The sequence below is a fragment of the Lampris incognitus genome, chromosome 11 (assembly GCF_029633865.1).
Source record: "Lampris incognitus isolate fLamInc1 chromosome 11, fLamInc1.hap2, whole genome shotgun sequence".
Classification (NCBI taxonomy): domain Eukaryota; kingdom Metazoa; phylum Chordata; class Actinopteri; order Lampriformes; family Lampridae; genus Lampris; species Lampris incognitus.
The window spans coordinates 1452071-1516225 of record NC_079221.1 but is presented as its reverse complement, the minus strand read 5'-3'; the positions used below and the strand labels follow the sequence as shown (position 1 = coordinate 1516225).

The 64155-nt window shown below is 46.3% G+C and overlaps 1 protein-coding gene across 1 annotated transcript; it reads right to left on the bottom strand.

Annotated features, from left to right (window-relative positions):
• Positions 1-7287: 7287 nt before the first annotated feature.
• On the bottom strand, positions 7288-47124 carry pfkla (phosphofructokinase, liver a). The gene is made up of 22 exons (XM_056290126.1): positions 46935-47124; positions 41845-41918; positions 41553-41630; positions 39953-40142; positions 38749-38914; positions 35837-35881; positions 35604-35712; positions 35284-35379; positions 22372-22464; positions 18397-18522; positions 16471-16535; positions 14052-14115; positions 13793-13939; positions 10210-10280; positions 9970-10057; positions 9609-9761; positions 8900-9064; positions 8381-8442; positions 8097-8208; positions 7883-7982; positions 7678-7783; positions 7288-7583 (listed from the first exon to the last, which is right to left on the bottom strand). Exons 1-22 carry the CDS (start codon positions 47035-47037, stop codon positions 7436-7438), a joined length of 2361 nt encoding a protein of 786 aa, XP_056146101.1. The 5' UTR covers positions 47038-47124; the 3' UTR covers positions 7288-7435.
• Between the last annotated feature and the right edge of the window lie 17031 nt (positions 47125-64155).

Here is a 64155-nt window from a genome sequence, read left to right as displayed (position 1 = left end):
AACTACGACACATGGGAACAGAAAGCTCTGAACAGAGGAGAGTGGCATGCAGCTGTCCGAAATGTTACAAACACATGTGATGCCACCAGGATTGCCACAGCAGAGAGCTGCAGGCAGACCAGGAAAGACTGTGCCAGCAACCCTCCAGCTACTCCCACTATCCCATGCCCACGCTGCCAAAGAACATTCAGGGTGCGGATTGGACTAACCAGCCATCTTTGCACCCACAGAAATGGACCCCTACAGGATGACTAAATGGTCCTTGTCACAGCAACGGGTGAACAACAATCTTAATGTTACAGTTATTCAACAAAGAATCCTCACTCATTTTAGGGAATTTGGAAAGTTGAAGAGACTTTTATAGTACTGTTACTATAAAAAGTACTGTTAGTACTGTTACTGCTTTACTAGAGCTGTTTATAGTGCTCTGTGTAAGTGTATTCTGTGAAAGGCCAATTGCAGACTTCTGTTCTTTGTGGGGGATTATTACTGACAATAGCATCTTTAACAGGAGGAGCATTCAACCATATCAGGTAGAGAGGAACCAGTGGAGGAGATGCAGGAAATGGCAGCTGAAAAGATGGAGCAGACTTCAGTTGTGACAGAGGAAGAGGATAAAGAGGGAACTAGTCCTTATCTTCAGCCTGCATCTCCAACAAGTGTCGGGTTTCAGTCCCCGCAGGCAGGAGAGAAAGTAGGATATTCAACTCCAACTTTGTCACTCAAGTAAGAGCAGTTTTTTCCCTACATATTCTTAACTGTAAAATTACTGTAAAACCTTTACTGAACCAGCTTAGTCCCAGTGAATCTCTTTTAAAGGAGATCCAATCAAAAAAGCAGTGTCAAAGTGAACAAAAGTTGTAAGCAAACAGTATTACTTGTGTGAAGTTAGACATTGCAACACTGAATGATCAAGACAACTTTGTGCTCAATGTATTATAATATGTCACTTTTAGCTGCAGCCCTGACAGCTGCACAGGTCAAGGAACCAGTGACGGCAAGTCTCCAGCTTTCCATTTCTCCTTGAACCCTGATCCCAGCACACCTGGCTTCTCTGGATTTGTATTTGACATGGTCTCCACACTGGAGGAGGTAAGGAAAATGTCAAAGAGAACTGGCATTTATCACAGATTCTCCCTGCTGGACTAATGTGTGCATGTTTTCCTTGTAGGACTCGCCTTTCATGTTCACAAACTCATATTTCAGTGAGAAGGTATCGTAGCCCATACTTTATAAAGCATAAGAACAATGAAAGTACCAAAGTAAGGATGTTAAATCAATGGCGATTTCTCTTTTCAGAAAACCACTGAATCTAAAGCTGCAAGCGGTAAAAATATAAAAATTTCTTAGAATTTCATGTCATGCAATTTGTGTGTTACCTGCTTCTTTCAACTGGGAACCATGACAGTGTTTCTGTTGGCTCAGGGTTCCTATTTGAGCAAACAGAGAAGTCTGAAGACGAGTTCCCGTTCTCTTTTGGTGCCACGACACCGGAGATGGCCATAGGAGACCAAGATGAAGCCTCTGAGGAGGCTTTCCCGTTCTCAATCAACTTTGGAAAGTGTTAAGAAAAGCTTTGAAACACAGCAAGTTTATGGTTTCAATAATCAGTTATTTTCCTCATGTCCCTCTGTAGTATTTAGTTGACAGTGACACACAAACATTTAATACAGTATGTCACTTTAACATTACAGTAGTTAGTAGCGTTGGTCATTTTATGAAGGCTTTAACCATTTAAAATGTTGGGTTTATATTCCATAAGCTGCATTCCAGGAATAATAGTTCATTCGGGTTTTGTTCAGTTTGCTGCACAATTATTTTGAAAGAAAAAATATATATTTGGAATCAAACTTGAAATTTATTTATGTTGAAAACATTTGAAAATTTCCGTGTTGAAAATTCCTTGTTGAATTAATACTAACAAAATAAACTGAAATATAATCACAATTCTTTGTTAATTTCCCTATTTTACGTAGCTAGTACATGAAAATGTTTTAAAACGTTGAATAAGAACTCAAGAACTCACATGCATTGAAGTAAATTGTATATTGGTACGTTAGTTTAGATTTGCTGTTTAGTTTGTATTACAAAGGAAGATGGCAGCAGTGTTTCAGTCACAGAATATGAAGTGGAAATTTACATTTCTGAAATCAGTTGGTCCCATTGGAGACTGCTTGTGACCATCTCAAGTAAAATGAGTTAAATTTACAAAGAGGATGTTAAAACCAGATGCATCGGAAACAACGATTTCTGTGTAAATTATGCAAGTACATTCACATTTCCTTGAGCGTTACATATGACATGTTATTTCAAACAGTTTATTTCGAACGTTAAAAAAATAAAATGTATAATAAAAAAAAATCAAAACAAGCAAACAATATCATCAAACATTTGTTTCAAATCTCGGCAGTTTGAAAAGGAATAGGCAGAAGTTAAAAACTTATCTAGTTCTACCCCCTTTTTCTATTTTAATATTTCAACAGTGAACTGTGTGATTTAAATGAAAACTCAATCATCTACCAGCAGTGACCATGATGTCTAGTAAATCATCTACCACCAGAGACCATGATGCCTAGTAAATCATCTACCACCAGAGACCATGATGCATAGTAAATCATCTACCACCAGAGACCATGATGTCTAGTAAATCATCTACCAGCAGTGACCATGATGTCTAGTAAATCATCTACCACCAGAGACCATGATGTCTAGTAAATCATCTACCAGCAGTGACCATGATGTCTAGTAAATCATCTACCAGCAGTGACCATGATGTCTAGTAAATCATCTACCACCAGAGACCATGATGTCTAGTAAATCATCTACCACCAGAGACCATGATGTCTAGTAAATCATCTACCAGCAGTGACCATGATGTCTAGTAAATCATCTACCACCAGAGACCATGATGTCTAGTAAATCATCTACCACCAGAGACCATGATGTCTAGTAAATCATCTACCACCAGAGACCATGATGCCTAGTAAATCATCTACCACCAGAGACCATGATGTCTAGTAAATCATCTACCACCAGAGACCATGATGCCTAGTAAATCATCTACCACCAGAGACCATGATGTCTAGTAAATCATCTACCACCAGAGACCATGATGTCTAGTAAATCATCTACCACCAGAGACCATGATGTCTAGTAAATCATCTACCACCAGAGACCATGATGTCTAGTAAATCATCTACCACCAGAGACCATGATGTCTAGTAAATCATCTACCACCAGAGACCATGATGCCTAGTAAATCATCTACCACCAGAGACCATGATGTCTAGTAAATCATCTACCACCAGAGACCATGATGTCTAGTAAATCATCTACCACCAGAGACCATGATGTCTAGTAAATCATCTACCACCAGAGACCATGATGCCTAGTAAATCATCTACCACCAGAGACCATGATGCCTAGTAAATCATCTACCACCAGAGACCATGATGTCTAGTAAATCATCTACCACCAGTGACCATGATGTCTAGTAAATCATCTACCACCAGAGACCATGATGTCTAGTAAATCATCTACCACCAGAGACCATGATGTCTAGTAAATCATCTACCAGGAGAGTGTGGTTCCCCTAATTCCATATGATTGTAGTTTTTTCAGTAATAATCCATGGTCTACGGTGTCAAATGCTTTTTTTAGATCCAGAAATACCCCTATTGCACATTTTTTTGTTTTCTATTGCCATTGTTATTTCATCTATAAATTCTATAAGTGCAAATGAAGTTGTTCTGTTTGCTCTAAAACCATATTGCTGATTACACAGTACATTATGTTTTGTGATGAAGTCGTGTATTTTTGAAAAGTATATTCTAGTATTTTTGAGAACTGTGGAAGCAAGGAAACAGGTCTGTAATTTGAAAGGACGTGTCTATCACCAGACTTATAGATTGGTATAACTTTGGCTGTTTTCATTTTGTTTGGAAAAACACCAGTTTGTGGGGATTGGTTACAGATGTGAGACAAAGGTTTTGCAATGTATTCGATGATATTTTTGACCATAAACATGTCTATTCCATTCCATTCAGTGGACTTCTTGTTCTTGAAATTTTTAACTGTATCAATAATTTCTTTTTCATTTGTTCCCCTTAGAAATATGGATTCTTTAACAGACATTTTCTTGCTTTCCACATTATCTCCGCTACCGGTCTTTGCAATTTGCTCAGCCAAATCAGGACCAACACTGACAACAAACTTATTGAACTCATTTGCAACCATGGCCTTGTCATTAATAGTTGAATTACTTCTAGTCAGGTAATGGTTAGGGTATCCTGCCTCCCCACTTCCTTTTTTTAATAATGTCATTTAATACATTCCATGTTTGTTTAATGTTGTTTTTGTTGCCCTCTAGTAATTTACTGTAATAATCCTTTTTGCTGATTCTCATAATTCTAGTTAATTTGTTTTTATATATCTTATATTTTTGATCAGCTTCTGTTGTTCTTTTCTTTAAAAATTCTTTATATAATAAATTTTTCTTCTTACATGCATTTAGTATTCCTTTAGTTAACCGTGGTTTTTCAGCATATATTTGTTTACTTACTTTCCTTACTAGTGGACAGTTTTTTTTCATGCAGCATTACTATAATGGACAGAAATTATTCATAGGCCTCATTTGCATCTTCTACGTATACTGTCCTATTTAAATTCTTGATGCATTAAGCTTACAAAGTTATTTCCCATTTGGATTCCCTTTTAATTTCAATTTTTATTTAATTTTAACCCAGGTGTCGTCCACAAATCTGAATGGCTAGGTGGTGTTGGTTCAGATTTGTGGACACCTGGGTTAAAATTAAATCTCAGGACACCCCACGTTTCACCGACCACATTAACTCTGTGGACACCACATCAAGTTCACCAGGGAGGATGTGGAACATGACAGGTCAGCCTTCTTACACTGAAACTGTAATTGGTGATGGGGGACATTTGATTGTTGGTGTTTACCGTAAACCAACACATACTGATCAGTACTGAAGGTTTGACTCTCATCATCTACTGGAGCACAAACTAGGAGTCATCAGGACGCTGGACCACCGAGCTGACAGCGTCCCCACCAACACAGCAGCCGGGGAAGAGGAGAAGTCCCACATTAAACAGGCCCTGGTTAAGTGTGGTTATCCTAACTGGGCGTTTGTCAAAGCCAGGAAGATCCCAAACAGTGCAGCAGCTGATCGAAGAGAGGAGAAGGACAACAGCTGTCTTATTAAGTGTAAACCAGCTGTGATTCTGTGTGTGGTGGGAGTGTCGGAACAGTTGAGATGCGTATTTTCCAAACACCGCGTCTCGGTTGCTTTCAAACCCCAAAACGCTGCACCAGAAGTTGGTCCATCCCAAGGATCAGGTCCCCCGGCACAAACAGCAATATAGTGTAGCTGTTAAGTGCCGGGAGGATTGCCGTGACTTGTACATCAGGGAAACTAAACAGATGCTGGCCAAGAGGATGGCACAACACAGGAGAGCTACCACGTCAGGCCAGGACTCCACAGTCTGCACCATCCACAGGCCAGGACTCAACAGTCTACACCCATCTACAGGCCAGGACTCCACAGTCTACACCATCTACAGACCAGGACTCCACAGTCTACACCATCTACAGGCCAGGACTCCACAGTCTACACCATCTACAGGCCAGGACTCCACAGTCTACACCATCTACAGACCAGGACTCCACAATCTACACCATCTACAGACCAGGACTCCACAGTCTACACCATCTACAGACCAGGACTCCATAATCTACACCATCTACAGACCAGGACTCCACAATCTACACCATCTACAGACCAGGACTCCAATATCTACACCATCTACAGACCAGGACTCCACAGTCTACACCATCTACAGGCCAGGACTCCACAGTCTACACCATCTACAGGCCAGGACTCCACAGTCTACACCATCTACAGACCAGGACTCCACAATCTACACCATCTACAGACCAGGACTCCACAGTCTACACCATCTACAGACCAGGACTCCACAATCTACACCATCTACAGGCCAGGACGCCACAGTCTACACCATCTACAGGCCAGGACTCCACAGTCTACACCATCTACAGGCCAGGACTCCACAGTCTACACCATCTACAGACCAGGACTCCACAATCTACACCATCTACAGGCCAGGACTTCACAGTCTACACCATCTACAGACCAGGACTCCACAGTATACACCATCTATAGGCCAGAACTCCACAGTCTACACCATCTACAGGCCAGGACTCCATAGTCTACACCATCTACAGACCAGGACTCCACAATCTACCCCATCTACAGGCCAGGACTCCACAATCTACACCATCTACAGGCCAGGACTCCACAGTCTACACAATCTACAGGCCAGTAGCCACTCTTTCAAGGATGACGATGTAACCATCCTTGAAAGGGAGGAACGCTGGTTTGAACGGGGAGTCAAAGAGGCCATCTATGTGAAGAGGGAACAACCATCCCTGAACTGCACCAGGAGGTGTCTTCATCTGTCACCAACACCTACAGTCACTGTATTGTTTATAAGGGTGGGGACACCTGCAGTCACTATTGTTTATAAGGGTGGGGACACCTGCAGTCACTGTATTGTTTATAAGGGTGGGGACACCTGCAGTCACTGTATTGTTTATAAGGGTGGGGACACCTGCAGTCACTATTGTTTATAAGGGTGGGGACACCTGCAGTCACTGTATTGTTTATAAGGGTGGGGACACCTGCAGTCACTGTATTGTTTATAAGGGTGGGGACACCTGCAGTCACTGTATTGTGTATAAGGGTGGGGACACCTGCAGTCACTGTATTGTTTATAAGAGTGGGGACACCTGCAGTCACTGTATTGTTTATAAGGGTGGGGACACCTGCAGTCACTGTATTGTTTATAAGGGTGGGGACACCTGCAGTCACTGTATTGTTTATAAGGGTGGGGACACCTGCAGTCACTGTATTGTTTATAAGGGTGGGGACACCTGCAGTCACTGTATTGTGTATAAGGGTGGGGACACCTGCAGTCACTGTATTGTTTATAAGGGTGGGGACACCTGCAGTCACTGTATTGTTTATAAGAGTGGGGACACCTGCAGTCACTGTATTGTGTATAAGGGTGGGGACACCTGCAGCCACTGTATTGTTTATAAGAGTGGGGACACCTGCAGTCACTGTATTGTGTATAAGGGTGGGGGCACCTGCAGTCAGGTGAGACTGAAGAGGTCACTTAGATGATGATGAAACATATCTGTCAATAAACGATGTGTCCCAATGAACTGATTCAACCTTCTTTGATTTTCTTACCTGGATGATTGAACATTTATAAAGAGACATCAATGCTGGTTTAAAAGTTAGTGTCTTAAACACAGAAAAGATCCACAAAACATAATTTTTATACAATAAGGCATGGAGGTTATGGAGGGGAGTGGAGGGTTTGAGATGGTTTAGAATCCAGTGTCCATGCTGAGGGATCGTCGAGTCACATGCTCAATTTCTCCTGGGACATATTCACTGAAGCTAATTTGATACTTGGCCAACATTTTCAGCATTGGGCGCAAGTTAAACCACCACTGCATCTTAGGCATCCGATGCCTGCAAAACAAAGACCGAACTCTGTATCCTGGTGTTTTCAAACTCGAATATTGATATTGGCAATAACAGTGAATGAGATTTTTGGCTCTCTTACTCAAAATCGGTATCATCCTTGAGCTCAGTGACCGGTATGAAGGAGATGACCTTCCTGTTGAGGCCAAGCACACATGCAGTCTCTGGCGAGTTGGCAAACACGCGTCCTAAGGGGACAAAGCAGAAGCACAATACTGAACTACTTCCCTTCAAAAATTCTAGAGATGCAGCCATTTATTTAAGTAGGGCTGCGACCATCACTGCACCTTGCCGGAAGTTTTCAGTCAATTTCTCTGAAAGCCAGAGCACGGCCTTCACGCCCATCTTGGTGCCAAAATTTCTGTCAAAGGGTGTAGGTGCCCCTCCCTAGAGAGAGATCACACAGCAATGCATCAGGTGAAAGGTAGTACATTAAGCCTAATTAGCCAGGTTGCATTTTATCATAACAATAAACCCTGTGGATTTATGTTGGATTCATACCTGCTGAAGGTGCCCAAGCACATTGACTCTGCAGTCAAAGACACCCTTCCCCTCTGCAGAATAAAGTCTATGGATGAAATCTGTGGTGTACTGCTCATGGCATTTCTCATTTCTGTAGACAGAGAGATTGGCAGTGAGAAAAAAAATATTAAATTTCCTCTTCAAAACCAGTGCAAATACACTACCTAAAAAAGAACATATCTTTATAGGAAGATGGAAAACATTACTGCAACTGGCTGGTCAGCTTATGAAGATCTTTACAGCTCAACGAGGCCATTATTTACCTCAGTACCAGACCTCGCTGGATATCTTTCTTCATCTTCTCTGTCAAATGCTCCACATTGGTCTGTGAAAGGGCGAGGTAATTAAGGAGCAGTCTCAACAACAGATGGAGAAAACTGTTCTGCTCCAAAGGTCATACAGACAGATCTGTGTATCCCTGTGTGGCTGGTACCTCCATCAGCCACTTTGTCATTAGTGTCAGGCTGTTGAATTATCAGTCACTAGTGAAATGTGCTTTAATTTACTTCTTTTGTGAAATTAGTCAATGTAAATTTCATCTTAAAGGAGAATGGGCAGTTGCCTGCATACAGCAAGCGTTTCACAGAAAGCTGAGGAGAAGAGAAAGAACAGGAGATATAGAAAATAAGACCCTGGTGGGACTTCAGTCCCGGGGATTAAAAGCGCTGAGGCTCCACAGACACAGGGTTAAAACCACTACTGTATTATCAAATTGGAAAACATAATGAATCAATGGCATACTTTGGAAAATGTGCCGGGGCAGTTTTTGCTTTTTGTCTCACCTTCAGGTCACGGATGTTGAAGGGGTCTTCGAATATGTAGGCTGCATCGGCGCCCACAGCTATACCGGTGCAGGTTGCCAGGTAGCCACAGTAACCCCCCATGGTTTCTACCACAAACACACGCCTCTTGGTTCCAGTGGCAGACTGCTTGATCTTGTCACAGCTCTAAAGTGGAAATCGAAGTGACATGAAAGGACTCTGTGCTTGCTTGGGGGCAGTGTCTGGCAGTGGTTGGACGGTAGAGTGGGGCTTGCTGTGGCCCATAGAGGGCAACGTGGTTCACCTGCTCCTCATCAACCTTCTCCTTTTAAAACGTCTCTTTCCCAGTGGGTGCTGTTTGATGAGCCCGTTGTCTCGAAGCACAGACAACGCAGGCCTGTCCACACTTGTACAAAGGAGTAAGGGGCTCATCTCCGCAAATGAGAACATTAATTAAGAAATGCACCCACTGTACATTGTGTTTTTTTGCTTGGGTGAACCAGAAGGCCGTTTGAGTCTCCTTCCCCTCAGACACTAATGAGGTGCTGCAGAACTACACCAGTGCCATTAAACACTCACTGTCACCTGGTCCCAATGACTATGGCCACGTCAAGGTCTGGCTCAGTTACAAGGCAGTTTAAATTGATCTGCTACTTTTATGACTTTAAATCCCAGACTCTATGGGATCAACAGGACTGATACACTACTTTTCCATCTGCTGAGCCCTCACCTCCATGGCAGCGTTGACTGCAGTGTCCGCTCCCAGGCTGAAGTCGGTACCCGGGACGTTGTTGCTGATGGTGGCCGGGATGACACACATGGGGATGCAGAGCTCATCATAGCGACTCCGGGCCTCAAATAACTGCAGGACACCCTCATACCCCTGGAGGTCAAATAGGTTCAGTTTATGTATAGAGGACATTTAAGTAGAGTCAACATTGGGTAAAGCAGTTCCTAATTACAAAAAAGAATAGAAACAGAATAAAAAGAGATAGCACTGAAAATAAAAACAGACGTGCTAACAACATAAATCAATATGACGGTGATTTAGCTGAAGTTGTTTGAAGATTTGTGCCTAATATTCTTCCTACCTCAAATCCTCCAATGATTAGCAAGGCAGATATTTTGTATTTGTTAATGGTGTCTACAATCTTCTCTATGTGTTTACTTGGAAGAGTTCTGGAGAAAATACAAGAGAACGTTACAAAGCAAAATTAGTATCATGCTTTGTTAGGATGACATGGAATTTACCTGTATATTTTTTGATCACTAACAAATAATGATAGAAAAATACTATTACAACATCACAGTCATAGGGGCCGAGGCCTCACCGTTTTGTCCCCAGTAGAGACCCTCCTTGGCCTGTCCATCCAGCCACATTGTGCCATAACATCTCACTCACCTGTGAAGAGCGATGCGTTAGTGGTTGTTACCCCGTCATAGTTATAACAAGACTACATTTATTCAATGGATGTATTTACGCGACTACGTTTAAAAAAAGGCTGTTTTACGTTTCTGGCTTGCCCACCTCTGTCCCTGCTATACTCGCCACTCTTCGGTCGTTTAGCCTGATATCGGGATACAAACTGAATTTGAGCAAAAGTGAAATATTTCCTATTAATACCGCCGCTAATGATGATCCCTTGCATACTCTACCCTTTAAGACTGCCAAACACAGTAACACATATTTGGGAGTTAAAGTCACGCAAAAAATGGAGGATCTTTATAAAGCAAATTTTGCCCCTTTGCTGACCCGAATTAAAGGGGATTTGGATCGCTGGTCCGTTCTTAATCTTTCTTTGGTTGCACGAGTCAATACGGTCAAAATGAATATTCTCCCACGCTTTTCCTATCTATTTCAATGTATACCTCTTTTCCTCCCTCAGACGTTTTTCCACAAAGTGGACAGCACGATCCTGGAGTTTGTATGGAATAAGAAAGTTCCTAGAATGCGTAAGCAATATCTACAAAGGCCTAAACTGCTCGGTGGCATGGCACTGCCTAACTTTAGATTTTATTATTGGGCTTCCAATATAAGAATTTTTAAATCCTGGCTTCAACTTGAGGCCTCTCAACCCCCTCCAGAATGGCTTATCATAGAATCCAATTCGGCTAAACCTGCGTCGTTAAGAGCTTTGCTACACTCCCCTATCCATTTCTCCACATCTCCATATACTAAGAATGTAATTGTTAAAACATCTCTTAGAATCTGGGTTCAGTTTAAGCGCTTCTTTGGCCTACAGACTTTTTCTACCTATGCTCCACTAGCCGCCAATCATGTTTTCCTTCCTTCCCTGATGGATAGTGTCTTTTTACGGTGGGAAAGGCTTGGCATCAACACCTTTAAAGACTTGTATATTGATCATGTTTTTGCCTCTTTTCAGCAATTGTCAGACAAATTTTCACTTCCTAAGCAACATTTTTTCAGATATCTGCAGGTCCGGAGCTTTGCTCCTAACATGTTTCCCCACCTACCTAATGATTCTGTTCTAGATAGTTTCCTGACACCAATCCCAACCCTCAAAGGCTCCATCTCATATATTTATAACCAAATTTATCTTTTACGTCCGGACTCCTTAAATTCCATTAAGATGTTATGGGAGAAGGATTTGGGGGAGGCAATATCAGAGGAAATTTGGGCGGAGATTTTAAAACGAGTTCATAAATCCTCTATTTGTGCGAGGCATAGCCTTATTCAGTGTAAATTGGTTCATGGCACCTATTATACTAATGGCCGTTTGTCAGAGTGCTATGATGGGGTGTCCCCTGCATGCAGCAGATGCCAGCATTCACCTGCGGATCTTAGACATATGTTCTGGCTCTGCCCATCTTTGCATAAATATTGGACAGAAGTTTTTAATATAATTTCTGTAACAAGTGGGGGAAAGTTGAGCCTGACGCTTTTGGTGCGTTGTTTGGAGTCTTTCCTATGTTACCAACTCTCTCTGCAGTTAAAAAAGACCTCCTGGCTTTTACCACTTGTTTGGCCAGGACACCAATAGTCATTAAATGGAAGTCACAGGTGTCACCTTCTCATATTCTCTGGGCTCGAGACCTTCTCTATTTTCTTAAATTAGAAAAACTTCGACGTTCACTGAGTGGTTCTGCTGGTAAATTCCAGAAATTATGGGGTCCATTCTTTTCAATTTATTAATCACATAAGTTTCCGGTTTATCCTGGACTGATAAAGGTGTTTATGGTTTACAGGGCTACTGATGCTGGGCAGCGTGCAGTTTAACTGCTGTTATACCAATGTATTGTGGCCTGCGTGGGTGGGCGGGTGGGTGAACGTGTTGGTCCTTGGCTGGTGGGTCGGGCCCTTTAGTCGGGGCGCTGGCCCGGGTCTCCCGCTCCGCGGGCGGCAGCGTTGGCCGGTCGGCTGGGGGGTCCGGCCCGTTGGTCGGGGGCCGGCGTGTCTGCTGGGGGGTCCGGCCCGTCGGCTGGGGGGTCCGGCCCGTCGGCTGGGGGGTCCGGCCCGTTGGTCGGGGGGTCCGGCCCGTCGGCTGGGGGGTCCGGCCCGTTGGTCGGGGGCCCCGGCCCGTTGGTCGGGGGCCCCGGCCCGTCGGCTGGGGGGTCCGGCCCGTCGGCTGGGGGGTCCGGCCCGTTGGTCGGGGGCCCCGGCCCGTTGGTCGGGGGGTCCGGCCCGTCGGCTGGGGGGTCCGGCCCGTTGGTCGGGGGCCCCGGCCCGTTGGTCGGGGGGTCCGGCCCGTCGGCTGGGGGGTCCGGCCCGTTGGTCGGGGGCCCCGGCCCGTGGGTCGGGGGGTCCGGCCCATCGGCCGGGGGGTCCGGCCCGTTGGTCGGGGGCCCCGGCCCGTTGGTCGGGGGGTCCGGCCCGTCGGCTGGGGGGTCCGGCCCGTTGGTCGGGGGCCGGCGTGTCTGCTGGGGGGTCCGGCCCGTCGGCTGGGGGGTCCGGCCCGTTGGTCGGGGGCCCCGGCCCGTTGGTCGGGGGGTCCGGCCCGTCGGCTGGGTGGTCCGGCCCGTCGGCTGGGGGGTCCGGCCCGTTGGTCGGGGGCCGGCGTGTCTGCTGGGGGGTCCGGCCCGTCGGCTGGGGGGTCCGGCCCGTTGGTCGGGGGCCCCGGCCCGTTGGTCGGGGGGTCCGGCCCGTCGGCTGGGTGGTCCGGCCCGTTGGTCGGGGGCCCCGGCCCGTTGGTCGGGGGGTCCGGCCCGTCGGCTGGGGGGTCCGGCCCGTCGGCTGGGGGGTCCGGCCCGTCGGTCGGGGGGTCCGGCCCGTCAGCTGGGGGGTCCGGCCCGTCGGTCGGGGGGTCCGGCCCGTCGGCTGGGGGGTCCGGCCCGTTGGTCGGGGGCCGGCGTGTCTGCTTGTCCGTGTGCATTACGGTATTGTCTAGTGGGGACACCACTGTTTGCTGACTGATGTTTTTGTTTTTGGGTTTTTTGTTTTTGTTTGTTTTGTTTCTCCCTCCTCTCTCTTTTGGCTGCGTTTTTGTTTTTGTCTTGATTTTTTGTTTTTTCCTTTTTTATTGTTATTTTCAGTTTATTTTCTGAGGCAGTAATGCTGTTTTTGTGTATAACATTTTTGATTGTCACTTTTTTACAGTATTTTGATAATAGAGAAGTGTATCGTATATGTACATATACATATATATTTATACCTGTTTTGGATAAAAACATTTTGTAATGCACTGGTGGCGCACTTGTATTTTCATGTAAAACTTAATAAACAAAGTTAAAAAAAGAAGGCTGTTTTGACATTGGTTCCATGAACAGCTGACGACTTAATAGAAAACTGTTTCAAAGAGCAAGGGCCAATGGGGAAACTCCATCTTGGCCATCCGACCAGTGGTGAAACTCCATCACTCACTCAAGTCACTCACTCACGGACAGCCGCATGTGTCGGCTGGCCTCATTCCTCCAATCTACCTCAGCATCATAAAGATGCAGTGGAACAAGCCTTACCGCTCCACTGGCCAGCCCTTGAAAGCCGTCGCTGATGCCATAGACTTTGTGTCCGTGAGCAAGCGCTACCCTCACAGCAGACCTCACTGCTGCATTCATCCCTGCAGCGGGGGCTCCCACATTCAGAATAGCCAAGGAATGGTCATTCTGGGGCGAGAGAAGTTGGACATATCTGAACATAACTGCATTTAGACGTGTTTAAGCTTGTGTTTAAATGTCTTTGTTTTGTGTCATTTGCTCATTCGTGTCTGTGCTTCACCTGAGGCTGGGCAGACTTCTGGAAGGCAAGAAGCTTATAGACGTTCCAGTTGTTTTCAAAGCTCCTGCAATAACAACATTAGTTTTAGATGGGTCAGTTATAAACTTAGCACAAAAAGTAAGGAAATGTGTGTTTGGTAGATTATTTCTTTGGTGTAACAATGCTTCTTGGCAATAAATCTTATATCAGGCACCTGATTGTCAGCACCTGGGGTACCAGAAGCTTAAAACAAGAGTCAATAGCAACAGCAAAAAAAGCTGTTTGGCATTGGCAGAGAAGATTTGGCAAATTTTTCATGGGTATCTGGCACCAAGACGTTAGCAGCAGAGCCTTTATGTCCTGTAAGTTGTGAGGTGGGGCCTCCATGGATCGGACTTGTTTTTCCAGCACATCCCACAGATGTTCGATCAGATTGAGATCTGGGGAACTTGGAGGTCAAGACAACAACTTGAACCATTTGTGACGTTCCTCAAACCATTCCTGAACAATTTTTGCAGGGTGGCAGGGTGCATTATCCTGCTGAAAGAGACCACTGCCCTCAGGGAACACCACTGCCATGAAGGGCTGTACCTGGTCTGCAACCACGTGTAGGTAGGTGGTACGTGTCAAAGTAACATCCACATGAATGCCAGGACCCAAGGTCTCCCAGCAGAACATGTCCAGAGCATCACATTGCCTCCACCGGCTCGCCTTCTTCCCATAGTGCATCCTGGTGCCATCTCTTCCCCAGGTAAACGACACACACACACCCAGCTGTCCACTTGAGGTACAAACCCGAATTCCAATGAAGTTGGGACGTTGTGTAAAAGGTGAATAAAAAGAGAATACAATAAGTTGCAAATCCTTTTCCACCTATATTCAATTGAATACACTACAAAGACAAGATATTTAATGTTCAAACTGATAAACTTTATTGTTTTTTTGCAAATATTCCCTCATTTTGAATGTGATGCCTGCAACACGTTCCAAAGCAGCTGGGACAGGGGCATGTTCACCACTGTGTTACACCACCTGTCCTTTTAACAACACTCAATAAGCGTTTGGGAACCGAGGACACTACTTGTTGAAGCTTTGTTGCAGGCATCAAATTCAAAATGAGTGAATATTTGCAAAAAACAATAAAGTTTATCAGTTTGAACATTAATCATCTTGTCTTTGTAGTGTATTCACTTGAATATAGGTGGAAAAGGATTTGCAAATCGTTGTATTGTTTTTATTCACCTTTTACACAACGTCCCAACTTCATTGGAATTGGGGTTTGTAAAAGAAAGCGTGTTTCATCAGACCAGGCCACCTTCTTCCATTGCTCCGTGGTTCAGTCCTGATGCTCACGTGCCCATTGTAGGTGATTTCAGTGGTGGACAGAGGTCATCGTGGGCACTCTGACCGGTCTGCAGCTACGCAGCTCCATATGCAGCAAGCTGTGATGCACTGTGTCCTGACACCTGTCTGTCATAGCCAGCATTCACTTTTTCAGCAATTTGAGCTGCAGCAGCTCCTCTGTCGGATCGGACCAGACAGGCTAGCCTTCCCTCCCCACGCACATCAGTGAGTCTTGGGCGCCCATGACCCTGTCGCCGGTTCACCGCTTGTCCTTCCTTGGACCACTTTTGGTAGGTACTGACCACTGCATACCAGGAACACCCCACAAGACCTGCTGTGTTGGAGATGCTCTGACCCAGTCATCCAGCCATCACAATCTGGCCCTTGCCAAAGTCGCTCAGATCCTTACGCTTGCCTGTTTTTCCTGCTTCCAACACTTCAACTTCAACAACTGACTGTTCACTTGCTGCCTAATACATCTCACCCCTTGACAGGCGCCACTGGAACGAGATAAACAGTGTTATTCACGTACCTGTCAGTGGTTTTAGTGTTTTGGCTCATCGGAGTATATTTATTAAACATCTGTTTCTCTTTAAACTGAAATTGTCTGTTCATGCCATTTAGAGCAGTAATAAGCCCTTGCAAGCTGTCTTTTGTGGTTATTATTATTATTTATATGATTATGTAAAGCACTTTGAGTGGCTGTTGCAACTAGGAAAGCGCTATATAAAATGCAACTTGACTGAATGATTGAGTGATTGATTGATTGATTGATTGATTGATTGATGGATGGATGGATTAATTAAAAACCATCTAGGCAGATTTATTCTGGAAAAGATTTGCTCCTTGAAATCCAGTCATTATCTTCTGTCTTCTACAGTCATTACAATCTTGTAAATGTCTTGAAAGAAGACATTTCCTTCAAAATAGCTGATGCAGCTAAATAGCTAATGAATCATGACACCGATATTTCTTCTTTTTTTTAACGAATATGTGTTGTTTCTTTTCCCCAGATAGTGAAACTGTCATTTTGGAATGAAAATGCAAAATTATTTTCTAAACGATTTACATTGCACCCAAGAATCCTAGTTCTTACCCTCCACGCAGTTTGACAGCCTCATCAAACCTCTTCTCATTCATAGCTTTCTGTACCAGTTTGGTCTGCAGACAAGACAAGACAAGAGAAAAGATCATCTCCCATCTGCCCTCATGAGCAAACTACAATATATGCAACACTCAATGGCCAGGGTCCCCCATCAAAGTCAGAATTAATGACAAGCTCTTGCTACCAACCTTCAATGCTCTAAACAGGTTGGCTCAACCACAAATAGCCGATCTAACACCCCCCATCCCCACCCCACCCCACACACACACACACACACACACAAACCTGTACTTCTATCTCTGTGAGGACTCCTCACTGACTACATTAATTCCCTCACTTTGACCATAAGAACAACATCCCTAACCTAACCCTAACCCTAAAATAGAAATTTCCTCAGTTTGCAAAAATGTCCTCACTGATGGTTAAAAACTCAAATTGGGGCGTCCAGGTGGCGTAGCCGTCTATTCTGTTGCCTACCAACACGGTGATCACCAGTTCGAATCCCCATGTTACCTCCGGCTTGGTCGGGCGTCCCTACAGACACAATTGGCTGTGTCTGCGGGTGGGAAGCTGGATGTGGGTATGTGTCCTGGTCGCTGCACTAGCACCTCCTCTGGTTGGTTGGGGCGCCTGTTCGACAGGGAGGGGGAACTGGGGGGAATAGTGTGATCCTCCCACCCGCTACGTCCCCCTGGTGAAACTCCTCACTGTCAGGTGAAAACAAGCGGCTGGTGACTCCACATGTATGGGAGGAGGCATGTGGTAGTCTGCAGCCCTCCCCAGATCAGCAAAGGGGGTGGAGCAGAGACCGGGACGGCTTGGAGGAGTGTCTGTGAATGTTCTCATTCATCCAGGTCATGGTTATCCTACCCAGGAGACTCAAGAAGCCTAGCCTCCAAGAACAACAGTCGGTCACTAGCGGCTCCAACCACTCTCATGACCACTGAATAATGAAGTCCAAACTAACACCCCCAACCACCGTCGCTGCTAAACAAATGCATATCAATAGCTCCGATAACGACGGGCGCGGCCAAACATCGGTACACAAAAGAGCCACTCATATCTATGGCTCTGTTAGCGACGGGCGTTGGTAAACATCGCATCACAAAGAGCCACGCATATCTATGGCTCTGACAACGACTCCTAGAGGATAAATTCAGAGTCTCATCACCAGCCAGCCAGACTAGCTTGGTCTAGTCAGAAAGGCACCAACTGAGGAAGCCTCTTGGATGGGAGGCGAAACGTCTTCATGGATATACACCAAGCCCAGTTGCACTCGGAAGAGTGGAGCAATTGGCCAAGTACAATTGGGGAGAAAAAAACCAAACAAACAAACAAAACAAAACCCTCAAATTGGTCCTCACAGAGATAGAAGTACAAGAACACACACACACACACTCTCTCTCTCTCTCTCTCTCTGGTCCTTGTGGCTGGTCCCATTCGACTTGTGTGGAATGTGTCAGGTTTTGCCTGAGGAAGACTATATTCGTTGAATCGTTGCTTAATGAAACACGGGAGCTCAAACTCCAGAGTGCGGATAATGTTCTCAGCGGCTATGTATTCCTTTATGCGGCACCTGGCCTCCTAGAGTCTGGCTGCACACTCCACTATTTTCACATTATGCTGGTCCCACTATCACATTCCGAAGCACCAACCGCAGCAGCCTTGATGATGGGGCTTTCCGTGTTGCTGCCCCTAAAAGGTGGAATAACCACACCCCTTACCTGAAGACAGTTACCACTCCATGTGTATGTAATCAAAACTCACCTTTTTAACCTCTCCCATACTTACAGTTCAGTCATCTACATGGATGCAAATACTGTCATTGAGTTCTGGGATGGGGCTGCACAAAATTATGATTTCAATCAATTCATTTGTTTTTATTATTTTCATTTCATATTTGTTAGTATGACTTACCATCTCAACACACTCCATCAGAGGGAGGCGCACAGCCTGGTTACCCACGAGGCCGATGACACAAGCTGGAGTGTCAGGAGTGGCATCCATCAGGGCCACCACTGCCTCCACACCCAGCTTACTGCTCTGGAGACATACACACATTCAAAACAACAAATCTTTTATTATTATTTTTTTATTTTGGATTTCCTCCCTTTTTCTCCCCAATTGTACGCGGCCAATTACCCCACTCTTCTGAGCTGTCCCGGTCTCTGCTCCCCCCCCCCCCCTCTGCCGATCCGGGGAGGGCTGCACACTACCTACCACATGTCTCTTCCAATACACGTGGAGTCACCAGCCGCTTCTTTTCACCTGACAGTGAGGAGTTTCACCAGGGGGACGTAGCACGTGGGAGGATCACGCTATTTCCCTCCCCCCTGAACACGCACCCCAACTGACATGAGGAGGCGCTGGTGCAGCAACCAGGACACATACCCACATCCGGCTTCTCACCCACAGATACGGCCAATTGTGTCTGTAGGGACGCCCAACCAAGCCGGAGGCAACAAGGGGATTCGAACCGGCAGTCCCCATGTTGGTAGGTAACAGAATAGACCGCTACACTACCCAGACGCCCAACAAATGTTTTATACTAAGCCAACATGTCATCGGTGAATTTGGCAAAATGCTTCCAGTCAGTTTCACAACCCAGCCACTGAGGATGCACAAGTCAGGTCATTCTTAGTGCCGGTCCCAAGCCCGGTTAAATGGGGAGGGGTGCGTCAGGTAGGGTATCCGGCATAAAATCTTTGCCAAATCAAATATGCGGATCATAAATAAGATTTGCATACCGGATCGGGCGAGGCCCGGGTTACCAACGACCGCCACCGGTACTGTTAACCAGCAGGGTGTTGGTGGAAACTATGCTACTGTTGGGTTAAGGAGAAGGAGAGGGGGAAGACATGTCCAGAGGCAGCTAGAGAGGAGGAAGGGTAGGAGTGTGGAGGTGAGAGTTGTAACTTTGAATGTTGGCACTATGACTGGTAAAGGGAGAGAGCTGGCTGACATGATGGAAAGAAGAAAGGTAGGCATACTGTGTGTGCAAGAGACCAGGTGGAAGGGGAGTAAGGCCAGGAGTATCGGAGGTGGGTTCAAACTCTTCTACCATGGTGTGAATGGGAAGAGAAATGGGGTAGGGGTAATTCTGAAGGAAGAGTATGTCAAGAGTGTGTTGGAGGTGAAAGAGTGTCAGACAGAGTGATGAGTATGAAGCTGGAAATCGAAGGTGTATTGCTGAATGTTATCAGTTAATATGCCCCGCAAGTTGGGTGTGAGATGGACGAGAAAGAAGAATTCTGGAGTGAGTTGGACGATGTGGTGGAGAGGGTACCCAAGGAGGAGAGAGTGGTGATTGGAGCAGACTTCAATGGACATGTTGGTGAAGGGAACAGAGGTGATGAGGAGTTGATGGGAAGGTATGGAGTCAAGGAGAGAAATGTGGAAGGACAGATGGTGGTGGATTTTGCGAAAAGGGTGGAAATGGCTGTGGTGAATACATATTTCAAGAAGAGGGAGGAACACAGGGTGACGTACAAGAGTGGAGGAAAGTGCACACAGGTGGACTATATCTTATGTAGAAGGTGCGATCTAAAAGGGATTGGAGACTGCAAGGTGGTGACAGGGGAGAACGTAGCTAGGCAGCATCGGATGGTGGTCTGTAGAAGGAGTTTGGAGACCAAGAAGAGGAAGCGAGTGAAGGCAGAGCCGAAGATCAAATGGTGGAAGTTGAAGAAGGAAGACCGTTGTGTGGAGTTCAGGCAGGAGTTAAGACAGGCACTGGGTGGTAGTGAAGAGTTACCAGATGACTGGACAACCACTGCAGAAATAGTGAGGGAGACAGCTAGGAAGGTACTTGGTGTGTCATCAGGACAGAGGAAGGAAGACAAGGAGACTTGGTGGTGGAATGAGGACGTACAGCAAATTATACAGAGGAAGAGGTTGGCAAAGAAGAAGTGGGATAGTAAGAGAGATGAAGAAAGTAGACAGGAATACAAGGAGATGCAGCGTAAAGCAAAGAGAGGTGGTGAAGGCAAAGGAAAAGGCGTATGGTGAGTTGTATGACAGGTTAGACACTAAGGAAGGAGAAAAGGACTTGTACCGATTGGCTAGACAGAGGGACCAAGCTGCGAAGGATGTGCAGCAAGTTAGGATGATCAGGGATAGAGATGGAAATGTGCTGACAAGTGAGGAGAGTGTGCTGAGAAGGTGGATGGAGTACTTTGAGGGGCTGATGAATGAAGAAAATGAGAGAGAGAGAAGGTTGGATGATGTAGGGATAGTGAATCAGGAAGTGCAGAGGATTAACAAGGAGGAAGTGAGGACAGCTATGAAGAGGATGAAGAGTGGAAAGGCAGTTGGTCCTGATGACATACCTGTGGAGGCATGGAGATGTTTAGGAGTGATGGCAGTGGGGTTTTTAACTAGATTGTTTAACACAATCTTGGAAAGTGAGAGGATGCCTGAGGAGTGGAGAAGAAGTATACTGGTACTGATTTTCAAGAACAAGGGTGATGTGCAGAACTGCAGCAACTACAGAGGTATAAAGTTGATCAGCCACAGCATGAAGATATGGGAAAGAGTAATAGAAGCTAGGTTAAGAGGAGGAGAGGTGATGATCAGCAGCAGCAGTATGGTTTCATGCCAGGAAAGAGCACCACAGATGTGATGTTTGCTTTGAGAATGTTGATGGAGAAGTATAGAGGAGGGCAGAAGGAGTTGCATTGTGTCTTTGTAGATTTAGAGAAAGCATATGACAGGGTGCCGAGAGAGGAGGTGTAGTATTGTATGAGGAAGTCAGGAGTTGCAGAGAAGTATGTAGGAGTGGCGCAGGATATGTATGAGGGCAGTGTGACAATGGTGAGGTGTGTGGTTGGAATGACAGACGGGTTCAAGGTGGAGGTGGGATTACATCAAGGATCGGCTCTGAGCCCTTTCTTGTTTGCAATGGTGATGGACAGGTTGATGGACAAGATCAGGCAGGAGTCTCCATAGACGATGATGTTTGCAGATGACATTGTGATCTGTAGTGAGAGTAGGATGCAGGTGGAGGAGAGCCTGGAGAGGTGGAGGTATGCACTGGAGAGAAGAGGAATGAAAGTCAGTAGGAGCAAGACGGAATACCTATGCGTGAATGAGAGAGAGGACAGTGGAATGGTGAGGATGCAAGGAGTGGAGGTGACGAAGGCATATGAGTTCAAATACTTGGGGTCAACTGTCCAAAGTAACGGGGAGTGCAGAAGAGAGGTGAAGAAGAGAGAGCAGGCAGGGTGGAGTGGGTGGAGAAGAGTGTCAGGAGTGATGTGTGACAGAAGGGTACCAGCAAGAGTTAAAGGGAAGGTTTACAAGATGGTAGTGAGACCAGCTATGTTGTATGGTTTGGAGACAATGGCACTGACGAAAAGACAGGAGGAGGAGCTGGAGGTGGCAGAGATGAAGATGATAAGATTTTCACTGGGAGTGATGAAGAAGGACAGGATTAGGAATGATTATATTAGAGGGACAGCTCAGGTTGGACGGTTTGGAGACAAAGCAAGAGAGACAAGATGGAGATGGTTTGGACATGTGTGGAGGAGAGATGCTGGGTATATTGGGAGAAGGATGCTGAATATGGAGCTGCCAGGGAAGAGGAGAAGAGGAAGGCCAAAAAGGAGGTTTATGGAGGTGGTGAGGGAGGACATGCAGGTGGCTGGTGTGACAGAGGAAGATGCAGAAGACAGGAAGAGATGGAAACGGATGATCCTCTGTGGCGACCCCTAATGGGAGCAGCCAAAAGTAGTAGTAGCTTCCAGTCAGTTTCACCCATATAAAAATATGCATGATAATGAAAAATACTTTCTGTTGAAATATCTGCAGTGTCTGACGATGTAAATCATGTTTAACGTGTGGTGTGCCACAGTCTCATTGTTACAGTATTGAGATGCAACTTCTCTGACTCACCAGTATTCTGTCAAACGCTGAGGGAGTCCCTCCTCGCTGGACATGGCCCAGTACAGTCACCCGGGTATCATAACCCAGCCTCTTCACCACCAGCTAAACAAAAAGACATGAGAGCATTTACCACAGTCCATGTTCAGCCTTTAGTACAGGTGGACCCTAAACAGACTTTTGCCCCTTTTCCACTGCATGGTACCGGCTCAACAGGACTCTACTCACCTTACTTTTCTAGATTTGATTTTCCGCTGCAGATCGTACCCTCTCATGCCGAGGCCCCACGTGCTGACTAGTTCTCCCTCCCTTCTCTACCAGCACCCCACAGAAGTGTTTTATTTTCAAAAAATAAAAAAATCAACAAGACCAACTCGAAATGGCTGTGTCACATGAACAATAGTAGTGTAACTAAGAGATTCGCTGAAAAAGAAATTGTTTTTTTACATGGATAGATTATTAACTATAATACAAGCTTCACGAGTCTCGCTTTGGCATTTCCTGCTTATAAACACTGTGTTGGAACTCTTAACAGATTCGCCCTCATCTAGTCTCAGTTTGGAGTACTGCAGCCTATGACGGTGTTCGCAGTCACGTGATTCCAATGACGCGTGAGATTCAGATGGAGGGCAGGAGGTGGAAAGCAGAATGGATGAGGTGAAGGAAAACCCATACTGTGCTAGTTTAGACGATATTACAAGAGGAATGTATAAACAGAAAATGAGATATGTTGGATGTGATCCTTATGTTAAGAAGAGGAGCGATTTTTCAACTGAATTAAAAGATTTGCCCGAGGCAGTAGATATAATAATAATAATAATAATAATAATAATAATAATAATAATAATAATAATAATAATAATAATAAACTTTATTTGTATAACACATTTCAAACATAAAATGCAGCTCAAAGTGCTTTACATTAAAAACAAGGGAAACAATAAAACTCAACAATACAGATAAAATAAGTTCAAAGTAATAAAACACAGACCTAGGCAAAAAACATAAAACAAGGCAAGAAATAAAACCACAGTACAAGATAAAAAATAAGAATAAAAAGAAATATAAAGTGGAATCAATTAAAAGCAAGGGCATAAAAATGGGTCTTGATCTGATTCTTAAAACTATCTAGGGACGTTGCTTCTCTTATTTGTTGGGGGAGTCTATTCCAAGCCGTCGGTGCATAAAAACAAAATGCTGCTTCGCCATACTTTATGTAGTTTATTCTAGGGACATTGAGCAGGCCAGCACCAGAGGATCTAAGAGAGCGGCTCGGAACATCATCAGATAAGCAGTCAGATAGGTATGAGGGTGCTAAACCAGGTGGAGCTTTAAACACAAGTAAAAGAATTTTAAAATCAATCCTCAATGCTACAGGAAGCCAGTGTAAAGATGCTAAAACTAGGGTGTGTTCCCTCATCCTGGTTTTTGTTAGGACCCTTGCTGCCACGTTCTGTACTAGTTGCAGCCTATCGATACTTTTTTGGGTAAACCAGTAAGAAGTGCATTGCAATAGTCTAGACGCGAAGAGATAAAAGCATGCGTCACCTTTTTGGCATCTTCCAGGGAGAGGTAGGGTCTAATTCTAGCAATATTTTTAGGTGAAAAAAGGCACCCTTTGTAACATTGTTATGTGATTTAAAATCCAACTCAGAGTCAATGATGGCACCCAGGTTTTTTACTACAGTCTTATTCTGTACAGCCAGACTAAGTAACTGTAAGTAACTAGTACCTTGTTCTCCAGACATCCTTCTACTCAAGAAAACAAATGCAGCATACAAAAGGATGGAGGCATGCAACTTTTGTGTGAGCAGTTGGGTCTATGACCTTGGTACCAAGGTGCTCCACAATAGCTGCCGTTTGGTCTTCGCCAGGGTGAGTGGCTTGTCTTTTATGGTCCTGGGGATTAACCTAGCAACAACCAGTAAATGCCGTAGCACCACTCGATGTTAACGTTACGGTTGTTTACGTAACGTTACTGGATTAACCACTCTCAAAATTCCAGGGAAACACCACTAAATTAATTGCTTTTGTTTTTGTATAAGATGTATGTACATGTAATTGTAGCCTACCCTACCCAACGAAAGGAAATGACAGCAACCGTCAGTTTCTAAAACACACTTCTGCAGATCCCAACACGGTGAAACTAAGCTCAAACGAGGCAACTATAAATTCTAAGGTTTGTCTTAGACTAAGACAAACAACACAAAGTGTAGTATGTCATATCTTAAAATTTTCCATGTTATGGACCAACAGTTAGCTACATAAACATAGCCACATAAGCTGTGTTATCTTTGACAAAGTGGTCACTGCATACATAAGCCTTCCCTGACTCCGCTAGACCAAGGTTTGTAAGCCATTTTTCTCTAGCGTTTTTTGGTCAATTTCTTGCCCCCCCCCCTCCCCCATTAACAACAACTTTTGGTACTCAATAAAAACTCCTTGTGGTTTCTCAGTTTGATCAATTTGAGCAACCATAAATGACGCCAAACATGGGCATTTCGAAAGTTTGTGATAGTGCTTCCTATGTAGAAAATCACTTCCTGCCCTGCCCTCCATCTGTAGTTTGTGCCACAATAAACACAATGACGTGATGTCATATGCAAACAATCGGCTGACTTTTATTGTGTTTCCCTGTCCTTTATGTTCACTTCCTGTTAAGTTCATAGAAGAAGAAGAATATCAGGAAATTGGTTTCTTTTCACTCATACATAGCAGCAAGGTGGTCCGGTATTGCAATCCTGCATCAATCTAATGCCATCCTTTTGTTTATTTTCCTTTCTATGGAACCATCAGTAAGTAATATAATTACTGAACAGCTTACCTTTCTATTTGTAACAATATTTGTCTAATATGGATATATTTTGATATGTTATTGTTGAATACAATGTTGTTAGCTTTAGCACAGGTAGCATCTCAATACAATAGCTGTAAATTGTAGTGAATACTTACCATCTGTTAAAACAAGCATTTGTTAGTAGTAATGTTTACACTTGGATGTAATGCTTCTAAGTAAGGTTTACATGTAAATCCTATCTGAATACTTACTTGAAGTGCCCTGTTAAGGAAAACGTATGTTAATTTACTTACCGTTTATACTTACCTGGAATGGAATAGTCAGTAAACATGTTATACCTATCTGTATACCGTACCTGTGACTGATGTCGTGCATGTCTGTTTTTACAGTTACGTACTTCTTCATATTGAACCTGCCAAATACACACTTGTCTGTTCCTTGGAGGTCTGATGCGGATAAGAGTTTAGCTGACTGTTGAACTCAGTATAGGCTCATTGGGAGGACACTGAGGGAGTACAGTAGAGTGAAATGATGACCATTCGTTGAGGGATGTAAACTGGATGCTGGATTCTGACTTAACCATCAGGTTAGTCAGCCATTGAACACTTAACTCACCACTGTGCTCACTCACCTGTCGTCATGGACAAAGATAGACCTCACACTAAAGCAGGAGAGAATCATGCACACCAAACTAGGTCACATGTAGATCTAGAGAGTGGGTCTATCTCAGCCACTCTTTAAAGTCATCACACTCATCGTGCTCATCACGGTTGTCTGTCTCCTCAAGAACCAGCATAGCCGCGGCTAAGGCATGTGCTGAAGCGCAAGCAGCCCATGCTAGAACAGCTTATACTCAAAGAGAGATGGACCTGAAAGTGGAGAAAGCTCACCTTGAGGCAAGATTAGACATACTACAACAAGAAAAAGAAGCTGATGCAGCACTCGTTAAAGCAGAGGTCTTGGAAGCAGCCGCAGTAGAATTAGAAGCTCAGGAACAGTTCAAAGAAATTGAGCTTGTTCCCCTGGAACCAACTTCACAACAGAGAGTTAGTGAGTATGTGACTAAGCATTCAAACCTCAAGTTCATTGAACACACACAGAAAGAGAAAGATGACTACCCTGCAGGAGCACACATCACACCTCAACCCAAACAAGTGAGAGGTATTCCACTGTCACACGAGTCATCCCCATTATACCCCAGGAGTAACTCACAGCAGTATGTCTCCCCACCACAAGGCAACAGATCAGACAGCAAGAGAATAGGTATACAGCAATGCAGCTATCCTGCATACGAAGCACATAACACCACATCAGAGCTCGCCAGGTTCCTTGCCAGACGCCAGCTGGTGACTGGAGGGATAAATAAATTTGATGATCGTCTAGAGAATTATCTCAGCTGGAAATCCACCTTCCTAGGCACCATCGAGGGACTAAACCTTACAGTAAATGAGGAAATTGATCTTATGATAAAGTGGCTGGGCCCTGAGTCCAGTGAGCAGGCTCGTAGGATCAAAGCAATAAATGTTTACCATCCCTCTGAAGGCCTGAAAATGAGTTGGTCAAGAATTGAAGAATGTTACGGTTCACCGGAGGCCATAGAGAGAGCCTTGTTCTCAAAGATCGAGAACTTTCCCAAGCTTTCAGGTAAAGACCATCACAACTGTGTGAGCTCAGAGATGTACTTCTGGAATTGGAGTACGCCAAGCAAGATGGACACCTACCTGGATTGTCATACTTGGACACAGCCAGGGGTATGGGTCCCATTGTGGACAAGCTGCCCTTTCACCTCCAAGAGAAGTGGATGTCCACAGGGTCAACATATAAAGAACAATACAAGGTGTCTTTCCCACCTTTTCACTCCTTCACTGACTTTGTACGAAGAGAGGCCAAAGCCCGTAACAACCCCAGTTTCAATACAACACCTCTCTTGTCATCCACTGCAAAGGAGGAAAGGTACATGGGCAACAGCAGGAGACCACCGGTCTCAGTACACAAAATCAACATATCTACAGAAGCTGCTACCGAAGTGGACAACACAGTCTAAGACATAAGTAAGCAGTGTCCCATCCACAACAAACTGCACCCCCTTCGAAAGTGCAGAGGTTTCAGGGTAATGCCTCTGGATGAGAGGCAGAAGTTCCTCAAGGACAACTCCATCTGCTTTCGTTGCTGTGCCTCAACCACCCACCAAGTGAAGAATTGTGACGTGGTTGTAAAATGCACAGAGCGTGAAAGTGACAGACACTTAGCTGCTCTTCATCCAGGACCAGCACCCCCGTTTCTAAAACCTCTCTCTCCATCCAAAGAGCATGGCAGGGAGCAGGAAGCTGCGACATATCCTGATGTGACAGCCCGATGCACAAAAGTCTGTGGAACTGGATTTAATGGCAAATCATGTTCCAAGATATGCCTCGTAAACATCTATCCCGAAGGTCTGCGGAAAGAGAACAAGAAGATCTACGCCATCTTGGATGACCAAAGCAATCTGTCCCTAGCCAAGACAGAGTTCTTCGAATGTTCGGCATTCAAGGCAACACAACTCTGTATATATTAAAGACCTGTGCAGGAACAACAGAAACAGCAGGGAGAAGAGCATATGGCTATATCATCGAGTCTGTAGATGGCAAAACCAGCATTCCACTTCCTACACTGATTGAATGCAACCAGGTACCAAATAACTCCTCAGAAATCCCCACACCTGAAGCTTCACTTCACCACAGCCACCTGAGTTCTATCACAGACCAAATACCACCTTTTGATCCCGACGTGCAGATACTGCTCCTGCTGGGACGAGACATCTTGCAGATCCACAAGGTGCGCAGACTGTTAAATGGCCCACACAATGCACCCTATGCACAGAAGCTAGACTTGGGATGGGTAATAGTAGGCGATGTGTGCCTCGGCTCTGCTCATAAGCCAAATGAAGTGAGCACTCTAAAAACATGCATCTTGGGAAATGGACATCCAAGCTACCTTACGCCATGTGAGAGCCTGGTCAGAGTCAAGGAGAACTACAGCATCAAAAGCAAACAGGAAACCCCTCTCTGGCCTCACGCATCAAGCACGATAGTGAAACCCACTGAAGAGAACATCGCAGAAAATGTCTTCTGCAGAACTGACAAGGACAACCAGCTCGCACCATCTATTGAAGACACAACCTTCCTGGAGATGATGGAGGACAAGTTCTTCAATGATGATACAAACATCTGGGTTGCTCCACTGCCTTTTCGCACTCCCAGACATCTTCTCCCAAACAACAGGGAGAACGCCTACAGGCAATTGCTGTCACTCAGATGCACTCTGGACAAGAAACCAGATATGCAAGCCCATTACATTGAGTTTATGCAAAAGTTATTGGACAACAATCATGCAGAGGTAGCACCACCACTTCAGAAGACCAAGAACGATGGTACCTTCCCACCTTCGCTGTGTACCACCCACAGAAACCTGACGAGATTAGGGTGGTTTTAGACTCAAGTACACAGTTCAAGGGCATAGCGTTGATTGATGTGCTCTTACAAGGTCCAGAACACTCACCGGAGGCCTCACTTGAGGACTCTGTCATCACCACTCCAGTCAGCGAGAAAGTAACTGCTCCTGAAGGAGTTCCTGAACACTGTCCTACTGACAGGCCGCCAGGCGTGACAGCAGAGCCTCCACCTGCACTATGATGCTCCACGAGGACAAGGCAGGCTCCTGCTCATCTGAAAGACTTTGTGTGATAGTAGCGAGACCCCTCAAGAAAGAGCAAAAATACACTCTGGGGCTCGCTGGAAGGTTGGCAGTCTACCCACCTTCCTAGTTTCTAGTTTTTTGAGTTCAAAGATTTGATATAAACTATCAAGCTTACTTTTCAGTTTGACATCCTAAAGATGCCAGGTGGGGAGTGTGATGGAACCAGATTTGTTTGTTTTTTTATATTTGCTACCCCCTGGTGGTTGTTCTGAGTAGTTACTTTTGTTAACCCCGGAAACAGGAAGTGCTCCACTTCCTCTCGAGATCTTGCCATAGATGGCCGCATGTTACTGCTAGCTACAATACAACACAATCCTTTCCTTCACAGCTTATACATGGCATCATCTTTTCACACGTATCCTGATTAAACTGCCAAATTCAACACATCCGTCTGTTCCTTGGAGCTTGATTAGGAGTGTTTAGCTGTCTGTATAGCTGAGTACACGTTCATGAGGACAACGCTTAGCGAGGACAGAACAGTGAAAAGATATTCTGTCCTGTCAGCAAACCTCGAATACCTTCTCAAGAACTTCCTCAGAGGTTGTACTTCTCATATTCTGAAGATAAGAGACGCCAAGCGGGGAGTGTGTTGGAATTCTTAATAGATTCACCCTCATCTAGTGCCAGTTTTGAGTACTGCAGTCTATTCACTTTTATTTGTATTTCCTGTCCTTTGTTCATTTCCTGTTAAGTTCATAGAAGAAGAAAAATATCAGGATATTGGTTTCTTTTCACTCATAGTGCATCCTTAGTGCCGGTCCCAAGCCCGGACAAATGGGGAGGGTTGCGTCAGGAAGGGCATCCGGCGTAAAATCTTTGCCAAATCAAATATGCGGATCATAAATAAGACTTACATACCAGATCGGTCGAGGCCCGGGTTACCAACGACCGCCACCGGTACTGTTAACCAGCAGGGTGTCGGTGGAAACTATGCTACTGTTGGGCGAAGGAAAAGGAGAGGGGGAAGGCATGTCCAGAGGCAGCTAGAGAGGAGGAAGGGTAGGCATGTGGAGGTGAGAGTTGGAACTTTGAATGTTGGCACTATGACTGGTAAAGGGAGAGAGCTGGCTGACATGATGGAAAGAAGAAAGGTAGGCATACTGTGTGTGCAAGAGACCAGGTGGAAGGGGAGTAAGGCCAGGAGTATCGGAGGTGGGTTCAAACTCTTCTACCATGGTGTGAATGGGAGGGGTAATGGGGTAGGGGTAATTCTGAAGGAAGAGTATGTCAAGAGCGTGCTGGAGGTGAAGAGAGTGTCAGACAGAGTGATGAGTATGAAGCTGGAAATTGAAGGTGTATTGCTGAATGTTATCAGCACATATGCCCCGCAAGTTGGGTGTGAGATGGATGAAAAAGAAGAATTCTGGAGTGAGTTGGACGACATGGTGGAGAGGGTACCCAAGGAGGAGAGAGTGGTGATTGGAGCGGACTTCAATGGACATGTTGGTGAAGGGAACAGAGGTGATGAGGAGGTGATGGGAAGGTATGGAGTCAAGAAGAGAAATGTGGAAGGACAGATGGTGGTGGATTTTGTGAAAAGGATGGAAATGGCTGTGGTGAATACATATTTCAAGAAGAGGGAGGAACACAGGGTGACGTACAAGAGTGGAGGAAAGTGCACACAGGTGGACTATATCTCATGTAGAAGGCGCCATCTAAAAGGGATTGGAGACTGCAAGGTGGTGACAGGGGAGAACGTAGCTAGGCAGCATCGGATGGTGGTCTGTAGGATGACTTTGGAGACCAAGAAGAGGAAGCGAGTGAAGACACAGCCGAAGATCAAATGGTGGAAGTTGAAGAAGGAAGACTGTTGTGTGGAGTTCAGGCAGGAGTTAAGACAGGCACTGGGTGGTAGTGAAGAGTTGCCAGATGGCTGGACAACCACTGCAGAAATAGTGAGGGAGACAGCTAGGAAGGTACTTGGTGTGTCATCAGGACAGAGGAAGGAAGACAAGGAGACTTGGTGGTGGAATGAGGAAGTACAGCAAATTATACAGAGGAAAAGGTTGGCAAAGAAGAAGTGGGATAGTCAGAGAGAGGAAGAAAGTAGACAGGAGTACAAGGAGATGCAGCATAAAGCAAAGAGAGAGGTCGCAAAGGCAAAGGCAAAGGCGTATGGTGAGTTGTATGACAGATTAGACACTAAGGAAGGAGAAAAGGATTTGTACCGATTGGCTAGACAGAGGGACCGAGCTGCGAAGGATGTGCAGCAAGTTAGGATGATCAGGGATAGAGATGGAAATGTGCTGACATGTGAGGAGAGTGTGCTGAGAAGGTGGAAGGAATACTTTGAGGGGCTGATGAATGAAGAAAATGAGAGAGAGAGAAGGTTGGATGATGTGCGGATAGTGAATCAGGAAGTGCGGTGGATTAACAAGGAGGAAGTGAGGGCAGCTATGAAGAGGATGAAGAGTGGAAAGACAGTTGGTCCTGATGACATACCTGTGGAGCATGGAGATGTTTAGGAGAGATGGCAGTGGGGTTTTTAACTAGATTGTTTAACACAATCCTGGAAAGTGAGAGGATGCCTGAGGAGTGGAGAAGAAGCATACTGGTACCGATTTTCAAGAACAAGGGTGGTGTGCAGAACTGTAACAACTACAGAGGTATAAAGTTGATCAGCCACAGCATGAAGACATGGGAAAGAGTAATAGAAGCTAGGTTAAGAGGAGGAGAGGTGATGATCAGCGAGCAGCAGTATGGGTTCATGCCACGAAAGAGCACCACAGATGCGATGTTTGCTTTGAGAATGTTGATGGAGAAGTATAGAGAAGGCCAGAAGGAGTTACACTGTGTCTTTGTAGATTTAGAGAAAGCATACGACAGGGTGCCGAGAGAGGAGGTGTGGTATTGTATGAGGAAGTCAGGAGTTGCAGAGAAGTATGTAGGAGTGGTGCAGGATACGTATGAGGGAAGTGTGACAATGGTGAGGTGTGCGGTTGGAATGACAGATGGGTTCAAGGTGGAGGTGGGATTACATCAAGGATCGGCTCTGAGCCCTTTCTTGTTTGCAATGGTGATGGCCGGGTTGACGGACAAGATCAGGCAGGAGTCTCCATGGACGATGATGTTTGCGGATGACATTGTGATCTGTAGCGAAAGTAGGGTGCAGGTGGAGGAGAGCCTGGAGAGGTGGAGGTATGCACTGGAGAGAAGAGGAATGAAAGTCAGTAGGAGCAAGACGGAATACCTATGCGTGAATGAGAGAGAGGACAGTGGAATGGTGAGGATGCAAGGAGTGGAGGTGACGAAGGTGGATGAGTTTAAATACTTGGGGTCAACTGTCCAAAGTAACGGGGAGTGCAGTAGAGAGGTGAAAAAGAGAGTGCAGGCAGGTTGGAGTGGGTGGAGAAGTGTGTCAGGAGTGATTTGCGACAGAAGGGTACCAGCAAGAGTTAAAGGGAAGGTTTACAAGACGGTTGTGAGACCAGCTATGTTATATGGTTTGGAGACAGTGGCACTGACGAAAAGACAGGAGGTGGAGCTGGAGGTGGCAGAGATGAAGATGATAAGATTTTCACTGGGAGTGACGAAGAAGGACAGGATTAGGAAGGATTATATTAGAGGGACCGCTCAGGTTGGACGGTTTGGAGACAAAGCAAGAGAGGCAAAATTGAGATGGCTTAGACATGTGTGGAGGAGAGATGCTGAGTATATTGGGAGAAGGATGCTAAATATGGAGCTGCCAGGGAAGAGGAGAAGAGGAAGGCCAAAGAGGAGGTTTATGGATGTGGTGAGGGAGGACATGCAGGTGGCTGGTGGGACAGAGGAAGACGCAGAAGACAGGAAGAAATTGAAACGGATGATCCTCTGTGGCGCCCCCTAACGGGAGCAGCCGAAAGTAATAGAGGTTTCTTTTCACTCATACATAGCAGCAAGGTGGTCCAGTGTTGCAATCCTGCATCAATCTAATGCCATCCTTTTGTTTATTTTTCTTTTTATGGAACCATCAGTAAGTAATATAATCACTAAACAGCTTACCTTTGTATTTGTAACATTATTTATATAATATGGATATATTTTGATATCTTGTTGTTGAATACAGCCACAGCATGATCAGCCACAGCATGAAGATATGGGAAAGAGTAATAGAAGCTAGGTTAAGAGGAGGAGAGGTGATGATCAGCAGCAGCAGTATGGTGTCATGCCAGGAAAGAGCACCACAGATGTGATGTTTGCTTTGAGAATGTTGATGGAGAAGTATAGAGAAGGCCAGAAGGAGGTACATTGTGTCTTTGTAGATTTAGAGAAAGCATATGACAGGGTGCCGAGAGAGGAGGTGTGGTATTGTATGAGGAAGTCGGGAGTTGCAGAGGAGTATGTAGGAGTGGTGCAGGATATGTATGAGGGAAGTGGGACAGTGGTGAGGTGGGTGGTTGGAATGACAGACGGGTTCAAGGTGGAAGTGGGATTACATCAAGGATCGGCTCTGAGCCCTTTCTTGTTTGCAATGGTGATGGACGGGTTGACGGACAAGATCAGGCAGGAGTCTCCATGGACGATGATGTTCGCGGATGACATTGTGATCTGTAGCGAAAGTAGGATGCAGGTGGAGGAGAGCCTGGAGAGGTGGAGGTATGCACTGGAGAGAAGAGGAATGAAAGTCAGTAGGAGCAAGACGGAATACCTATGCGTGAATGAGAGGGAGGACAGTGGAATGGTGAGGATGCAAGGAGTGGAGGTGACGAAGGCATATGAGTTTAAATACTTGGGGTCAACTGTCCAAAGTAACAGGGAGTGCAGGAGAGAGGTGAAGAAGAGAGTGCAGGCAGGGTGGAGTGGGTGGAGAAGAGTGTCAGGAGTGATGTGTGACAGAAGGGTACCAGCAAGAGTTAAAGGGAAGGTTTACAAGATGGTAGTGAGACCAGCTATGTTATATGGTTTGGAGACAGTGGCACTGATGAAAAGACAGGAGGAGGAGCTGGAGGTGGCAGAGATGAAGATGATAAGATTTTCATTGGGAGTGATGAAGAAGGACAGGATTAGGAACGAGTATGTTAGAGGGACAGCTCAGGTTGGACGGTTTGGAGACAAAGCAAGAGAGACAAGATTGAGATGGTTTGGACATGTGTGGAGGAGAGATGCTGGGTATACTGGGAGAAGGATGCTGAATATGGAGCTGCCAGGGAAGAGGAGAAGAGGAAGGCCAAAGAGGAGGTTTATGGATGTGGTGAGGGAGGACATGCAGGTGGCTGGTGTGACAGAGGAAGATGCAGAAGACAGGAAGAGATGGAAACAGATGATCCGCTGTGGCGCCCCCTAACGGGAGCAGCCGAAAGTAGTAGTAGTAGTAGTAGTAGTAGTAGTAGTAGATTGTTGAATACAATGTTGTTAGCTTTAGCACAGGTAGCATCTCAATACAATAGCTGTAAATTGTAGTGAATACTTACCATCTGTTAAGACAAGCATTTGTTAGTAGTAATGTTTACACTTAGATGTAATGCTTCTAAGTAATTTTTACACGTAAATCATATCTAAATACTTACTTGAAGTGCCCTGTAAAGAAAAACGTATGTTAATTTACTTACCGTTTATACTTACCTGGAATGGAATAGTCAGTAAACATATTATACTTATCTGTATACCGTATCTGTGACTGATGTCGTGCATGTCTGTTTTTACAGTTTCTCACTTCTTCGTATTAAACCTGCCAAATACACACCCATCTGTTCCTTGGGGGTCTGATGCGGATAAGAGTTTAGCTGACTGTTGAACTCACTATAGGCTCATTGGGAGGACACTGAGGGAGAACAGTACAAACACATTTCCTTTGGCATTTCCTGGTGGTAAACGCAGCTGTTCAATTTCTCTGACTGATCAGTGGTCTGCAGTGTTTTCATGTCACTTTTTGGTTTTGGCTCAGCTCGCTTGGAACCTCAACGGAGGTGGTACCAAAAAGGGTACCAGGTACTATTCCCAACTTCTGCCCAATGGAAACCCAAAAAAAGTGAGTAGATTTGAGTCGAGTCAGCACAGTGCAGTAGAAAAAGGGCATTACATCACGTGAATACCTTAATGAAGCCCACCGACAGGCCTGACAGCACACACACTTACTTTGCATGCACAGCACAAGTGGCCTATCTGAGCTGCCTAATTTCATACCTGTTTTGTCTTCGGATTAGCTGCTTTATTTTTTTTATTACATGATAAAATATAAAATGTTTGAAATTTGGCTCCACATCTACTTTAAGGACATCTTTTGAATATTTTTAATGTCATATTTGCAAAAAATTCCAACATGGCATGCAAAATATATGCAGGTTGTTAAGTTGGCAGACATGAGACGGTGGCAAAAATCAACTGTTAGCGTATCCATATACTGAAAGTTCATCAGTTCCAATAATTCATTCAATAAATAAGTAAAAATCTATATGAGGATCACAGAAACTTACATCCTTTACATAGCTTGAGGAGATTGGCTTGCCATGTCCATCTATTGCCCCTTCAGCAATGATGATGATGTTGAGTCTGGAGCCCTTACTGCGGCTCTGGAGGTGAACACAACACAGCTGATCATTTAAATGTCTGTGTCAGTCAGGATCTAAACAGAACAGTAATTACAATAACTATCGGAAGAGAAACCATTCAAACTCTCCTTATTTTGAAACATATTCAAATCAAACAGCAAATCCACATTCCCCGTCCCTACCCCCTAGCCCCCCCGGGGTGAAGCATGTCCCCGGGGGTCATGTAAGCATTGTTCTGGTCTTACCCCCTCCAGGCGGTCACACATGCGTCCCTCCCATCCTTCCTGAGGAGGAGCCTCTGGGATAAAGAGCCAGTCTGCACCAGATGCCAGCGCCGACACCAAGGCTAGATACCTGAATACCACACAAGCGAAAAGGCATGTGATGGGCCTCTGGAAAATCCATCAAACAAACACTTGATATTTTAGCCAGGTGACGGTTTATGAGTGGAAGCTAAATAAATCTAAGAGTTGCTCACCCGCAGTGGCGTCCCATGACCTCCAGGACAAATGTACGCTGATGGCTATAGGAGGAGCAAGATTTTTGGATTTATATGAGATAATAACAATTAATTCTATCAATAAAAGTACATCTTTCTTGGTTTTTCACCTTAAACTTTGTCAACAGGTGATTAGAGCAAGTATATTTGCATGAATGTATGAATCATTCCTGCTGCTCAGGTAGCAGCATGCTGAGGGGCAGAGAGACAGGTGTGGGCAGCAGAACTGCTCAGGTAGCAGCATGCTGAGGGGCAGAGAGACAGGTGTGGGCAGGAGAACTGCTCAGGTGGCAGCATGCTGAGGGGCAGAGAGACAGGTGTGGGCAGCAGAACTGCTCAGGTAGCAGCATGCTGAGGGGCAGAGAGACAGGTGTGGGCAGGAGAACTGCTCAGGTGTTAGCATGCTGAGGAGCAGAGAGACAGGTGTGGGCAGCAGAATTGCTCAGGTGTTAGCATGCTGAGGAGAAGAGAGACAGGTGTGGGCAGGAGAGACAGGTGTGGGCAGGTGAACTGCTCAGGTAGCAGCATGCTGAGGGGCAGAGAGACAGGTGTGAGCAGGAGAGACAGGAGAACTGCTCAGGTGTTAGCATGCTGAGGAGAAGAGAGACAGGTGTGGGCAGGAGAGACAGGTGTGGGCAGGTGAACTGCTCAGGTAGCAGCATGCTGAGGGGCAGAGAGACAGGTGTGAGCAGGAGAACGGCATCCTGACAGATGCAGAACAGTTGGCTTGTTGATCTTTGCAATCCATTGCCAAGGTCCTAATTCCTTGCCACTCATGGGCACATATGGGCTGTACACGAGTTTGATTGTGGGGTCATTGATTATAGTCATTGAAGTATTCCTGCACTACCTTACCTACTCTAACCATTTAATTTGTGGACGTTATTGAACAAATAAAACACAAAACCTTAACATGGGCTTGCTGGGCTTACAGCAGTTCTAATGCCATCAGTGTCGAACAGTTATACACGTGCTCAAATCTGCTGGTACCCATACAGCTCACTGAAATAGTGCTTCAGTCCTCCTGAAAAGTGATGAAATTAAAAGCCATTTTCTCATGTATACGTGCATGTGTTTGGGATGTCATAGAATATAGCAAAGGAGCTGTGAAAAGAGATGAATTACTGCTTATTCTACAAAGATATTCTAAAATGGCCTGGACACATCTGTTCGTATCCATAGAAAAGACAATAATGGGATTATTTGTTTGACTGTGATTTTGATTTTGAGATACTTTATTGATCCCTGTAGGGAAATTCCTCTCTGCATATAACCCGTCCTAGCTGTGTAGCTAGGAGCAGTGGGCAGCTGCCGTGCAGCACCCGGGGACCAACTTCAGTTCGTCTTGCCATGCCTTGCTCATGGGCACAGACAGGGGTACTAACCCTAACTTGCAGCTCTTTTTGATGGTGGGGGAAACCGGAGCACCGGGAGAAAACCCACTGCAGACACGGGGAGAACATGCAAACTCCACACAGAGGATGACCTGGGATGACCTCAAAGGTTGGACAACCCCGGAGTTTGAACCCAGGACCTTCTTGCTGTGAGGCGACAGCGCTAACCACTGGGCCACCATGCTGCCATGCCAGATTATAGTGATATTTCAAACTAATTAGTTTGTTTAATTAGCATAACACATGTCTCTGACTTTGTAATCGGTCAGTCAGCCTATTTAGACAGAGAAAAGTGGTCACTGTGCTGTGTTTGGTATGATTGTGTGCACCTCACTGAACATGGACCAGTGAAAGCAAAGGAGGGAGTTGTCTGAGGAGATCAGAAAGAAAAGACGAGCATGGTAAAGGTAAAGACCATCTCCAAGCAGCTTGATGTTCCTGTGACAACAGTTGCAAATATTATGAAGACGTTTAAGGTCCATGGAACTGTAGCCGACCTCCCTGGGTACAGCCGCAAGAGGAAAATCGACCCCAGATTGGACAGAAGGAGAGTGTGAATGGTAGAAAAAGAACCAAGGGTAACTGCCAAACAAGCTGAACCCCAAGGTGAAGGCACGTCAGTTTCTGATCCAACCATCCATCACTTTTTGAGCAAAAGTGGGTTCCATTGAAGAAGACCCAGGAGGACACTGCTTTTGAAAGAAAATGGAAAAAAGTCAGACTGGAATTTGCTAAAATGCTTATTGACGAGCCACAATCCTTCTGGGAGAATGTCCTTTGGACAGATGAGTCAAAACAGCAACTTTTGGTAGGTCACATCAGTTCTGTGTTCACCGATGAAAAATTAAGCTTTCAAAGAAAAGAACACCATGCTGAGAGTGAGACATGGAGGAGCTCAAGACTATCAAGGCATTCTGGAGCAAAACATACTGCCCGGTGCCAGAAAGCTCTGTCTCGGTCGCAGGTCACGGGTCCTCCAACAGGATAATGATGCAAAACACAACTAAAAGCACCCAATAATAAATGAGAACAAAACACTGGACAATTCTGAAGTGGCCTTCTATGAGTCCTGATCTGAATCCTATCGAACATCTATGGAAAGAGCTGAAACCTGCAGTCTGGAGAAAGCAGCCATCACCCTGAGACGGCTGCAGCAGTTTGCTCAGTGGGCCAACATACCTGGTAACAGCTGCACATGGCTCACTGCGAGCTACAGAAAACGTCTGACTGCAGCGATTGCCTCTCAAGGTTGTGAAAAAATATTAGGTTAAGGGTCCCATCATTTTTGTCCATCCCATTTTCATTTGTTTTATTTACACTATTATGTTGAATAGAAAATCAAAAGCAAAGTCTGATTTCCATGAAATATGGAATCGAACAATCGTAGATGCCAATTACTTTTGTCAGTTTCAAGATATTTCAGAGAAAACTGTGCATTCTTTGTTGTTTTTTTGTAGAGGAGTACCAACAGATCCGAGCACGTGTGTATATGCTGACCTTTGTGCAGTGGTGGTGATGGCATCAACTATCTGCATGATGCGCTGCAGAGCAGAATCCGCCCCGATGGTCATGTCCGTCCCACAGAAGTCATTGTCTATGGAGCCCACCAGGCCCACGATGTTCAGGTGGTTATGCTGCTTAGCTAAGGTGTCTGTGATTCTACCTGCAAATGACACGCGCGCACACACACACACACACACACACACACACACACACACACACACACACACACACACACACACACACACACACACACACACACACACACACACATGTTGCTCTGATTTTATACACACGACAACCTAAAAGCCCTGAGCAAAAGTAGATGATTAACTAAAATACAGGACTATAAACTGGACAAACATTTACGGAACAAAACAGAAACAGTGTTTTCATTTACTTGGTTGGATATAAATGTCTTACCGACAGTGGTGACTCAAAATTATGTGCAACAGTCATGCAACAACCCCTGTTGTGTAGATCCACTGTCAAACAGCACACACTTTTCTTGAACAACACAAACCTGGAAACGACTCTAATGACGGTTGATTTTGTTGTGCTTGTGTATCAGTTCACTGTTTGACTTTTTGGGTTGGGCTTTGAAAAGAACACATGCTAGGGCGGTGAGGACTGTCCAGGACTGTCCAGAACTAGATTTTAACTATTGCTGCACTCAAACAAAAGCATGTACACTAAAACAAGAGAAGTTCTGCCAAAGTGAAAGAGCTTTTTTTGGGGGGCCTTTTCTCCCCAGTTGTATCCGACCAATCACCCCACTCTTCCGAGCCGTCCCGGTCGCTGCTTCACCCCCTCTGCTGATCCGGGGAGGGCTGCAGACCACCACATGTCAGTTCCCTCCCATACATGTGGAGTCACCAGCTACTTCTTTTCACCTGACACTGAGGAGTTTCACCAGGGGGAGGTAGCGTGTGGAAGGATCACGCCGTTCCCCCCAGTCCCCCCCCCCCAACAGGCAGCCCGACCGACCAGAGGAGGCGCTAGTGCAGCAACCTGGACACCTACCTACATCGACTTCCCACCCGCAGACACAGCCAATTGTGTCTGTAGGAACGCCCGACCAAGCCGGAGGTGATACAGGGATTAAAACCAGCGATCCCAGTGTTGGTAGGTGACGGAATAGACCGCCATGCTACGATAATTTTTACGACGAGAGAGAAAACTCGGGTTGAGCGCTCCTTACCCTTTTGCACTAGCTCGTCCAGCAGGCCGCTCCACTCGCTACGAAATATGTTGGCTCCGGTGAGGCTGCCGTCTCCGCCACACACACACAGGTTGGTGATGCCTCTCTTCACCAGATTAAAGGCTGCAGCGAGCCGACCCTCACGGCTTGTGAAGGCCTTGCATCGGGCGCTGCCTATCACGGTGCCACCCTGTGGGACAAAAATAAATTAAAAAAACAAAAACAAGTCACTATCCACGCTGTGTGAGGCAGGAGAGGAGGCAAAGTGGACCTGCTCTCTGTCTGTCATGGCAAAAGGTCATCTCAATGACAAACCATCGGCCTTCTGACTCCGGCTCCTAGCGGGACATCAATAACAAATGGCAATCGAAGGAGGCTGTAGCTTCCTGGGAGCAGTGATAGAAATCCATATCTATGGATTTTACTGGGTGGTTTCCAATTTCCATTTAAATTACCCAAGACTTAGACATGACTTGGATAAGACTTGGACTATGAGTTTACTTTGAAAAACTTAAGCTGTGTAATCATAAAAGACAGCACAAGGTTTCAAATGTCTGCGAAGGTTCATCAAATCAGTGCTCCTTTTTTTTTCTCGAATTTTCACCCCTTTTTCTCCCCAATTGTGTCCGGCCAATTACCCCACTCTTCTGAGCTGTCCCGGTCTCTGCTCCACCCCCTCTGCTGATCTGGGGAGGGCTGCAGACCACCACATGTCCGTTCCCTCCCATACATGTGGAGTCACCAGCCACCTCTTTTCACCTGACAGTGAGGAGATTCACCAGGGGGACGTAGCACGTGGGAGGATCATGCTATTCCCCCCCCCCCCAAACAGGTGCCCCAATCGACCAGAGGAAGCGCTAGTGCAGTGACCAGGACACATACCCACATCCGGCTTCCCACCCACAGACACGGCCAATTGTGTCTGTAGGGATGCCCAACCAAGCCGGGGGTAACATGAGGGTTCGAACTAGCAATTCCCATGTTGGTAGGCAACGGAATAGACCGCCACACTACCCGGACACCCAGATCAGTGCTTTTTTAAGAGGTAATGTACCAGGCACATAAGGATGAACGGCATTCTTTTTGGACAAATTATAAACTATAGACAACCACACCAACACAAACCTAAAACTTGAAATCCAAGCAAGTACACGAGCTTCAAATATTTAAGTTTTGGTACACAGACTGAAAAAAACAAAACAGAAACAAAGCTACTTTAGAAGGAAATGCATACACCCCTTCTAACACTCCAAACCTGTTAGACAGACAGACAGACAGACAGACAGACAGACAGACAGACAGACAGACAGACAGACAGACAGACAGACAGTGTCCCTTGCCAGTTTATAAGCAGTACTAGACAGGCAGGGAGAGAAGAGATGTCAAGAAAGGAAGAGGAAAATTCCTATCAAAAACCATAAATGACAGAAGAGAGGAATGAGAGACAGATAACGGAAACTAGTAAAAGACAACAAAAAAGCTATATCATGACAAGCGAAAGCTTCACTAAAACAAAACAAAAAAAACCCCCAAAACATCATTGCTACAACTGTTGTGAGCGTTGGGTGACTGGTAGAGACCAGTGCACCATCTGGCCTACCTGCTGGATGATGTTGGTCACACTGTGCCAGTGAGCAAGTTTAATATTGTCTTCCCCATCCACCAGACCTTGGTAGCCCTTATAGAAAACCAACACAAATGCTTTTTAAATTTCCAATCTGTACACACTGCTGAAAAAAGCAAATTAAGGGGTGGGGTGTGGGGGTGTAGTCTAAACATGGAATGTTGGACCTACATGCATGTTGAATACCACACAATACGACTTAGACAACACTTGTAAAAAATAAAACAGGAGGCTGTGTATGTTTGGAAGGTTTGTCAGTTTTAGCTACCTCATAGATGAGATACACCTTGGCTCCAACGTATATGCCCATCCGGGTCACGGCACGGACAGCACCGTTCATTCCTGACAGGATGAATAAGGGACACAGACATCAGATTCAGTACCGAAGGAGCTGTGACATGTTCTGAAGGAGCTGTGACATGTTCTGAAGGAGCTGTGACGTGTTCTGAAGGAAGCGTGACGTGTTCTGAAGAAAGTGTGACGTGTTCTGAAGGAGCTGTGTCATGTTCTGAAGGAGCTGTGTCATGTTCTGAAGGAGCTGTGTCATGTTCTGAAGGAAGTGTGTCGTGTTCTGAAGGAAGTGTGACGTGTTCTGAAGGAGCTGTGTCATGTTCTGAAGGAGCTGTGACATGTTCTGAAGGAAGCGTGACATGTTCTGAAGGAGCTGTGTCATGTTCTGAAGGAGCTGTGTCATGTTCTGAAGGAGCTGTGTCATGTTCTGAAGGAAGTGTGACGTGTTCTGAAGGAAGTGTGACGTGTTCTGAAGGAGCTGTGTCATGTTCTGAAGGAAGTGTGTCATGTTCTGAAGGAGCTGTGACGTGTTCTGAAGGAGCTGTGTCATGTTCTGAAGGAGCTGTGACATGTTCTGAAGGAAGTGTGACGTGTTCTGAAGGAAGTGTGACGTGTTCTGAAGGAAGTGTGACGTGTTCTGAAGGAGCTGTGTCATGTTCTGAAGGAAGTGTGACATGTTCTGAAGGAAGTGTGACATGTTCTGAAGGAGCTGTGTCATGTTCTGAAGGAAGCGTGACGTGTTCTGAAGGAAGCGTGACATGTTCTGAAGGAGCTGTGACGTGTTCTGAAGGAAGTGTGACATGTTCTGAAGGAAGCGTGACATGTTCTGAAGGAAGCGTGACATGTTCTGAAGGAGCTGTGACATGTTCTGAAGGAAGTGGCCGTGTTCTGAAGGAAGCGTGACGTGTTCTGAAGGAAGCGTGACATGTTCTGAAGGAAGCGTGAGATGTTCTGAAGGAAGTGTGACGTGTTCTGAAGGAAGCGTGACGTGTTCTGAAGGAAGCGTGACATGTTCTGAAGGAGCTGTGACATGTTCTGAAGGAAGTGTGACGTGTTCTGAAGGAAGCGTGACGTGTTCTGAAGGAAGCGTGACATGTTCTGAAGGAGCTGTGACATGTTCTGAAGGAGCTGTGTCATGTTCTGAAGGAGCTGTGACATGTTCTGAAGGAGCTGTGACATGTTCTGAAGGAGCTGTGACATGTTCTGAAGGAGCTGTGTCATGTTCTGAAGGAAGCGTGACATGTTCTGAAGGAAGCGTGTCATGTTCTGAAGGAAGCGTGACATGTTCTGAAGGAAGCGTGACGTGTTCTGAAGGAGCTGTGACATGTTCTGAAGGAGCTGTGACATCTTCTGAAGGAGCTGTGTCATGTTCTGAAGGAAGCGTGACATGTTCTGAAGGAGCTGTGTCATGTTCTGAAGGAAGCGTGTCATGTTCTGAAGGAAGCGTGTCATGTTCTGAAGGAAGCGTGACATGTTCTGAAGGAGCTGTGTCATGTTCTGAAGGAGCTGTGTCGTGTTCTGAAGGAGCTGTGACATGTTCTGAAGGAGCTGTGACATGTTCTGAAGGAGCTGTGACATGTTCTGGAGGAAGCGTGACATGTTCTGAAGGAGCTGTGACATGTTCTGAAGGAGCTGTGTCATGTTCTGAAGGAAGCGTGACATGTTCTGAAGGAAGCGTGACATGTTCTGAAGGAGCTGTGGCATGTTCTGAAGGAGCTGTGTCATATTCTGAAGGAGCTGTGACATGTTCTGAAGGAGCTGTGACATGTTCTGAAGGAAGCGTGACATGTTCTGAAGGAGCTGTGGCATGTTCTGAAGGAGCTGTGTCATGTTCTGAAGGAAGCGTGACATGTTCTGAAGGAAGTGTGACATGTTCTGAAGGAGCTGTGTCATGTTCTGAAGGAGCTGTGACGTGTTCTGAAGGAAGCGTGACGTGTTCTGAAGGAAGCGTGACGTGTTCTGAAGGAAGTGTGACATGTTCTGAAGGAGCTGTGTCATGTTCTGAAGGAAGCGTGACATGTTCTGAAGGAAGCGTGTCATGTTCTGAAGGAAGTGTGACATGTTCTGATGGAAGCGTGACGTGTTCTGAAGGAAGCGTGACATGTTCTGAAGGAGCTGTGACATGTTCTGAAGGAAGTGTGACGTGTTCTGAAGGAAGTGTGACATGTTCTGAAGGAGCTGTGTCATGTTCTGAAGGAAGTGTGACGTGTTCTGAAGGAGCTGTGACGTGTTCTGAAGGAAGCGTGACATGTTCTGAAGGAGCTGTGTCATGTTCTGAAGGAAGTGAGACGTGTTCTGAAGGAGCTGTGACGTGTTCTGAAGGAAGCGTGACAGGTTCTGAAGGAGCTGTGGCATGTTCTGAAGGAAGTGTGACGTGTTCTGAAGGAGCTGTGACGTGTTCTGAAGGAAGCGTGACATGTTCTGAAGGAGCTGTGTCATGTTCTGAAGGAAGCGTGTCATGTTCTGAAGGAAGCGTGACATGTTCTGAAGGAAGTGTGACATGTTCTGAAGGAGCTGTGTCATGTTCTGAAGGAAGCGTGACATGTTCTGAAGGAAGTGTGACGTGTTCTGAAGGAAGTGTGACATGTTCTGAAGGAGCTGTGTCATGTTCTGAAGGAGCTGTGACATGTTCTGAAGGAAGTGTTACGTGTTCTGAAGGAAGCGTGTCATGTTCTGAAGGAAATGTGACATGTTCTGAAGGAAGCGTGACGTGTTCTGAAGGAAGCGTGACATGTTCTGAAGGAGCTGTGTCGTGTTCTGAAGGAGCTGTGACGTGTTCTGAAGGAAGTGTGACGTGTTCTGAAGGAAGTGTGACATGTTCTGAAGGAGCTGTGTCATGTTCTGAAGGAAGTGTGACGTGTTCTGAAGGAAGTGTGACATGTTCTGAAGGAGCTGTGTCATGTTCTGAAGGAGCTGTGACATGTTCTGAAGGAAGTGTGACGTGTTCTGAAGGAAGTGTGACATGTTCTGAAGGAGCTGTGTCGTGTTCTGAAGGAGCTGTGTCATGTTCTGAAGGAGCTGTGACATGTTCTGAAAGAAGCGTGACATGTTCTGAAGGAAGCGTGACATGTTCTGAAGGAGCTGTGTCATGTTCTGAAGGAGCTGTGTCATGTTCTGAAGGAAGTGTGACATGTTCTGAAGGAAGTGTGACATGTTCTGAAGGAGCTGTGTCATGTTCTGAAGGAGCTGTGAAATGTTCTGAAGGAAGTGTGATGTGTTCTGAAGGAGCTGTGACGTGTTCTGAAGGAAGCGTGACATGTTCTGAAGGAGCTGTGTCATGTTCGGAAGGAAGCGTGACATGTTCTGAAGGAAGTGTGATGTGTTCTGAAGGAAGTGTGACATGTTCTGAAGGAAGCGTGTCATGTTCTGAAGGAGCTGTGTCATGTTCGGAAGGAAGCGTGACATGTTCTGAAGGAAGTGTGACGTGTTCTGAAGGAAGTGTGACATGTTCTGAAGGAGCTGTGTCATGTTCTGAAGGAGCTGTGACATGTTCTGAAGGAAGTGTGACGTGTTCTGAAGGAAGCGTGACGTGTTCTGAAGGAAGCGTGACGTGTTCTGAAGGAAGCGTGACATGTTCTGAAGGAGCTGTGTCGTGTTCTGAAGGAGCTGTGATGTGTTCTGAAGGAAGTGTGACATGTTCTGAAGGAGCTGTGTCATGTTCTGAAGGAAGTGTGACGTGTTCTGAAGGAAGTGTGACATGTTCTGAAGGAGCTGTGTCATGTTCTGAAGGAAGTGTGACAGGTTCTGAAGGAGCTGTGTCATGTTCTGAAGGAAACGTGTCATGTTCTGAAGGAAGTGTGTCATGTTCTGAAGGAGCTGTGTCGTGTTCTGAAGGAGCTCTGACATGTTCTGAAGGAAGTGGCCGTGTTCTGAAGGAAGTGTGTCGTGTTCTGAAGGAAGCGTGACAGGTTCTGAAGGAAGTGTGTCATGTTCTGGAGGAAGTGGTCGTGTTCTGAAGGAAGCGTGACATGTTCTGAAGGAAGCGTGACAGGTTCTGAAGGAAGTGTGTCATGTTCTGAAGGAAGTGGTCGTGTTCTGAAGGAAGCGTGACATGTTCTGAAGGAAGCGTGACAGGTTCTGAAGGAAGTGTGTCATGTTCTGAAGGAAGTGTGACATGTTCTGAAGGAAGCGTGACATGTTCTGAAGGAAGTGTGTCGTGTTCTGAAGGAAGCGTGACAGGTTCTGAAGGAAGTGTGTCAGGTTCTGAAGGAGCTGTGTCATGTTCTGATGGAGCTGTGTCAGGTTCTGAAGGAAGCGTGTCGTGTTCTGAAGGAGCTGTGTCATGTTCTGAAGGAAGCGTGACAGGTTCTGAAGGAAGCGTGACGTGTTCTGAAGGAAGTGTGTCGTGTTCTGAAGGAAGCGTGACAGGTTCTGAAGGAAGTGTGACATGTTCTGAAGGAAGTGGTCGTGTTCTGAAGGAAGCGTGACAGGTTCTGAAGGAAGCGTGACAGGTTCTGAAGGAAGTGTGTCATGTTCTGAAGGAAGTGGTCGTGTTCTGAAGGAAGCGTGACATGTTCTGAAGGAAGCGTGACAGGTTCTGAAGGAAGTGTGTCATGTTCTGAAGGAAGTGTGTCGTGTTCTGAAGGAAGCGTGACAGGTTCTGAAGGAAGTGTGTCGTGTTCTGAAGGAAGCGTGACAGGTTCTGAAGGAAGCGTGACGTGTTCTGAAGGAGCTGTGACGTGTTCAGACGGTGTGTCTCAACGGTGATTTCAACATCAGCAGATTTCAACATCAGCAGATTTCAACATGTCTATCAGATTCGGGGCAAAGGTGGTGAACGACCCAGAACAAAGCCCTGACGCGGGGCACGTCCGAGCTGCCTTGTCTTTAAATGTCCCACATGTAGACGAGGAACTGAAGCAATTTCTTCATCCAGTAACACACCTTCTGACGTTAACGTAGGCCATGAACAAAGTAAGACAGAAACTACTACTTTCAACAAGCCCTTCCAAAAGTTCCGCCGCCGCCGTGGTCAGGTCGGAGGATCAGGTTAAAAGCAAAACCTGCCTCCGGGTCGGGTCATTGAGTCCCCTTTTTGCGGGTTTTCCAGACAGGACCGGAAGTTACCTTGTGCGTCTCCGCCGCTGGTCAGCACAGCTATCGCTCGTCCCGCTCCCGACATCTTCAGCTTCTCAAAATCCATTGAGGACATTTTCTGGCCACGTTGCATAAAGTCTCACCTAACACTGGTTGTCTCTTGGGATAAACCTTCTCAACTGAAGGAAAAACAAAGCCTGTGAAGCCGAGCCTGTGGCTTTACTCGCTTCCTGCTCGGTCCGGAGCTCGTAACGCCTCCCACCTACCTTTAACGGTAGTGCCTCCATCCACCGGAAGGTGGCAGTAGGTGTTCGGTTGCAGTGTTTTAACATCAGCTTAGAGTGGATCGTTTTATTAGGCACACGACCAGGGCCGGTGGGATTTGCTCTCGGTAACGTTAAACTCTGCAGCACAACACACATGGACAACAGCAGACACTCCACACATTATCCCCAACAACACAGCCACACAACAGCAGAAACAAACATATGACGCGCCACAACTAGACGATGGTGGTATGTATGCCAGTGCTGTGCGAGCAGGGGACACTACTACTACTACTTTCGGCTGCTCCCGTTAGGGGGCGCCACAGCGGATCATCCGTTTCCATCTCTTCCTGTCCTCTGCATCTTCCTCTGTCTCACCGGCCACCTGCATGTCCTCCCTCACCACATCCATAAACCTCCTCTTTGGCCTTCCTCTTCTCCTCTTCCCTGGCAGCTCCATATTCAGCATCCTTCTCCCAGTATACCCAGCATCTCTCCTCCACACATGTCCACACCATCTCAATCTTGTCTCTCTTGCTTTGTCTCCAAACCGTCCAACCTGAGCTGTCCCTCTAATATACTCCTTCCTAATCCTGTCCTTCTTCATCACTCCCAGTGAAAATCTTATCATCTTCACCTCTGCCACCTCCAGCTCCACCTCCTGTCTTTTCATCAGTGCCACTGTCTCCAAACCATATAACATACGTAGCTGGTCTCACTACCATCTTGTAAACCTTCCCTTTAACTCTTGCTGCTACCCTTCTGTCAAACATCACTCCTGACACTCTTCTCCACCCACTCCACCCTGCCTGCTCTCTCTTCTTCACCTCTCTCCTGTAGCATTCCAGCCGGACTTTATTCAGACAATGCACTCCAATAACGACTGATGGGTCCATGGTGCGGTATCAGACCATTTATTGCAGCATTTTACTAGTCACACCGTAGACACACCATAGAACCACCGTAAGAGCTGTTCGCCTTCCAGCTAGGTGCTAAATAAATGATGATGATCAATGAATTATAAGTTGTGAATTCGTTCTGTGCAACTTTCAATTTTGTTCTGCCGTTTTCTCACAGCAGCGCGCAGCATCATGGGAGACCAGAGTTTTTCAAATAAAGGTCACATAACAAAAGGAAGTGTAATTCGCTGTTAATATCAATCAGGACTGTACTTTAGGCACCAAATACAAATCAATAATAATAAAAAATATTATGACAAAATTATATGGGTCATTTACATCTCCTGCACTCCCCGTTACTTTGGACCGTTGACCCCAAGTATTTAAACTCATCCACCTTCGTCACCTCCACTCCTTGCATCCTGACCATTCCACTGTCCTCCCTCTCATTCACGCATAGGTATTCCGTCTTGCTCCTTCTGACTTTCATTCCTCTTCTCTCCAGTACATACCTCCACCTCTCCAGGCTCTCCTCAACCTGCACCCTACTTTCGCTACAGATCACAATGTCATCCGTGAACATCATCGTCCATGGAGACTCCTGCCTGATCTTGTCCGTCAACCCGTCCATCACCACTGCAAACAAGAAAGGGCTCAGAGCCGATCCTTGATGTAATCCCACCTCCACCTTGAACCCATCTGTCATTCCAACCACCCACCTCACCACTGTCACACTTCCCTCATACGTATCCTGCACCACTCCTACATGCTTCTCTGCAACTCCTGACTTCCTCATACAATACCACACCTCCTCTCTCGGCACCCTGTCATATGCTTTCTCTAAATCTACAAAGACACAATGTAACTCCTTCTGGCCTTCTCTATACTTCTCCATCAACATTCTCAAAGCAAACATCACATCTGTGGTGCTCTTTCATGGCATGAACCCATACTGCTGCTGCTGATCATCACCTCTCCTCCTCTTAACCTAGCTTCTATTACTCTTTCCCATGTCTTCATGCTGTGGCTGATCAACTTTATACCTCTGTAGTTGTTACAGTTCTGCACACCACCCTTGTTCTTGAAAATCGGTACCAGTATGCTTCTTCTCCACTCCTCAGGCATCCTCTCACTTTCCAGGATTGTGTTAAACAATCTAGTTAAAAACTCCACTGCCATCTCTCCTAAACATCTCCATGCCTCCACAGGTATGTCATCAGGACCAACTGTCTTTCCACTCTTCATCCTCTTCATAGCTGCCCTCACTTCCTCCTTGTTAATCCACTGAACTTCCTGATTCACTATCCCCACAACATCCAACCTTCTCTCTCTCTCATTTTCTTCATTCATCAGCCCCTCAAAGTACTCCATCCACCTTCTCAGCACACTCTCCTCGCTTGTCAGCACATTTCCATCTCTATCCTTGATCATCCTAACTTGCTGCACATCCTTCCCAGCTCGGCCCCTCTGTCTAGCCAATCGGTACAAGTCCTTTTCTCCTTCCTTAGTGTCTAATCTGTCATACAACTCACCATACGCCTTTGCCTTTGCCTTTGCGACCTCTCTTTGCTTTACGCTGCGTCTCCTTGTACTCCTGTCTACTTTCTTCATCTCTCTGACTATCCCACTTCTTCTTTGCCAACCTCTTCCTCTGTATAATTTGCTGTACTTCCTCATTCCACCACCAAGTCTCCTTGTCTTCCTTCCTCTGTCCTGATGACACACCAAGTACCTTCCTAGCTGTCTCCCTCACTATTTCTGCAGTGGTTGCCCAGCCATCTGGCAACTCTTCACTACCACCCAGTGCCTGTCTTAACTCCTGCCTGAACTCCACACAGCAGTCTTCCTTCTTCAACTTCCGCCATTTGATCTTCGGCTGTGTCTTCACTCGCTTCCTCTTCTTGGTCTCCAAAGTCATCCTACAGACCACCAACCGATGCTGCCTAGCTATGTTCTCCCCTGTCACCACCTTGCAGTCTCCAATGCCTTGGAGACTGAAATATGTATTCACCACAGCCTCCACCCTTTTCACAAAATCCACCACCGTCTGTCCTTCCACATTTCTCTCCTTGACTCCATACCTACCCATCACCTCCTCGCCACCTCTGTTCCCTTCACCAACATGTCCATTGAAGTCCGCTCCAATCACCACTCTCTCCTCCTTGGGTATCCTCTCCACCACGTTGTCCAACTCACTCCAGAATTCTTCTTTTTTGTCCATCTCACACCCAACTTGCGGGACATATGCACTGATAGCATTCATCAATACACCTTCGATTTCCAGCTTCACACTCATCACTCTGTCTGACACTCTCTTCACCTCCAGCACACTCTTGACATACTCTTCCTTCAGAATTACCCCTACCCCATTTCTCCTCCCATTCACACCATGGTAGAAGAGTTTGAACCCACCTCCGATACTCCTGGCCTTACTCCACTTCCACCTGGTCTCTTGTCCACACAGTATGCCTACCTTTCTTCTTTCCATCATGTCAGCCAGCTCTCTCCCTCTACCAGTCATAGTGCCAACATTCAAAGTTCTGACTCTCACCTCCACACTCCTACCCTTCCTCCTCTCTAGCTGCCTCTGTACATGCCTTCCCCCTCTCCTTCGCCCAACAGTAGCATAGTTTCCACCGACACCGGTGGTGGTCGTTGGTAACCCGGGCCTCGACCGATCCGGTATGGAAGTCTTATTTATGATCCGCATATTTGATTTGGCAAAGATTTTATGCCAGATGCCCTTCCTGACGCAACCCTCCCCATTTGTCCGGGCTTGGGACCGGCACTAAGAATGCACTGGCTTGTGCATCCTCAGTGGCTGGGTTTATTGCATGATTTATTTATAATTACAAAATAGGTGCTTATATCTATGTCGGCCAGTTCATTGCTGTTATTCAGTGTGGACATTTGTGGCTTGCAGATAATAAAATATGTGTCAGTGAGACATAGATTACACATTTTACTACTGGCTGAATATGTTTTGTTTTTTGAGAGGATTTTCCAGCTGGCTGGATAATTAATGTTTCTGTCCGCCAATGACGAAATATAAGGACTTAAACATGTGACATTCTTTAAACGGTTGTTTCTAAAGCTACACATGTGCATTGAACCTCTTGTTGAATGTTGCCTCTGTTAGACCCACGTATGTCTCTCTTGTAATTTCTCATCACCGTAGCTTGGTAGAGACCTTCCTTCGTCTGGCATTTTCTTTCAAGGGGGCAGGAGTCGTTCACACGGCAGGGGGAGTGTGTGTGTGTGTGTGTGTGTGTGTGTGTGTGTGTGTGTGTGTGTGTGTGTGTGTGTGTGTGTGTGTGTGTGTGTAGCGAAGTCGCTACCCCGTCAGAATTTTGCCGTCCTGTTTTACCCATCAGGCGCTGCGTTCAGATTGTCAGTTGTTATTAAATGTTTTGTAAGTGTTTTATGTGGTTTTATGTGTTTATGTGATTACTATTTGGTGTGGTGTAATTTTAGTTGTCATTCTGTTGTGTTGTGTAACTATTTGGTGCTGAACCCCTGATCAACTTTGTTGTTCGAGTAGATGACCTCCATGTATTGTTCCGCATTTCACGTAAGTTCTTGTCTCTGCGTGAGTTCAATGAAGGAGACTGAAAAGTTATCTTTGTCGCCATTCTACGTTCGCCACACTGGTGTCGGAAGTGGGGTCGCAGCCATTACTCACAAATCGAAGATGGCAACGTCAAGAAGAAGCTTCTATGTGTAGAGCTCCATGAATCTGAGGGCTTCATCGAGCGTCTTGAAAAAGAGCTTTCCCGGAGAAAGGGCACCGACGTTCGGAAGAAGATGTCCCGCGGAGGAAGGGCCGATGGAGCCAGCGCCCCCGTCCTTCAGGACCCGACACGGCCGGCCGCTTCAGCGATTCGGAGGCGGCAACTGCCGCCGAGAGGTCGCAGCCCACTCTGATTTCAACGCCGACCACATGTCCACCGGCCGCCGCCGTGTCATCGCCGGCCACCGCTGTCTCCACCGCCGTCTCATCGCCAGCGCCGGCCGCCGCCCATCCACTGTCAACAGCCGCCATGCCGCCACCGGTCGCCGCCATGTCATCGCCGGCCGCCCATCCACTATCAACAGCCGCCGTCGGCCGCCGCCATTACGTCACCGGTCACCGTCACCACTTCGCTGACCAACGTCACTACAACCCCAGCACCCCCTGCTAATGTGATGCTGCCATCCCCAAGCATCTTCAAGCTCCCACGGTATGCGGGCATCACAGCCCTGGAGCCATACCTAGCTCAAGTGAAACTGGTAGCAAGTCACAACCAGTGGAGCACCTAAGACACTGCTGCCCATGTTGCCCTGGCGCTCGAAGGGAATGTGCTGCAGGTATTGCTCGACCTTATGCCGTCAGAACAGCAGGATTACGAGACACTGGCCGCTGCTTTAGAACGACGCTTTGGTCAACGGGTCTCTACTGACAGCATGCGAGACCGACAGGCCTGCCGGCGCCGCCAAGAGGGCGAGACCCTGGGAACCTATGCAGCAGACGTGCACTTCTTTGCACATCGTGGCTACCCCACCTTTGATCCAGCATCTCGTGACGAGTTAGCCCTGAGTGCCTTCATCCAGGGGCTCACCCCAGAGAGGTTGAAGGAGCACCTCCGCATCACGGCACCTACAGCCTTCAAGACTGCATTGGAAGAGGCAGACAGGGTGGAGGCTGTGATGGCCCCACACAACCAACCATGACCCCGAGTGCGTCAGGCTGAGGTCCACGCAGATGAAGGAGACGTCGAAAGAGGGGTCGTCTGCCAGGCTCGTCCGTCACCACGCCGAAAGCAACCGGGCCGGCGCCAAGGTCTGAAGGGTGATCCATGCTACCGCTGTGGAGAAGCGGGGCCCAGTTACTGGTGCCCAAGGACTGGCGCCAACGAGTGCTACAGGCGGCCCACGGCTCGGTGGGGGCAGGTCACTATGGGGTGGTCAAGACGCTGAACAAACTGCGCCAACGGTTCTACTGGGCCGGATGCAGGCATGACACTGAACTTTTTGTGCTCTGTTGTGATGCCTGCACCACCAAGAAAGGACCAACCAGACGCTGCCATGCCCCTCTACAACAATATCAGGTGGGGGCCCTATGCAGCGGGTCGGTGTGGACTTCCTTGGCCAATTTTCCCACCACAGACAACGGAAACCGGTACGTCCTTGTGGCCATGGACTACTTTACCAAAAGGCCTGAGGCGTATGCGGTCCCAGACCAGAGCGCTGCCACTACAGCCGAGTGGCTGGTGTGTGAGATGTTCTGTCGGTTCGGTGCGCCTGAAGAAATACACAGCGATCAGGGGCGGAACTTCGAGGCACAGGTGTTCGCTGAGGTGTGTCAATGCATGGGGGTGAAGAAGACCAGGACCACGCCCCTCCACCCCCAGAGCGACGGACTGGTGGAGAGGTTCAATCGAACGCTCACAACACAACTCGCTATTGTCACCTCACGGCACCAGCGAGACTGGGACTGTCATCGACCCCTGGTCCTGTGGGCGTACCGGTCGGCAGTACAAGAAGGTACCGGGTGTACACCGGCCGCGCTCATGTTTGGGAGAGAACTGCGGACCCCTGTGGACTTAGCCTTTGGCACGCCCCCGGGTACTGACCTTCCCAAGATACCCGGCTTCGAGTACCTACAGGACCTCCAACAACGTCTGGCCGAGGCACATGAGTTTGCTCGGCAGCATCAGGAACAGGCAGGTGCGAAACAAAAGCGGGTGTATGACGCTTGTTGTCAGGGCCGCTCCTTCACCCCAGTAGCGAAGGTGTGGGTCTTCAACCCAACCCGGAAGAGAAGAGTCTCCCCCAGGCTCGCCAGCCAGTGGGTGGGGCCCTGTGAGGTGTTGGAGCAGCTTTCGGATGTTGTGTACCGGGTGAAACTGTGTGTCCGGGGGCGGGTGGTAGTTCTGCACCGGGACCGTTTGGCACCTTACCGCCCCTTGGCTGAAGAACCTGCAGATTAGTTTAGCCCACCTGGGACGGTCCCGCCTACACCCACAGGCCCTACCAACCGGACGGACAGTGGGGAACAGGGACCCGTGACCCCGCGGCAGCGGAGACGGCTTCCCCGTTAGAATTGGGCCGTCCTGTTTTACCCATCAGGCACTGCGTTCAGATCGTCAGTTGTTATCAAATGTTTTATGTGGTTTTATGTGTTTACTATTTGGTGTGGTGTAATTGTAGTTGTCATTCTGTTGTGTTGTAACTTTGGTACTGAAACCCTGATCGACGTTGTTGTCGGGTAGATGACCCCCATGAATTGTGTCGTATTTCTCTTAAGTTCTTGTCTCTGCGTGAGTACAATAAAGGAGACTGAAAAGTTACATTTGTCGTTACTTCTACGTTCGCCACAATATATATATATACATACACACACACACACACACACATAAAAATATTTATGGCATGAAACAGGCTTGTGCCGTCTCAAAGAATTTACTTGACTCACTGGATTATTTTGCTCCTTATTTGTTGAGCACTTTCTCTACCGTTGAGCGTTTCTTTAAACCAAGTCAGTCACACACACACACACACACACACACACACACACACACACACACACACACACACACACACACACACACACACACACACACACACACACACACACATTAAACCACTGAGGTAAGTGACTAACTGAGAGAAGGTTATAACATCAAAAAAATATGGATTTATAAAATGTATAAAAAAAAGTGATGAGGAGGACGTCAAGCAGCATCCAGGTCCATGGAGACCGGGGAGGAAGACAGACTGCACGTGCACATGAGGGAGACTCCCATCTCACCATTCACAGACACCGGAGAGGAAGACGTCATTCAGAGACAGGAAAGAAGACATGAGGGGAGTTTGCAATAGCTTGTTTGCATATGACGTCACGAACTACAGATGGAGGGCAGGAAGTGATTTTCTACATAGGAAGCACTATCACAAACTTTCGAAATGCCGATGTTCGGCGTCATTAACTGAGAAACCACAAGCACTTTTATTGAGTACCAAAAGGTGTTGTTCATGAGGTTGAAAAACGCAAGGAATTGACCGAAAACGCCGGAAAAAAAGGCTCGGAACCGCCGTCTGCGGTCGGGAGGAGCGGAGTCGGATAAGGCACGTGCGCAGTGACCGCTCCGTCAACAACACAAAAGCAAACCAAACCACTCTTCATAACATAAGCATCATGTCCAGCATCCCTGACCCCGTTTCTACCGCTATCTCACAAGAGCCATTCGGCTTCTCACTTCCTGCCCTCCGCCAGAGTCGCGCCACTGCGGACTGTGGTCAGCAGAGCAGGGCTTGGTGAAGTCACTGGCACAGAAAACCGACCCACCATCCAGGACAGATTGTGAAGTACTCCATTTTTAAAAGGCAACTAATTGTAGGCTAAGGAAAAAAGATGAGTTTAAGTTTGGATTTAAAGACTCAACAGACTCTGATGGCAGCAGGCAGGTTATTCCACAACAATGGAGCCCGGTAGGAAAAGGCCCTGCTGCCACCAGCTGACTTCTTTTTAACTTTGGGTACACACAGGAGCCCTGCATTTTGAGAACGAAGTGCTCGAGATGGCATGTAAGGTTTAAGGAGATCTGACAGGTAAGATGGGGCAAGCCCTTTTAGGATTTTATAAGTCAGCAGAAGCACCTTGTATTCTGATCCAACATGGATAGGAAGCAAATGAAGGGAGGCAAGAATTGGTGTAATATGGTCAAATTTCCTAGATTTAGTTAGGATTCTAGCAGCAGCATTCTGAACCATCTGAAGACTTCTAGTACTAGAATGTGGCAGACCTGAGAACATTACAGTAATCAAGTCTGGATGAAACAAATGCATGTATTGGAGTCTCTGCGTCAGCCATTGAGAGAAAAGACCGAATTTTAGCTATGTTATGCAAGTGAAAAAAGGCAGTCTTGGTGATTTCTTTAATGTGCTTATCAGAGGAAAGGCTGGGATCAAACATAACACCAAGATTTTTGGCTGCCACACTTTGTGAAACCACAGAGTTGTCGATTGTTATCGTTACTTGATCAAATTGGTGTCTGTGTCTCGCAGGGCCAATGACCAGCATCTCGGTTTTATCTGAATTTAAAAGCAGGAAATTTAGTGATATCGTTTTTCACAGTAGCCAAGCAGGCCTCTAAATTAACCATTGGAGTATGCTCATCAGCCCTTATAGGCACATACAGCTGAGTATCATCAGCATGGCAATTTATTCCATAACTGCGTATAATTTGGCCAAGAGGTGAAATATAAAGAGAAAAGTAGAGGGCCCAGAACTGAGCCCTGAGATAAGCCAAAGTTAACGTCAGAGAAATTCAATGCAATATTATTATAGCAGACAATGTGTTCTTCCAGACAAGCAGGACTTAAGCCAAGAGAGAGCTAAGCCAGACTTCAAAAATCACAATTTATTCTGTCTAATAATAGTAACTGATATGCTGACTTGTTCTTATGTGAAATAAGCAAGCAGTTGAATATATTGATACATTTCAAATAACCTTAGATTCTAGTCAATTTTACTTTTTAAGTATTCCATGGATGACAATGACGCTGCACAGAAGGTTACACTTAGTTTTTCTATCAGACTTAATTTTCTTTCGTTTTTCTGAATGAAGGTGAATGTGTCATGCAAATTAATAGCCATGGCAGTCTAGAGTGCAAATTGTGCAGCCAGTTAGGGCGATCAAGGATAGAGCTAGAAATGTGCTGACAAGCGAGGAGAGTGTGTTGAGAAGGTGGAAGGGGGTACTTTGACGGGCTGATGAATGAGGAAAATGAGAGAGAGAGAAGGTTGGATGATGAGGGGATACTGAATCAGGAAGTGCGATGGATTAGCAAGGAGGAAGTGAGAGCAGCTATGCAGATGAAGAGTGGAAAGGCGGTTGGTCCAGATGACATACCTGTGGAGGCATGGTGTTATGGCTCTCGAATGAAGACCAGAGAGCGAAACCCAAAGGCAGACGGATACAGAGTACCGAGAAACCCAAAGGCAATTTTAATGCAGGATGAAATAAACTGCCACAAAATAATAACAGGGGAATCTAAGGTGGGGGGAATGTACGGTGCGGATAGCGGGCCTGTTTAAGAGATGTGTGCTATACTACATGTGCGTAATGAAAGCTGGTGTCTAACTTACAAAATCTTACCTACATGTAATAATGGAAATATGTTTGGCGTGGTGCTGTGACGATGCGAGTGCGCCTGGCTACCAACGTCCAAATCCGTTGAGCGAGGGGTTGTCCGAGGAGGTCTGAGTCCGTGATCCAGGAAGTCAAATCCAAAGGGAGGGGTCCAGGGAGAGACGCGGAGGGAGATCGCTGGAGGGGGTCCGGGGAAACGTGATTGCCGCTGGGCAAGAGGAGCGAGGGAGACGCGGGAAGCCGTGGAAGTCACGGAGGGAGGGTCTTCGGGGGGAAGAAAATCAGGGACACAGGAGTGAGACACTGGAGAAACAAAACAACTTCGTGGGAATAGCAGACACAAGAAAAGCGTTACTACTGGAACAGGCTTGTCAAAGCTTTACCGCAGGGCTCAGTACGTCGGAGCCTAGAGAGGCGTTCTGGGAGGCTTCTTGTTCTGGGAGGCCTCTTGTTCTAGGAGGCTTCTTCTTCTAGGAGGCTTCTTCTTCTGGGAGGCTTCTTCTTTTGGGAGGCCTCTTGTTCTAGGAGGCTTCTTCTTCTGGGAGGCTTCTTCTTCTGGGAGGCTTCTTCTTTTGGGAGGCCTCTTGTTCTAGGAGGCTTCTTCTACTGGGAGGCTTCTTGTTCTGGGAGGCCTCTTCTTCTGGGAGGCTTCTTCTTTTGGGAGGCCTCTTGTTCTGGGGGGCTTCTTGTAGAGGGCTGCCTGACTGCCGCAGGTGTGCCTGATGGATGATGGCGAACACCTGGTGCCGCGCAGTGCTCGTCTCCTCAGAGCGCGAGCCGAGCGCTCGGACGTTCCCGGCGCGTCCGAGCTGGGGGAGTGGTTTGAATGTGCCGGCGAGGCAGCTCGGGGCGGTGAAACCACAACACATGGAGGTGTTTAGGAGAGATGATAGTGGAGTTCTTAACTGGATTGTTTAACACAATTGTAGTAACTTGAACGACATGTATACTTTATAATAAGAAAGCTTTACTTAACTGAATGGGACCGATACATAGCTGGAATTGCAGTGCACTAACCGTCCGCGAGCACTAACATGGCACACACACAACAGACTGATGGACAGAACACATTTACTTCCTGTGTGACGTCCTAAATGGTCCGAGAACCCCATAAAAGAATAATAATAAAACTAAAGAGTAATAGAAGCTAGGTTAAGAGGAGAGGTGATGATCAGCCACAGCATGAAGATATGGGAAAGAGTAATAGAAGCTAGGTTAAGAGGAGGGGAGGTGGTGATCAGCCACAGCATGAAGATATGGGAAAGAGTAATAGAAGCTAGGTTAAGAGGAGGAGAGGTGATGATCAGCCACAGCATGAAGATATGGGAAAGAGTTATAGAAGCTAGGTTAAGAAGAGGAGAGGTGGTGATCTGCCACAGCATGAAGATATGGGAAAGAGTAATAGAAGCTAGGTTAAGAAGAGGAGAGGTGGTGATCAGCCACAGCATGAAGATATGGGAAAGAGTAATAGAAGCTAGGTTAAAAGGAGGAGAGGTGGTGATCAGCAGCAGCATGAAGATATGGGAAAGAGTAATAGAAGCTAGGTTAAGAGGAGAGGTGGTGATCAGCCACAGCATGAAGGCATGGGAAAGAGCTATAGAAGCTAGGTTAAGAAGAGGAGAGGTGGTGATCAGCCACAGCATGAAGATATGGGAAAGAGTAATAGAAGCTAGGTTAAGAAGAGGAGAGGTGGTGATCAGCCACAGCATGACGATATGGGAAAGAGTAATAGAAGCTAGGTTAAGAGGAAGAGAGGTGGTGATCAGCCACAGCATGAAGATATGGGAAAGAGTAATAGAAGCTAGGTTAAGAGGAGGAGAGGTGATGATCAGCCACAGCACGAAGATATGGGAAAGAGTTATAGAAGCTAGGTTAAGAAGAGTAGAGGTGGTGATCAGCCACAGCATGAAGATATGGGAAAGAGTAATAGAAGCTAGGTTAAGAAGAGGAGAGGTGGTGATCAGCCACAGCATGAAGATATGGGAAAGAGTAATAGAAGCTAGGTTAAGAGGAGGAGAGGTGGTGATCAGCAGCAGCATGAAGATATGGGAAAGAGTAATAGAAGCTAGGTTAAAAGGAGGAGAGGTGGTGATCAGTAGCAGCATGAAGATATGGGAAAGAGTAATAGAAGCTAGGTTAAAAGGAGGAGAGGTGGTGATCAGCCACAGCATGAAGATATGGGAAAGAGTAACAGAAGCTAGGTTAAGAGGGGGAGAGGTGATGATCAGCCACAGCATGAAGATATGGGAAAGAGTAATAGAAGCTAGGTTAAGAGGAGGAGAGGTGATGATCAGTGAAGATATGGGAAAGAGTTATAGAAGCTAGGTTAAGAGGAGAGGTGGTGATCAGCCACAGCATGAAGATATGGGAAAGAGTAATAGAAGCTAGGTTAAGAGGAGAGGTGGTGATCAGCCACAGCATGAAGGTATGGGAAAGAGTTATAGAAGCTAGGTTAAGAAGAGGAGAGGTGGTGATCAGCCACAGCATGAAGATATGGGAAAGAGTAATAGACGCTAGGTTAAGAGGAGGTGAGGTGGTGATCAGCCACAGCATGAAGATATGGGAAAGAGTAATAGAAGCTAGGTTAAGAGGAGGAGAGGTGGTGATCAGCCACAGCATGAAGATATGGGAAAGAGTAACAGAAGCTAGGTTAAGAGGGGGAGACGTGGTGATCAGTGAGCAGCATGAAGATATGGGAAAGAGTAATAGAAGCTAGGTTAAAAGGAGGAGAGGTGGTAATCAGCAGCAGCATGAAGATATGGGAAAGAGTAATAGAAGCTAGGTTAAATGGAGGAGAGGTGGTAATCAGCAGCAGCATGAAGATATGGGAAAGAGTAATAGAAGCTAGGTTAAGAGGAGAGGCGGTGATCAGCAGCAGCATGAAGATATGGGAAAGAGTAACAGAAGCTAGGTTAAAAGGAGGAGAGGTGGTGATCAGTGAGCAGCATGAAGATATGGGAAAGAGTAATAGAAGCTAGGTTAAGAGGAGGAGAGGTGGTGATCAGCAGCAGCATGAAGATATGGGAAAGAGTAATAGAAGCTAGGTTAAGAGGAGGAGAGGTGGTGATCAGCCACAGCATGAAGATATGGGAAAGAGTAATAGAAGCTAGGTTAAGAGGAGGAGAGGTGATGATCAGCCACAGCATGAAGATATGGGAAAGAGTTATAGAAGCTAGGTTAAGAAGAGTAGAGGTGGTGATCAGCCACAGCATGAAGATATGGGAAAGAGTAATAGAAGCTAGGTTAAGAAGAGGAGGGGTGGTGATCAGCCACAGCATGAAGATATGGGAAAGAGTAATAGAAGCTAGGTTAAGAGGAGGAGAGGTGGTGATCAGCAGCAGCATGAAGATATGGGAAAGAGTAATAGAAGCTAGGTTAAAAGGAGGAGAGGTGGTGATCAGGAGCAGCATGAAGATATGGGAAAGAGTAATAGAAACTAGGTTAAAAGGAGGAGAGGTGGTGATCAGCCACAGCATGAAGATATGGGAAAGAGTAACAGAAGCTAGGTTAAGAGGGGGAGAGGTGATGATCAGCCACAGCATGAAGATATGGGAAAGAGTAATAGAAGCTAGGTTAAGAGGAGGAGAGGTGATGATCAGTGAAGATATGGGAAAGAGTTATAGAAGCTAGGTTAAGAGGAGAGGTGGTGATCAGCCACAGCATGAAGATATGGGAAAGAGTAATAGAAGCTAGGTTAAGAGGAGAGGTGGTGATCAGCCACAGCATGAAGGTATGGGAAAGAGTTATAGAAGCTAGGTTAAGAAGAGGAGAGGTGGTGATCAGCCACAGCATGAAGATATGGGAAAGAGTAATAGACGCTAGGTTAAGAGGAGGTGAGGTGGTGATCAGCCACAGCATGAAGATATGGGAAAGAGTAATAGAAGCTAGGTTAAGAGGAGAGGTGGTGATCAGCCACAGCATGAAGATATGGGAAAGAGTAACAGAAGCTAGGTTAAGAGGGGGAGAGGTGGTGATCAGTGAGCAGCATGAAGATATGGGAAAGAGTAATAGAAGCTAGGTTAAAAGGAGGAGAGGTGGTAATCAGCAGCAGCATGAAGATATGGGAAAGAGTAATAGAAGCTAGGTTAAATGGAGGAGAGGTGGTAATCAGCAGCAGCATGAAGATATGGGAAAGAGTAATAGAAGCTAGGTTAAGAGGAGAGGCGGTGATCAGCAGCAGCATGAAGATATGGGAAAGAGTAATAGAAGCTAGGTTAAAAGGAGGAGAGGTGGTGATCAGTGAGCAGCATGAAGATATGGGAAAGAGTAATAGAAGCTAGGTTAAGAGGAGGAGAGGTGGTGATCAGCAGCAGCATGAAGATATGGGAAAGAGTAATAGAAGCTAGGTTAAGAGGAGGAGAGGTGATGATCAGCCACAGTATGAAGATATGGGAAAGAGTAATAGAAGCTAGGTTAAGAGGAGGGGAGGTGGTGATCAGCCACAGCATGAAGATATGGGAAAGAGTAATAGAAGCTAGGTTAAGAGGAGGAGAGGTGATGATCAGCCACAGCATGAAGATATGGGAAAGAGTTATAGAAGCTAGGTTAAGAGGAGGAGAGGTGGTGATCAGCCACAGCATGAAGATATGGGAAAGAGTAATAGAAGCTAGGTTAAGAAGAGGAGAGGTGGTGATCAGCCACAGCATGAAGATATGGGAAAGAGTAATAGAAGCTAGGTTAAAAGGAGGAGAGGTGGTGATCAGCAGCAGCATGAAGATATGGGAAAGAGTAATAGAAGCTAGGTTAAGAGGAGAGGTGGTGATCAGCCACAGCATGAAGGTATGGGAAAGAGTTATAGAAGCTAGGTTAAGAAGAGGAGAGGTGGTGATCAGCCACAGCATGAAGATATGGGAAAGAGTAATAGAAGCTAGGTTAAGAAGAGGAGAGGTGGTGATCAGCCACAGCATGACGATATGGGAAAGAGTAATAGAAGCTAGGTTAAGAGGCGGAGAGGTGGTGATCAGCCACAGCATGAAGACATGGGAAAGAGTAATAGAAGCTAGGTTACGAGGAGGAGAGGTGATGATCAGCCACAGCATGAAGATATGGGAAAGAGTTATAGAAGCTAGGTTAAGAAGAGTAGAGGTGGTGATCAGCCACAGCATGAAGATATGGGAAAGAGTAATAGAAGCTAGGTTAAGAGGAGGAGAGGTGATGATCAGTTAAGATATGGGAAAGAGTAATAGAAGCTAGGTTAAGAGGAGGAGAGGTGATGATCAGCCACAGCATGAAGATATGGGAAAGAGTAATAGAAGCTAGGTTAAGAGGAGAGGCGGTGATCAGCAGCAGCATGAAGATATGGGAAAGAGTAACAGAAGCTAGGTTAAGAGGAGAGGTGGTGATCAGCAGCAGCATGAAGATATGGGAAAGAGTAATAGAAGCTAGGTTAAAAGGAGGAGAGGTGGTGATCAGTGAGCAGCATGAAGATATGGGAAAGAGTAATAGAAGCTAGGTTAAGAGGAGGAGAGGTGATGATCAGCCACAGCATGAAGATATGGGAAAGAGTAATAGAAGCTAGGTTAAGAGGAGAGGTGGTGATCAGCCACAGCATGAAGATATGGGAAAGAGTAATAGAAGCTAGGTTAAGAGGAGAGGTGATGATCAGCCACAGCATGAAGATATGGGAAAGAGTAATAGAAGCTAGGTTAAAAGGAGGAGAGGTGGTGATCAGTAGCAGCATGAAGATATGGGAAAGAGTAATAGAAGCTAGGTTAAAAGGAGGAGAGGTGGTGATCAGCCACAGCATGAAGATATGGGAAAGAGTAACAGAAGCTAGGTTAAGAGGGGGAGAGGTGATGATCAGCCACAGCATGAAGATATGGGAAAGAGTAATAGAAGCTAGGTTAAGAGGAGGAGAGGTGATGATCAGTTAAGATATGGGAAAGAGTAATAGAAGCTAGGTTAAGAGGAGGAGAGGTGATGATCAGCCACAGCATGAAGATATGGGAAAGAGTAATAGAAGCTAGGTTAAGAGGAGAGGCGGTGATCAGCAGCAGCATGAAGATATGGGAAAGAGTAACAGAAGCTAGGTTAAGAGGAGAGGTGGTGATCAGTGAGCAGCATGAAGATATGGGAAAGAGTAATAGAAGCTAGGTTAAGAGGAGGAGAGGTGATGATCAGCCACAGCATGAAGATATGGGAAAGAGTAATAGAAGCTAGGTTAAGAGGAGAGGTGGTGATCAGCCACAGCATGAAGATATGGGAAAGAGTAATAGAAGCTAGGTTAAGAGGAGAGGTGATGATCAGCCACAGCATGAAGATATGGGAAAGAGTAATAGAAGCTAGGTTAAAAGGAGGAGAGGTGGTGATCAGCAGCAGCATGAAGATATGGGAAAGAGTAATAGAAGCTAGGTTAAAAGGAGGAGAGGTGGTGATCAGCCACAGCATGAAGATATGGGAAAGAGTAACAGAAGCTAGGTTAAGAGGGGGAGAGGTGATGATCAGCCACAGCATGAAGATATGGGAAAGAGTAATAGAAGCTAGGTTAAGAGGAGGAGAGGTGATGATCAGTGAAGATATGGGAAAGAGTAATAGAAGCTAGGTTAAGAAGAGGAGAGGTGGTGATCAGCCACAGCATGACGATATGGGAAAGAGTAATAGAAGCAAGGTTAAGAGGAGAGGTGGTGATCAGCCACAGCATGAAGGTATGGGAAAGAGTTATAGAAGCTAGGTTAAGAAGAGGAGAGGTGGTGATCAGCCACAGCATGAAGATATGGGAAAGAGTAATAGAAGCTAGGTTAAGAAGAGGAGAGGTGGTGATCAGCCACAGCATGACGATATGGGAAAGAGTAATAGAAGCTAGGTTAAGAGGAGGAGAGGTGGTGATCAGCCACAGCATGAAGATATGGGAAAGAGTAACAGAAGCTAGGTTAAGAGGGGGAGAGGTGGTGATCAGTGAGCAGCATGAAGATATGGGAAAGAGTAATAGAAGCTAGGTTAAAAGGAGGAGAGG

What these genes read in the sequence shown, in the direction of transcription:
- pfkla (XM_056290126.1), bottom strand. Translation starts at nt 47,037, where the DNA reads ATGCAACGTGGCCAGAAAATGTCCTCAATGGATTTTGAGAAGCTGAAG. An exon ending in CCTCAAGCTATGTAAAGGAT is followed by an intron (nt 22,465 to 35,283) that starts GTAAGTTTCTGT and finishes CTTTTTGTTTAG; the next exon opens with CTGGTGGTGAAGAGGCTGGG. An exon ending in TAATCATTGGAGGATTTGAG is followed by an intron (nt 9,762 to 9,969) that starts GTAGGAAGAATA and finishes TTTGACCTCCAG; the next exon opens with GGGTATGAGGGTGTCCTGCA.